The following is a 72,089-nucleotide window of genomic DNA, read 5'->3' as shown; positions in this document are numbered from 1 at the left end:
TTCAAGGTGTTAGAGTAAGTCTTAATTTTATTTTTAACTTTTGATAACATTCTTATACCCTTTTATTTATCTAAAGTCGTTTTCTAATGATCAATTCTTATTTTCAGAGAGTCATTGGTTTTGGGGCTACTCAAATTGTACTTCCGGGCAATTTCCCAATAGGTTGTATCCCAATTTCCCCAACGCAATTGAGGACCAACGATTCAACTGCTACGAAGAGTACCACTGCTTGAAAGATTTGAATAATTTGGCATTTTTCTACAATAATCATTTGCAACAAGCCATTGAAGAGCTGAAAAAAGAGTACCTAAATATTACCCTGATTTATTGTGACTACTACAATGCCTATCTGTGGCTACTGGCTACTACAAAATGCCGTGAGTCTTGGTAAGTGAGTAAAAATATTCTTTTTCTTTTTGCCCTATTTTTAACGAGTAATTTATGCAAAATATCTATTGAGCATAAAATAAATACCTTTTTCCTAACCATTTAAAAATTATTTACAATATATACTTACCCAATTAAAATTAATTATCCCTACCTATCCCAATTATCCATTTGGCTTGACTTAACTTGATTTGACTTGGCTTGAATTGGTCTCGCTTGACTTGAATTGGCTTTGTTTGGCTTGTTTAATTTAGTTTGAATGGTTAGGGGGTAAACCACATGGGCAATGGCAGGTAAATAATTTTCCAAACCGCCGGGGTATTTGCCAAAGATCCCATTTTTAATCATAAGTTCTTTTTTCTTGCTTTTTAGGTCCTGTAAAGTTTCCAGTTTCCAAAAATTATTTTCTTTCTAGAATTTTACATCTTTTCTCTACAAAGTTTCTTCCTGAAAATCAATTTATCCTCCAAAATATATTTTTAAAATGTACTAAATTTTCAAAAAGTATATCATGACATTTCCAAACTACATATATATGTATATTTATCGAAAAGTATATGCATTCACATATAAACTTAGCTTTCTTGCTTGAAATGTATTATATTGCAAGATTTGATAAAAACGCGATACAGAAAGCTTGTTGCGGGATAGGAGAAGAATATAATTTTGACATACATAAAAAATGTGGAGCTTCAAGAGTTCCAGTGTGTGTTGACCTCAGTGCATACATAGTTGGAATGGAATTCATTTGACACAACTAACATATAGTTGGTTGGGAAGATGTTACCCAAATTGAACTGCCATTATGTTCGTTACTCTTAATTTCTAGATGAGGTGTATGAATTTATAGCCCATATTCAAAATGAGCGCCCTAAACTATTCATGATTTTCTATTTAGACTCCAATTAGATATTTTAGGTATGTGAACAGGGCGGAGCGTGACATAGTGGCGTGTAAAGTTGTGCCATGTGTTAAGTCTACGTCCCCAAATCAAACAGTACCTTTGCCACGTTCCGTTTTCTTTCTCTCGCTTGGAAATTGGAAATCTTTTAATTCATTACAATATTTAAAAATTAGAATATTACGTGAAAAGGAGAGAGTATTCGTTGAATTGTTCTCAACGTGGTGGCCGTGAAAAGTTGTGCCATGTGATAATTCAATGTAATCTAGCTGGTATTAGACTATTAGGTCCACAAATTTATTATTATTTCGTATTTACTACTACTACTACTATTATTATTATTATTATTATTATTATTATTATTATTATTATTATTATTATTATTATATTTTCATTGAGAGCTTTCTCCAGGAAAACAATACTAATAAATTTGTTGTCGATTTTCTTTTTTTCCAACAATTTGTTGTATGAATATATAAGGCTGAAGTTTCAGTTACTTTTTGAAAAATTGGGCCACGGCCCTGACAATAAGAGTGCTTGATCTACTAGCCATTTATTTGATGATCAGCTTCTTGGTTCTTCAGCAAAAAAGCATTGCGCAAATACTGATGCTTCAAAATCCACAATTGATGAAATGCGGATTTGATAAAATATATCAGTTGGGTTATTCAATTTCAGATACATGAAACAGCATCAGAGATAGCATTTGTGGAGCTCATACTGTATGTGGAAGATTTCCTTATGGAATGAATTTTTTCCAGAAAAAAACAATTGGATGTTGTTCTAATGACAAGAGTGAGGTGCTCTAGTGGTGAGCACCCTCCACTTCCAACCAAGAGGTTTTGAGTTTGAGTCACCCAAGAGTAAGGTGGGGAATTCTTGGAGGGAGGGAGCCGAGGGTCTATCGGAAACCTCTCTACCCCAGGGTAGGGAAAAGGTCTGCGTACAAACTACTCTCCGCAGACCCCACTAATGAGATTATAATGAGTTGTTGTTGTAATGGCATGCTCATTATTGATTTCATAGGTATATAATAAATGTCTTTATATTTCTCTAATTAACGGTTTGTATAAGCCATCCTCCTGGATGAGAGTGTTTACCTTCAAATACGGATAATAATTAAATTTGTTTGTGATTTTTTAAGGATACTTGGATTAATTCGATACGAACGATAAGTTATGTTAGATTAATCGGATAAAGGAGATAATAAATTATCAAATCACTTGAGGGTGATTTCGGACTTAACAAGAGCCTTAAGGAAATATCCGTCCTCGATCCCGGACTCACAATGACCAAGCACTGATGAACAAGAATAATAACTTTGAATAACAGAGAATAATATTCCCTCTATTTCAAATTAGATGAGGTGCTTTCCTTTTCAGTATGTTCCAAAATAAATGACACATTTCTAAATTAGAAAATAATTTAACTTTAAACTCTTTATTTTACCCATTTTACCCTTAATTAGAAACTTTTATAACCACAAAAATATCATGGCCCAATAAACTTTTACCCCTTAAGCTTTTAAGACAACAAGTTTTAAAAGTCTTCTTTTTTTTCTCTTAAAATCCGTGCCGAGTCAAACTACCTTATCTAAATTAAAACAGAGGGAGTAATATATTGCTTTGATATGCGTGTTACAATATCTAATGAATAATCAAACCACCTTTATATAGTAGGGGAGTCCTACCCTAGGTAGAATTCCTTAAAATGTAAAAATCTTCAGTTTAACTAATCACCGGATTTCCGCTGGTACGTACAGAGATCCACGTCGTGTACCCGATTGGTCAAGGATATCATGGCCTTCTATTAATCGTGCTCAATTGCTTGACAACACTCTCTGATATCTTTTGGGATTTGGACCGATCCCGGGGTCATGGCCCCGATATTCTCGAGGGTGGGCGTTGTGCCTCCGGACCCTGGCCTGGTGAGACCCTCGCCTCGATTCTGATTTTTTATCACCACGTCTCTTGCTCGATTTATCTTATTGGAAACTGGGGTGTCAAATGGGCCCGGTTTCACCAGTATACAGATAGTCCCCTTGTTTCTCGGAGAGTAAATTTACGAAGACGACGAGGAACAACATGAGCTATTCGATTCCTTCTTCAATACGCCGTGATAGAAATAGAAAAGAAACCGAAATGTCTCGTCAGTCTCATCATAATGACTCCAAACGCATGTCAGCCATCGGCAGGCCATTCTTGGATGCGAAACGGCGCAAAGCCTTTATAAATACTCCCTCCTCCGTTCATTTTTTACTTTTGACCAAGCTTCTACCTTCGATCCTTCAAGATATCACTACCTTTCTTCATACTCCGATATTCTTGCCTTCGTTCATCAATTCTTTTCAACAAATTGCAATATTTTCTTTATCTTCTACTCAAGCCGGCGTGCTTGATTTTCTTAGCAAGTTTTCACCCTTCATCTCTTAATCTTCCTTCACACTTTCAAACCTTTTTCCAAATAACAATGGCAAAGAGTGTTCCTCAAAAAGGTGTTTCTTCTTCCTTGTAGCCGACCACCGAGCTCGAGGAGACAGCCCTTGATGTAGTTGTCCTCGAGAGGTCCGCTCCTGATATGGCTACCAATGAACCGGTAGCCGAGCCTCCCTTGAAAATGTTCATCCCAAGGGATGTTCGGTCGCGGATGACTTTAAGGTCGAAAAGACCTCTTCGGTGCAAGGTCGATGCAAGGAGATGTCAAGGTATATTTTCTCCATCACTGAGGTCGTTCTTCCTATGGTTCGGAAAGACTTTGGCTGGGCGGATAAGGACGTAGTAATACCCGAGCCCGATGATGACATTACTACCCATGTGGTGGGGTATTTGAGTGTTTACACTTACCCCTTCACAATGGGCCCGGTGGACCCGGTCATTCTGGACTTTTACATAAGGTATGACGTGTGCGTAGGTCAGATTCATTCGTCACTATGGAGGATCGTAATCCTCCTTTGATTCTTTGTGAACAAAGTCGACTCTCGTTTGTTCACCGTCGATCATCTACTTCGCATGTACGGTCCTCGAATCTTCCGGGGGGGACTAATAAAGCTTTGTATGCCGTGCTAGTGAAACGCCATTTTCAAGTATTGACGAGGACCAAGATCAGGGTTGGCAGGGATGCTTTGTCCGGGTGAGGACCGCCGACCTGATACCTGCCGAATTTAGTTCATTCCCCGAGAAGTGGAATGTAGCACGTAAGTTTCCTTTTTTTTTTTTTTTTCAGATGTCGATTTTACGTTTTACCTCCATTTTCCTCATCGGTATTTGTTGTGGTGCAGCCCTTACTCGAGTCCCAAACACTATTCCTCGGCTCAAGGAGTGGATCGAGGGTAGTTGTTCGCATATTCCTTATGCCGAGCGCTCGTTGCGCAATCTCTCGAAGGGCCGCTAGGAGGCCCGTTCCCACAATAAGTTTTCTTTTCCTGAATAAGTAGCACTAGGCTTTCTTTTTCAGCACTATGTTCTCATTCCTTCTCTTCTCTTTTTGCAGGCTTGCCTAAGACCATTGAGCTTAGTAGGGGGCGAAGACCTGCCAGCTGATCGTTCTGTTTCGGAGAAGAAAAGAAGGAGGGATCCGAGTTCCCCGAGCTCGGAGAAAAAGAAGCCAAGGAGAAAGTTGGCTCGTAAGCCAAAGGAAAGCTCCAACTCCAGAGTGCCTGACTCGGACTCACTTTACTGGCTCAGGGACGAGCCTGAGGAGGACGAACCTGAGGAGGACAAACCTTTTATAGCATGCGAGATGTTCGTCCCCGAGGAGGGGGTGGCAGCCGAGGGGGAAACAACGGAGGCTAATCCCCCTCAGGTTCAGGAGGCTGGTGCAGAAGTGAGGCTGAGACCTCTCGAGACGCCGACTCCACCCCGCCCGGTGTTATAAAAAATTCGGAGTCGCCTTCATTTACAGAGTCCATGTTCGATGAAGCCCGATCGATGAAGGAGTGATCCAACGAAGGGGCTCATGGTGCGGACGATCCCCTCCGTTGCATTTTTTTTTAGGTGGTGTGGACTCAACCGCTCTAGAAGAATTCTTCGGGGTGGGTGATTTAGAGGTGCCGAGGAAACGCTCATCCTCGGAGGTCAGTTGGCCGAACTCGAGCCCAAATTTGATCAACCGGTTCCCCGCCCCGAGCATGGATCCCGGCTGGAAGCGGTTAGTTATCATCACCATCCCGGAGGATGCGCGAGTTCTTTCTGCCCCTGTCGGAATAGCTAGCTACCTCCGGTGCTTGGTAACCAAAGAAGATCAGGCGAAAATTAACGAGGTGGATGCTCCATGCTTGTTCAAGGAAGCACATCAGGTGCTGAACCGGGTAAGGTGTCATTACACTCTTTTATCTTCGAATATAGTTTTTGATATCTCTCATGCCTTTTCCTTTTCATATCTTTGTAGGCCTCGGTACTCCATCATGAAGCCTTTCTCCAGTATCGGGCTGAGGTCAACCAGCTCGAGGCTGAGGTCAATGAGCTTTCTAAGAAGAGAGATATGCATACGTTTCTCAGCGAGGAACGCAAAGAAGCAATCAAGAATCTCCGGGCTGAGTTGGATGCGTCTTAGTAGGAACATGCCGACCTGGTGAAACAAGTAAAGATATTTGAAGTTAGCGATGACGAGTTAGACATGGTGACTAACGGTCAAAACATGCAGGTTCAGCAGAAGGTTGACCAGATCGACCAACTTCGTGCCGAGATGGAGGTCAAGGCCATGGCCGAAGAGTGGAAGGGAAAAATGGACCGATTGGCTTTGAAGAAGGAGGCTTCCCGGGAGCAGCTAGCCTCGGTGGAGGTCCAATTTTGAGTGACGAGGGAGAAAGCCGAGGCCCGGGCCCAAAATATCGAAGTCCTCCAGTCTCAACCGGGCTCGACCATCATTGAACGGGATGCCCTTGGTAATGACCTTAAAATAACCAAGTCAATGACGGCAATAACCAGGGCCGATGATGAAGTGATGGTGGCTCAGCAAAGAGCTGATGCTGAGGCTACCCAGGACCGCCTAAAAGTCACTGTTGAGTACGTGAAGTGGCAGTCCTAAAGAGACACTCTCGAGGAGGTCCATGCCTAGGGTTTCGACCTGTCGCCTGAGATCGAAGATGCTAAAAGGATTAAGGCCGAGGCCAAGAAGTTGGCTGACCCCGAGAAAGAGGAAGTCTTTGAGGGCTCCGGCGAACCCGGGGGCGGAGAAGACCCATATGGCTCCGGTGATAAGGCTGGCTCCGGTAGAGATCGGGCTTAGGTGCCTTAGAGATTTTTCTTTTGTTTTTGTATTTTTGTTCATTTTGTCGAGGCCATTTGGCCTTTATAAAGATCTTTATTGGAATATATATATATATATAAGGTTTTTTTTCCCTTTGGCAATTTTCGAATTTGTTTCTTTTGTTTTCTTCTTTATGATTGCAAAGATTTCAAATGCCTTAGCATGAAATAAAACGTACTAATTGGGTCTTGTTCGGAGGTCCGAACAAGGCTCGTTCTCGATGTAATTTTGTTTGAAACTTGTGGGGGCTTGGTATGACCGGAAACTTTCCCCAAAGTGCTTACTTAAATATTTTGTTTGCAATTTTTGAAGGCCTTATGTTTTGATTAGTGGCTTCGGACATCTCCGAGCCGTTTCTAAGATGGTCGTAGCCTTTTAAGTTCGGGAATTGCCTAATACCTTTGTACCCCCGGGCATCGATACCCGAGCCATCCGGGCTTGCCTATGATAACAGTTCCCGAGTGGGGGTGGTCATAGCCTTTTAAGTTTAGGCACTGCCTATTAGGCTTTTGTGCCCCCGGGCTTCGATAGTCCGAGCCGTCCGAGTTTGCCTTTGTCACGACCCAAAATCCTAACATGTCGTAATGGTGCCTAACGTGGTACTAGGAAAGCTGACATTACAAAATAATTCCAACACTTTTAACAAAAAATGAATTAAAGCAGTTTAAATAATAAAAGTTCTCATAAACAGGGATATGTTAACTCAACGCGGAAGTTTCCAACTATCGGGGTGTCATAGAGTACATGAACATCTATACATCAAAAGTCTGGAAAATACTGTCTATGATAGTCTGAAACTAAATACAATAAGCGAAAAGATAGTGAAGGAGAGACAAGGTCTGCATAACGCCGGGCAGCTACCTTGAAATCTCTAAAATATTAACTGTGTGATGGAATCAATACCCGCCATTTCCAGAAACACCTGGATCTGCACACGAAGTGCAAGGTGTAGCGTGAGTACAACCAACTCAGTAAGTAACAAGACTAAATAAGGAACTAAAAGTAGTGATGAGCTTCGCAATTAAAGTTAAATTACAATGATTTCAACATAGGAAGGTAGGCATACTTTCAAGTTCGACAATTAAGGCCAAAATAGTTAATTCATATCAAGTTCAACTGAAATAGAAGATAATATCTCTCAGAAATTTCAAGACAGTGATATATGACAGCGGAAGTACAATAATAATGAAGTCAATTCATCCTCTTAGAGCAACAGTTACTAAGTCCTCCCATTCACTCCAACCTCACAATCATTCTTTCCTCACAGCCACCCATTCCTCTCAATCACTCAGCACTCGGCACACGCACTCAGTAGATACCTGCGCTCACTAGGGGTGTGTACAGACTTTGGAGGGACTCCTTCAGCCCAAACGCTATAACAAGCCAATCATGGCATATATCAATAAAACATGCTACGACATGTAGTCCGATACCATAGATATTCTCACAATCAGGCCATCAGCCTCACTCGGTCATAAACCTCTCCAGTCTCTTAGGCTCTCAGAAATCATGATAAGCAACCCAAACAACAATAATATGATGCATCAATTATGAACAATAGAGACTGAAATAAAATAAACAAGTAAACTGTGACTTAGTACAAAACAACAATTTAGCAGATAATTCAACATGTACACGACCTCTGTGGTCTTTACAACACCAACACATAGCCTAAGCATGATTCACTGTCAAATTTCTATAGCGCGGAAAGGGCACATAGCTAACAACAAGCTTATTCACTTTCCATTTTCACGGAACGGACCAAGTCCCAATTCCCACGGTGCACGCACACACGTCCTTCACCTACCATGTGCGTCACCTCAAAACCAAATACATGGCATAAAATACGGGGTTTCGTACCCTCAGAACCAAATTTAGAACTGTTACTTACCTCAATCCAAGAAAATCTCTACTCCAACACACCCTTGCCTCGCGAAACGGCCTCCGAATTCCTTGAATGAGAACAAGGGACTTACCTCAAGAAACCCCTCGGAAATCCTTTTAAGAATCGTCAAAGCCTGAGCTTAAATTGTTTAAAATGAAGCAAAATCGCGAACCCTTGTATTTAAGTATTCTGTCCGGCACTTCAATTTATGCGGAAACTTAGCCGCATCTGCGGCGTCGCAGAAGCGATAACATACCCGCTTCTGCGGCTTCCCTTGCTCTTGCGGTCCCTTTCTCCGCTCATGCAGGCTCGCTTCTGCGAGCCTCTAAGCCGCTTCTGCGGAACCCAGCTCACCTGCCCAATTACACTTCTGCGGTCCCCCTACCGGATCTGCGGTCACGCAGGTGCAGCAATTACCTCGCACCTGCGGCCATTTTCACACTCTCCTCCAAACTCGCACCTACGCAACCCAGCCCACACCTACGATCCAAGCTACGCAGGTGCAGTTACACAAGTAGAGTCCAGCTTCAACAATCACTCAACTTTAACTTTTGATTCGTTAACCATCCGGAATCAACCTGAGGCCCCCGGGACCTCAACCAAACATACCAACAAGTCTTAAAATACGATACGAACTTAATCGATCCCTCAAATCACATCAAACAACATCAATAACATGAATCGCACACCAATTTAAGCCTATTGAAACTAAGAAATTCCAACTTCGGCAAACGATGCTGAAACCTATCAAATCACGTTCGATTGACCCCGAATTTTGCACATAAGTCACAAATGACATTACGGATCTACTCCAACTTCTGAAATCGGAATCGGAACAGGATATCAAAAAGTCCACTCCCGGTCAAAACTTTTCAAAAATCCGGCTTTCGCTATTTCAAGCCTTATGACCACTACGGACCTCCAAATCATAACCTGGACACGCTCCTAAGTCCAAAATCACCCAACGGAGCTAACGAAACCATCAAAACTCCATTCTGGGGTTTTTTACTCATAGGTAAACACCCGGTCAATTATTTCAACTTAAGTTTTCAACCTTGAGACTAAGTGTCTCATTTCATTCTAAAATCCCTCCGGACCCGAACCGACTGCCCTGTCAAGTCACCTAACAATTATAGAGTACAAAATAATTAGTAAATGGGGGAACAGGTTTACAACTCTCAAAATGACCGGCTTGGTCCTTATAACCTTGGATGACAATCCCCGAGTGGGGGTGATCTCTTGGATCCGGATAGAGGCAGCCCTTGGGCTCAATATCTATCCTGAAGGAACAAAATATACTAGTCTTAAGGGACAAAATATGTATCTGCAATCTAGAAATTTTCTTTTATTTCTTTGCGCAACATGCAAGATTGCAAATGTGTGCAAGATTTGTGTTATGGCTTAAGTGGTATATGCGGGCACAGTTCATTTGACCATTTGGCCCTTACAATAAATCTTATCCACCAAGCCCATACTGTTCAAGAACAAAGTTTCCTTCTTTGCTAAAATCATTATCCGAGGGTGATGGCCCCCAGTATTTGAGGTCGATCGTTGAGAGGGCTCGGATACTGCTGATGTGACTCTCGACTTCGATTCATAACCGGTCTTCAATTCTAAGTTAGCACGATCTATTGTTGCCTCGTTAAAAACCTTGTCGAAAGACCTATTTGGGACAAAACCGGTTCAAAGAAAAAAGAGTGCAACGAGTGCTTTCGAGCCTAATAGCTGCATCATTCTTTGGTTGTTTCCTGCAAGTGTTAGTCAAATTTGTAATATATGTAAAGAAAAGAATGGATGGGGTCGTACCTTAGCAGTAGTATCATTTTAAGTGGGTTATGTTCCAGTTGTTCAGTAGTCGCTCACCTTTCCCTGCTTCGAGTTTGTATGATCCTTTTCTAGTAATCTCGATAATTCGATATGGACTTTTCCAATTTGGCCCCAGCTTCCCTTCGTTCTGGTTCCGGGTATTCAGTGTCACCTTTCTTAACACCAAGTCCCCGATATTGAAGTGTCGTAGGTTGGCTCTCCGATTGTAATATCTTTCGATCCGTTGTTTTTGGGAGGTCAACTGAACGAGGGAGGCCTCGCACCTCTCATCCAATAGTTCCAGGTTCATGCTCATGGCCTAATCGTTTGACTCTTTGGTCGCATATCGAAACCTAAAACTCGGTTCTCCTACTTCTACCAGTATTAGCACTTTTTCATCGTAGACCAGCGAGAACGGGGTGGCCCCGGTACAAGATTTTGAGGTTGTACGATATGCCCACAGGACTTCGGGAAAAACTTCCTTCCATTTTCCTTTGGCGTCGGTCAATCTCTTCTTAAGGTTTGGAGTATGGTCATGTTCGTAGACTCTGCCCGCCTGTTTCTACTAGGGTGATAGGGTGTCTATAGGATCCTTTTGATCTTATAGTCCTAAAAATATTTGCTCACCTTACTACCGATGAACTGCTTCCTATTATCGCAAACGATCTCGGCTGGCATTCTGAACCGGCATATTATGTGGTCCCAAATAAAATTAATAACTTCTTTTTCCCTGGCTTTCTCAAATGCCTAGGCTTCCACCCATTTAAAAAAATAGCCAGTCATAAATAACATAAATTGAGCCTTACCAAGTGCCCATGGTAGGGGACCGACGATGTCCATTACCCATTTCATGAATGGCCAGGTGACAAGACTGAATATAGTAGTTCCCTGGGCTGATGAATCATTGATGCGTGCCTCTGACATCCGTCGCATTTTTGCATGAACTCCTTCACATCTTTATCCATGTCGATCCAGTAGTAGCCGACTATTATTATCTTACGAACAAACAATACGACACCCGAATGGTTCCCGATGTGCCTTCGTGAACTTCCCTCAAGACATATTTGGTATCTCTCGGTCCCAGACATTTGACGAGTGGGCCATTGAACGTTCTCTTGAATAGGGTGTTGTCTTCGGATAGGTTGAACCTGGCCGCCTTTGTGCACAGAGCTCTCGATTCTTTGGGATCTAAGGGCAGCTTCTCGGTCTTCAGTTAATATATATACTTGTTTATCCCATCCTAGGTTAAGCTTGTCTAGTTTATCTCGGCGTGGCCTTCTTTCACTACCGATTTCATGAGTTGTACGACCGTTACTGAGTTGAACTCATCGTCATTAACCGACGATCCCAAGTTAGAAAGAGCTTCGGCTTCCCTGTATTGATCCTGAGGTACATGTTGCAGGGTCCACTTCTTGAACCGATGTAGTGTTACCTGTAGTTTATCCAGGTACCTTCACATTCGTTCCTTTTTGAATTCGAATGTCCCATTGCCTTGGTTCACCAGAAGGAGGGAATCACACTTAGCTTCGATCACCTCGGCCCCCATGCTTTTAGCCAGTTCGATACCTGCAATCATGGCCTCATACTCAGCCTCATTATTAGTCAATTTTACAGTTCTAATAGATTACCTAACTACATTACCCGACGGTGGATTCAACATGATGCCAAGTCCGGACCCCTTTGCATTCGAGCCACCATCCGTAATGAGGGTCCACATCCCTGAGGAAGTTCCCGAGTTAAACAACAATTCCCTTTTGACCTTGTGTATTAGGGTCGGCGTGAAGTCAGCCACGAAGGCCGACAAAATTTGAGATTTGATGGCGGTTCGGGGTCGATATTTGATATCGTATCCGCTGATTTCCACGGCCCATTTGGCCAATCATCTCGAGATCTTGGGTTTATGCATTATGTTTCTCAACGGGTAAGTAGTCACAACACATATGGGATGACATTGAAAATATGGTTTTAACTTCCTAGAGGCCCTTAGCAAAGCGAGCGCCAATTGTTCCAGGTGAGGATATCTAGTTTCGGCCTCGTCTAGAGTCCTGCTAACATAATAGATAGGGAATTGCGTACTTTCCTCTTCCCGGACCAGGACTCCACTAACCGCTATCTAGGATACCGCTAAGTACAGGTACAATTGCTCGTCTTCCTTCGGAGTATGAAGCAAATGCGGGCTCAAAATGTATTGCTTGAGTTCTTACAAGGCTTGTTGGCACTCCGGGGTCCATGAGAAATTATTGTTCTTATTCAATAACAAGAAGAATCGTTGGCTCTTGTCGGAGGACCTTGAAATAAATCGACCCAAGGCGGTTATGCGCCCGGTTAACTTTTGAACGACCTTGACATTGTCCACACGGTAATGTCCTTTATGGCTTTAATCTTATCAGGATTGATCTTGATTCCTCATTTGGATACCATGAATCTGAGGAATTTCCCGGACCCGACTTTGAATGCGTATTTCTCCGGGTTTAGCCATATTGTATTTGTTCAATATGTTAAAGGTTTCCTGCATATGTTTCAAATGGTCTTATGCTCGCAGGTACTTAACTAACATGTCGTCAATATAAGCCTCAATTGCTTTTCCTTTTTGCTCTTCGAACATCCGATTTACTAGGCGTTGGTAAGTGAAACCGCTATTTTTTAGTCCGAATGGCATTACATTATAACAGTAGGTGCCATATTTAGTGATGATGGATGTTTTTTCCTGGTTGCCTAGGTCCATCTGAATTTGGTTGTACCCAGAATAGGCATCGAGAAAGTTGAGGATTTTGTGGTCGGCCGTTGCATCGATCATGCGATCGATGTTAGGCAAGGTAAAAGAGTCCTTGAGGCATGCCTTGTTCAAGTCTTTATAGTATACACACATCCTTAATTTATTCCCCTTTTTAGGGACTACTACTTAGTTTGCTAACCAATCCAGGTACTTAACTTCCCGAATAGATCCTATTTTAAGGAGTTTAGATACCTCATCTTTGATGAATGGATGCTTGACTTCTGACTGAGGCCTCCTTTTCTGTTTAACTGGGTAGAAATTCGAATCCAGCCTCAGCTTGTGAGTAGTTATTTCCGGTGGGATCCTTGTAATGTCCAGGTGGGACCATGCGAAGCAATTTATGTTAGCTATAAGTAATTCAATAAGTTTTTTACTGAGCTTGGGACTTAATCTCGTGCCCAGGTATACCTTCCGATCGGGCAGGTGCTCGATCAATATGACTTGCTCCAGCTCCTCGACCGTTGATTTGGTGGCATCGGTATCGTCGAGGGCTATGAAACACTTGGGAACTCTGTAGTCGTCATCCTCGCCCATCCCTTACTTTTCTGGCTCGGTCGGGACCGATATCGGTGATTACTATTTGGTTTCTTCCTTGGTGACTGAGCTCGGGTTCTTTGATGTCGACAGTGTAGATATCATGACCACCTCATCGACCGCAAACATCTCTTTTGCAGCCGATTTCTCTTCGTAAACCGTTTTAATCCCTCCCGGTATTGGGAATTTCAGCACCTGGTGAAGTGTCGAGGGTACTGCCCTCATGTTGTGAATCCATAGCCTCCCGAACAAAGAATTATATCTCATGTCTCCTTTGATCACGTAGAACTTTGTTGCTTGAACGGTTCCGGTGGTGTTCATCAATAGGGTTATCTCCTCTTTAGTGGTCTCACATGCCATGTTGAGTCCGTTAAGAACTCGGATTGCATCCACAATTCTCGTAGATCCAGTTGTTCTATGACCCTCGGTCTGATGATATTGGCCAAGCTACCTGGATCAATTAACACACGGTTAACTCAAGATTTATTTTTGAGTACAGATATTACTAGTGCATTATTATTTGGTTTCACGATGCCTTCAACGTCCTCGTTGTTGAAAGATAGTTTCCTTTGGCATGTAATCTCGAGTCTATTTTTCCGTTGTGATGGACACTTTGGTGCGCTTTAACATCGACCCCTAAGGGATGTCGGCCCCACCAATGATCATGTTAATGACGTGTTGAGGTTCCTCTTACTCGATCTGCTTATTGCAGTCCCTATTCCTGAAATGAATTTTGACTTGATCGCCTAGGAACTCTCGGAGGTGCCCGTTGTTGAATAACCAGGTTACTTTCTCTCTCAGTTGTCGGCAGTCTGCAGTTTTGTGGCCATGAGTGCTATGATATTTACACATTAGGTTGGGGTCCCTTTAGACAGGATCGGACTATAAAGGTCGAGGCTACTTGGTATCTTTGATGCGTCTGATGGAAGATACGATGGCAACAACATCGACGTTGAAGTTGTACTCCGATAGCCTCGACGCTTCCTTAGGCCCGATGGGCTTGTCAAAACATCTTTTGCTCATCAGTCCCCCATTATGTTGACCATGGTCACTTCTCCTGTCACTTCTCACAATGTTTCATCCAGGCCCATTACCTCTTCGATCTCCATTGTATGATCATACAGGTCTCTATTTGATCTTGGTTCACGATCAATGTCTCTTTTGGATCTGTCACTAACTCTAACGGGATAAACAGACCCGGAAGGGGCCCCAAGCTGATCATCTTCAACCTTGATTTTTGATTGGTACCGGTTATGGATGTCGGCCCAAGTTACCTCCGGGTATTCTATCAGATTTTTCTTCAGCGGTTGTCAAGCCAATGAGCTTCGAGCATTGAGTCCTAGGGTGAAAGATTGAACGTCCCAATCGTCTGCGACTGGAGGCAGGTCCAGTCGTTCTATTTGAAACTGGGACACGAATTCCCTAAGCATCTTATTATCTCTCTGCTTCAATTTGAAAAGGCCTGACTTCCTAGTCTCAACCTTAATGGCCCTGGCATGTGCTTTCACGAAGGCGTCTGCAAGCATATCAAATGAGTCAATAGAATTAAGGGGGTAAGTTGTGATACCATATCATAGCTCCTTTTGACAAACTCTCTCCGAACCTTTTCAACAGGACGGACTTGATCTCATCATCTTCTAAGTCGTTCCCCTTGATGGTGCACGTGTAGGAGGTCATATGTTCACTTGGGTTAATTGTTCGGTTGTACTTAGGAATTTCGGGCATGCAGAACTTCTTTGGGATAAGTTTCGGAGCTGCACTCGGAAGGAAAGGTTTTCGAACAAACTTCTTAGAATCCAGGCCCTTCAATATCGTTAGTGCTCCTGGGATTTGGTTGACCCTGGAATTGTAGGTTTCTACTTTTTGTCATTGGCTTCAATTTTCTTTTGTCCCGATTCCACCCGTATTGTCAGTTCCATAAACATCTTTATTATCTCGGTGATTTCCCCTGGTTCAGCTTCACTCTGCCTTTCTACGATTGGTTCATTTCTATTAGCGTTTTTCCGGGATAGTTTGGGCTTGACTCTGCTGGAGGCGTGACTCTGGTTCTGCAACTGGGCTATCACTGCTTGTTGAGCCTGCAACATTTCGAAGATTACTCGCAAGTGACTCCCCCACGGATGCTGTTCTCAAGATCGATAGGCAAGTTTGTACTTGATCGCCATATGTGAGTTAGCGTCGATCAGGTCAGCGGCCGAAACTCCATTGGGATAGACATGAGGCACCTCGTTACTAGGTACCACATTATGGTTCTCACCATGGTTCCCAGAATCAACATCCACGTTCAAAGGGGCAGATTGGGTGTTCGACATTTTAAGCTTTGACATGAAATTAAAGACTTCAAAGAACAAGTGAAAATAGGGCGTGTTATGGAAATTTATATCAAATTGCCACTATTATCCTTAGCCCCACGGTGGACGCCAAACTGTTTACCCTAAAAAATGGATAACAATTAAATTTATAAGTGGTTTTAGGGATACGTGGATTAATTCGATACAAACGATAAATTGTGTAAGATTTAACGGATAAAAGAGGTAGTAAATTATCAAACCACTTGAGGAGGGTGATTCCAGACTTAACAACAGCCTTAATGAAATATCCGCCGTCGATCCCGGACTCATAATGACCAAGCACTGATGAACAAGAACTAAAACTTTTGAATAACAGAGAAAATAATAGTATATTGCCTTGATATATGTGTTACAGTGTCTAATGAATAATCAGACCCCCCCCTTTAGGGGAGTCCTACCCTAGGTACAATTCCACAAAAGGTAAAAATCTTTCATTTAACTAATCACCGGATTTTCGCTGGTACGTGCCGAGATCCGCGCCGTGTACCCGGCTGGTCACGGATATCACGGCCTTCTGTTAATCGTGCTCGGTTGCCTGACAACGCTCTCTGAAGTATTTTGGGATTTGGACCGATCCCGAGGTCATGGCCCCGATATTCCCGAGGGTGGGCGTTGTGCCCCCGGACCCTGGCCCGATGAGACCCTCGCCTTGATTCCGGTTTTTTATCATCACGTCTCTTGCTCGATTTAACTTATTGGAAATAAGGGTGTCCCATGGGCCCGATTTTACCCGTATACATGGAGTGATTATGGATTCGAACTGTGGAATCAGCATTACACCCTCTTGGGGTGCGGCCTCTCCCGGACCCTACTTGAAGCATGATGTAACGATCCGACTTGTCGTTTTAAGAATTTATGCCCCGTTCAGTGACTTAAGGTCTCGAGCAGCTTCGCAATATGTATTATGACCCGCGGGTGTGGTCAAGTTTGATTTACTGAAGATTCTGAATTAAATTAAAAGAACAATCCTTATTTAGAAGCTTAAATGGAAAGAGTTGACCGGAGAGTTGACTTTTGAGTAAATGACTCCATAATAGAATTTTGATGATGTCAATAGCTCCGTATGGTTATTTTGGACTTAGGAGCGTGTCTGGAAAATTATTTGGAGGTCCGTAGTGGAATTAAGCTTGAAATGGCGAAAGTTGAATTTTTGGAAAGTTTGACCGGGGGTTGACTTTTTGATATCGATGTCGGAATCTGATTCTGGAAATTTGAATAACTTTGTTATGTCAATCATGACTTGTGTGCGAAATTTGAAGTCATTCCGGATTGATTTGATATGTTTCGGCACAAGATATAGAATTTGAAAGTTCAAAGTTCATAGATTTTGATTTGAGGGCGATTCGTCATTTTGATGTTGTTTGATGTAATTTGAGAATTTGACTAAGTTCTTATGATGTATTAGGACTTGTTGGTATATTTGGTTGAGGTCCCGGGGGCCTCGGGTGAGTTTCGGATGCTTAACGGATCAAAATTTGGACTTGGTAAACTGCTGAAGAATGCTGGTTTTCAGTCACTAGTTTCCTTCTATGCGATCGCGTGAGAAGCTCCGCGATCGCATAGGCTTGTTTGGGCTGAGGTGAGAATTGTTCTATACGATCGCGTAAAGGCACCCGCGATCGCGTAGGCTTGTTGAGGCAGTGTCGATTTTTGTACTTCGCGATCGAGTGAGGTCAACCGCGATTGCGTAGGTTGGGCCAGTCCATGCTACGCGAATGCGCGGGGAATGCCGCATTCGCATAAGGGAACTTGCGAGGAAGCTGGCCCATGCGTTTGCTCTATGCGATCGCGTGAAGAGCGTTGCGATTGCGTAAAGCTGGGATCCTACGCAACGCGATCGCGTGAAGGACACCGCGATCGCGTGAAGGACACCGCGATCGCGTGGGGTCTTTTCTGGGCAGTGAAAAAATTATGCTTTGCGATCACGTGTGTTTGTCTGTGATCGCGTAGAGCAAATGACTGGGCAGAGAGTTTAAGTTCTGAAAATGGGATTTCTTCCCATTTTCTATTTTTACCGATTTGGAGCTCGGATTGAGGCGATTTTTGGGAGATGTTCAGAGAAAACAATGGGGTAAGTGTTCTTAACTCAATATTGGTTAAATTACCCGAATCCATGGTTGTTTTTAACATTTAATGGGTGAATTAAGTTGGAAAGATTAGAAAACCCTCTTGGTTAATTTTAAGATTTGAGGGTCGAGTTGATGTCAGAATTAAGTAAAATTGGTATGGCTAGACTCGTGGTTGAATGGGCTTTCAAATTTTGTAACTTTTGTCGGGTTCCGAGACGTGGGCCCCACGGATAATTTTTGAGTTAAATTTCGGATTTTGTTGGAAAATTAGTATTTCCATATGGAATTTATTCCTATAATTAGTATTTACTGAATTGAATTTAATTTAAATAAATTTGAGATGTCTAGAGGATTTATTCAAGCAAGACGGCTATTTTAAAATTTCGGCATAACTTCAAAAAGGTAAGTGTCTTGCTTAACCTCGAGTGGGGGAATTACCCCTTAGGCATCGAGTATGATGTGCCATTTGTGAAATGTGAAAAGTCGTGTACGCAAGGTGACGAGTACGTACTCGGACTTATATGTGCAAATTTTATTGAGTTAAAGTCTTGGGCATATTGTGTAGTAAATTGGATAATTGTCGGCATTTACTTAGTCATCTGTTTGCCATACTTCAATTCGCATTTATTGAATTTATTTTTATATGATGATTTGATATGCATGTTACCTGTATATTTATGTGAATTCCGTGAGTTGATGGTTTGATATTCGTGGGATTTAATTTCATTATGGATTTTTCCTCTACAAATAATTAATTAAATGAACTTAAGAAGAGGTGTTAATATAATTATCTAAATCTGGATTAATGAATGTGTGCCCTATGTTGATTATTTTTCTATCTCTGTTGATTGTTTTTGAGGTTTTATATATACATTATGTGGGCCTTGGTCTATTTGTTGTGAAATTAATTGATTTTGTTATATCCTTGAAATTTGTTGTGGCCATTGGGCAAACTATAATGTGAATTGATTTTGTTATGTTGTTGTGATAATTTGCCATGTAAATTGTTGTGTTGTGTGAGTTATTATTTTGAGGAGATAAGGGTGGCATTTCACTATTTATATTATATAGGTATAAGGATGACATTTCACTGTTGTTGTATTTGTTGGAATATTGTCTGGACGGAGCGATAATGGAGGCTATATGAGTGATAAGGGTGGCTATAGGAGCGATAAGGGTGGCTATTGATATTGTCAGGGCGGAGGGATAAGGGCAGCTATAGGAGAGATAAGGGCGGCTATAGGGGAGATAAGGGTGGTTATTGTCAGTGACGATATTTTATGATGTGGAGTTGTGGTGTCGGTGATTTCATGTGATGTTGTGATTTTTTTGTGTTTATTTTTATACCTTGTGCAATTGTCTTGTTGTTGGTAAATTGATAATAATCTGATTTATGTTGAAATTGGGAGCATGTGGCTATTGCCAGGCGGATTATAAAATGAAACGTGGGCACGAGGTGCCGTGAGTAAATAATGAGGATATTGGCACGTGAATTGTCCGGGCAGTTGTGATATGAAATGTGGGCACGAGGTGCTGTGATTTAATGATAATGATATTTGGCATGTGAATTGTCCATGCAGTTGTGATATGAAATGAGGGCACGAGGTGTCAGGGAAATATGATGATTTAATTATGGGCACGTGGTGCCGTAGAAATATGAAAAATGGGTTGAGACCCGTGTTTAGGAAAAATATGAAAATAGGTTGAGACCCGTATTTTTATGATTATGAAATGAGGTGTCACATGGTGACTTTTTAATTGAAATTATTATATTCAAAAATATTTATTTGGAAGGATTTTTATTTAAAAAGAATTATATGAAATAATTATATTTGAAAGGTTATTAATTGAGAAGATTATATTTGAAAGAGAGTTATTTGAAAGACATTTATTTGAAGAACTTCATTTAATTGAGTGTAATTGTATTTATTAATTGTTGAGCGATATTAATGGTATTCTTGTTGTCTGCTGTGCATATCACTAGTTGTTTTATGTTGCCCTTATTGTTATTTATTTCCTATTATTTTGTATATTATATTGCACAGGTTATTAGACTAGTGAGTGTCTTGATTGTACCTCGTCTCTACTCCACTGAGGTTAGTCTTGATACTTACTGGGTACCGACCGTGGTGTACTCATACTACACTTCTGCACATTTTTGTGCAGATCCAGGTACTTCAGAGTCTAGGACTTGAGCAGAGTTAAAGCGGGATCGTAAGGATTCAAGGTAGAGCTGCTTAGTCGTCATAGTCCCTTGGTGTCTTTTCATTTCATTGAACTGTTAATTTGTAATTAAACAGTATTGTATATTCGGTCTTCGCGATCATTCCATATATTCAGTTAGGGTTCGTGACTCAGTACTATCAGTCTTGGGAGGTTGTAAATACATATTTGTTCCGCTGTTAGTTTTGATTACTTATTTAATAAAAATAATGGCTTCAAAATGTAATCAAAATCGGCTTACCTAGTCTTAGAGACTAGGTGCCATCACGACGCCTGTAGTGAGATTTTGGGTCATGACAAGTTGGTATCAGAGCTCTAGGTTCATAGGTTTTACGAGTCACGAACGAGTCTAGAAGAGTCTTGCGGATCGGCACGGAGGCGTTTGTACTTATCTTCGACAGGCTACAGAATTGTTAGGAAATTTTCACTTCTTTCATTCATGTCGTGCATAATTTGTTGAATTTGGAATTTGAGCCTTTGTATCTCTATTCTCTCACAGATGGTGAGGACATGTGCTACCGGGTTAGCTGAGCAGGCATCTGCACATACTACCAGTGCGGTAGGAGGCCGGGGCCGAGGTACAGGCTGAGGCAGAGGTCAAGGAAGGGCACGTGCCGCGACTAGAGCACCTGTCAGAACAATAGTTGAGGAGCCGCCAGTAGCTCCAGTTGGGGGACAGGAACCAGAAGCACCTGTTGTTACCCCCAGACTTCAGGAGACTTTAGCACAGTTCCTGAGTATGTTTGGTACATTAACTCAGGCGGGATTGATCTCTTTTGCACCAACTATTTCGCGGATTGGGGGAGTGGCTCAGACTCCTACAACAACTCCAGAGCAGTAGGTTCACGTTGGTCAGGTTTCGGGTGTAGTACCGGTACAACCTATTATTCCGGTTTGTCCTGAGGTCAGGCCCGAGGCATCAGAAGAAGAACAAAAGAGACTTGAAAGGTTGAAGAGGTATAGCACACCTACTTTCAGTGGCACAACTACAGAGGATGCCCAAGGATTTCTAGAAAATTATCACTGTATTCTCCGCACCATGGGTATTGTGGAAGTGAGCGGAGTTGCCTTTACTACATTTCAACGTTCAGGCGCAACGTATCGGTGGTAGCAAATCTATGAAGAAGGTAGACCAGCCGATGCAACACCACCAACTTGGGCTCAACTTTCGGAAATGTTCTTGAAAGAGTTTGTTCCCCAGACTCTCAGAGATGCGTGGCGCATAGAGTTTGGACAGTTGCATCAGGGCACTATGACAGTGTCAGCATATGCTATTAGGTTCAGTGAGTTCGCCCGTCATGCACCTATCTTAGTTCCTACAATCAGAGAACGGGTCCGCAAATTCATTGATGGGCTCGATTATGATATTAAAATATGCATGGCTCGAGAGTTGCAAACTGATACTCCATTTCAACAAGTAGTGGATATTGCAAGGAAGACTGAGGGTATTTTAGGCAAGGAAATGGAGTCTAAGGAGGCAAAAAGGCCTTGAAGATCTAAAGGGTTCAGTGGATTTTACTCTTCAGCTAGAACCCATTATAGCGGAGGCTCGAGCAGTCGGTCAATTCAGTTTGGACAGCAGATTACTCGGGGTGCTCCAGTTTATAGTGCACCATCGACACGAGATTCTTATAGTGGTTATTCCAGTTATCCGGCACAGACTCAGTACGAGCAACCGCGATCTCAGAGGGGTTGTTATGAGTGTGGTGATACTAGGCACATCATGAGAGATTGTCCCAGACTTGGGAGAGGTGGATTTCATCAGAACAATCTAGCTACAAGCTTTATTCCAGATGATACTCCACGTGCATAGTCAGCTAAAGGTGGAGGACACGCTGGTAGTGGGCGCCTAAGAGGTGGAGGACCGATCAGTTGATATAATCGCTAAGATTTGGCTGAGGCCAACATACCAGATGGTGTCATTACAGGTACGATCCTGATTTTGTTATAAAGGATATTTTCCTTTAATTTGATTCGGTTATGAATATTGAGGCGAGTCCTCCTATTATGCTCCGCTTATGGGTGAGCTTCGTAGTTTTGTGACCCACTTATATGTTATCCCTATTGGGAGAATTAAGGATGTGAGTCTATGTCTGTCATTTTTATTTTTGTGCACCATTGAGGGTTATAAGTCCAAAAGTAATTTTATTATTCATCACAATGGGTTTAATGTGTTTCGGAATAATTGATTCCAATTTTTATGAATTATATTCCCTACCGGTATGAGGGTTCATTATGTGTTGTGAAAATTGTTTATAAAATATATTGAAAAGAAGGAAGAAAGGAAATTGAAAATTTTAGTTGGCACAATGTGCAAAATACTTGTGATTCAGAGTTGAGGACGAGATCCTCGCATTTTTTATATGATGTGAAATATTTAAACCGGGCTACAATCCGCGGTGGAAGTTATATAAGGATGAGGTCCTTGTGGTGAAATATTTATGAGTTTAAAATTCTCCCTTTGTGAAATTTAATTTGTATAATAATATTAATAGGGAGTCATGCTTGTTAGACTTATTTGATAATTCTTGTATATTTTTCTGTTCATATTCAACCATTTTCGTGCTATAAACATTGAGTTTTAGCCTATGAGATGAGTGCCCAGGTGGCGTTAAATGTGACTCATTAATCCGAATAAGTAATCATGAGGTCTTCATGCCTCACATTCTGTTGTCAGTGTTGTAAAAATTCGAAACGGGGTGGTGGTTAATATGAGATTAATTGATGATGCTGGAATTAATTATGAATAACTTTTAAGACCTAAGATGTGGTGATGAGCATACATATGTTGTGCTTCATGTCCTGATATTATTATAATAATGCAATGCTGAGATTAGTGTTATTGATATATACCTTGTGGTGTTTTGTTGGGTTGCGGATGTGTTGTAGGAGTTGTTTTGGTGTTACTCTGGCAGGTGGTTAGGACCAATTACATGGGAGACTCTGCCAAAATTTCTGAAAAATTTGGGAGTTAGTAAATATTTGGGGGATTGAGACGCGCAAATGTGATGACCCAAAAGGTCATCTTATATTTTAGAACTAGAATCTACGCTCTTAAGCCTTAAAAATCTCATTTTTACCCTCCTCGATTTTCATGCACAGTCCGGGCAGGTTTCCGGAAAGCTTTTATGTTGAAAACTAATGAAAATAAGAATTTTTGCCTTAAAAGTTGATTTTAGTTGACTTCGGTCAACATTTTTGGTAAACGGGGCCGGATCTGTGCTTTGACAGTCCCGGTAAGTCCGTATCAAATTATGGGACCTGGGCATATGCCCGGAATCGAATTCGGAGGTCCCTAGCTTGAGTTATGAATTTTTGATGAAAATTAAAAGTTTGAAAATTATTTATTTTTAAGAATTGATTGATATTTGGCATTGTTAGTATCGGGTTCCGTATTTTGGTTTCGGAGCCCGGTACAGGTTCATTATGATATTTAAGACCTGTCTGTGAAATTTGGTGAGAAATGGAGTTGATTTGACGTGATTCGGACATCCAGTTGAGAAAATAGAAATTTTAAAGTGTTCTTGAGAATTTTATTTGGTTTGGTGCTAAATTCGTAGTTCTAGGTGTTATTTTGGCGATTAGATCACGCGAGCAAATTCGTATGATATTTTTAGACTTGTGTGCATGTTTGGTTTGGAGCCCCGAGGGCTCGAGTGAGTTTCGGATAGACCACGGGATGTTTTGGACTTTGGAAATCTAGTTTTTTCTGCAGAGTTTGGATTCTGGCATATCCTTCTTCGCATTCGCGAAGGTCCTCTCGCGAACGCAAAGAGTAAACTGATGAGGCAGGGATTTCTTCTTCGCGAACGCGAAGGCTTGGCCGCGAACGCGAAGCGATGAGGGCGTTACCCTTCGCGAACACGTCAAGCCCATCGCGAATGCGTAGTGTTAGGCACTGGGGAGGGAGTGTCAGCCTTTTCTTCATCGCGAACGCGGACACTGTCTCGCGAACGCGAATACCAGGGAAGGGTAGCCTATGTGAACACGAGCACTGTCTCGCGAACGCGAAGGCTTGGCAGCCTATACTCTTCGCAAACCTCGAGTATTGACCAAGCGGGCCCAGGGTCGATTTTTTGACTTTTTGGAGGAAAATTTGGGAAATTTAATTTATTCCTTTAGCAGTATTTGATATTATTGAGTAATTTTTAAATAGATACGAGTGGTTTGGAGGTGAATCCCAAAGGAAAAGTTGTGATTGAGAATTAAGTGGCCTTCGGAGCGAGGTAAGTGTTGTGTCTAACTTTGACTTGAGGGAATTAGGAACCCCAGACTATTTGTTATGTAAAATTCATGTGAGCGGCGTATATGTGAGGTGACGAGTACTTATGCGCCGCCAACTTACCGGTTTTCCCTGTTTTCCTCCCGTTTTTCTTATATTGTCTCTTTCATATGCCTAATTGTTACGTGTTTAGACTAGTGTTGTCAAATTGATCGTTCTTACATGTTTATGGATCTTCTGGTGATAATTGAGTATTTATTTCAAAGTTGAGATTGATATTGTGGAACCAAATGTTAAAGTAAGGCTTGTACATGTTATTCTATCTCCCTGTTATTAATTGTTCATTGCATTATAGTAAGGGAGAGTGTTAATGCACGAAGGGTAATGCCGTGCCATATTATGAGTGTTAATGTATGAAGGGTGATGCCGTGCCATATTGTGAGTGATAATGCACGAAGGGTGATGCCGTGCCATATTATGAGTGTTAATGCACGAAGGGTGATGACGTGCCATACTGTGAGTGTAAAAGCACGAAGGGTGATGCTGTTCCATACTGTGAGTGTTAATGCACGAAGGGTGATGCCGTTCCGTGATATGAGAGTTAATGCAAGAAGGGTGATGTCGTGTCGTTTCTATTAATTTTATGGTGAGTTTGAGAGTAAAAGCACGAAGGGTGATGCCGTGTATTTTTTCTTTACTGTATTCGTGTTCCTATTGATTCATAATATATTGGTTGTTCCAGTTATCATTCTGCTGTACTTCTTTATCTCGTATTTCCCCCAGCATGTTTTCCCCTCCCGATATCACCTGTCTAATTCTTCATTACTGTTATTTGTATATACATTGTTAAACTGCACAGGTTGATTTGTAGGTGCCTTGCCTTAGCCTCGTCACTACTTCGTCGGGGTTAGGCTCGACACTTACCAGTACATGGGGTCGGTTGTACTAATACTGCACTCTGCACTTTCCGTGTAGATTTTGGTACCGGCTCGGGTTGATCGAGATTTTAGCTGTTGGACCCGCTATCCGGAGACTCAAGGTAGATCTGTCGGCGTTCACAGACCTTGAAGTCCCCGTCTATCTTTTCATTTTTACTGTTTCTTTCATCCAAACAGTTGTATTTCTTTTAGACTATTACTTGTAATGAATTCTAGAAAGCTCGTGAATTATGACTCCAGATCCGGGTGGTAGTAATTAAGGCAATTTTTATATTATTCTACACTTATCATATATTATCTTAGCTAATTATTGTTACTTGCTGAATGGAAATAAGGATTTGGTTTAATGATTCTCTAATGTTGGCTTCCCTAGTAAGTGAAATGTTAGGCGCCATCACGGTCCCGACGGTGGGAATTTCGGGTCGTGACAAGTTGGAATCAGAGCACTAGGTTACATAGGTCTCACGAGTCACGAGCAAGCTTAGTAGAGTCTGAAGTATCGGTACAGAGACGTCTGTACTTATCTCTCATAGGCTATGAAGTTTAGGAACAATATCACTTCTTTCATTCCTTATCATGTTGCATTGATTTAGCTTGAAACATATATCTCGTATTCCTTTGTATCCACTTGTGTATGACATTGCGCACTCGGTATCAGTTGTGCGTCAACGGTTTGTGCTGCCGCAGATGGACTACGAGAAAGCCATAGATGCTCAAACATTGCCTCAATATGTGGTTCCCACTGAAGATGCGAGCGCATTGAGAGACCACCCAGTGAATCATGTGGGGGGTGCAACAGACCTTGGCATCTGGTTGATTTATACGAGCTATGAAGGTTAATATTATTGATCATCGGGTGTGGTGAACTACGACTTCGCGTCGAGTGGGGGAGTCCACTATCAATGGATGGATTGCGGGGTTATGTGTTATATCAGTTTTGACCTAAATTGTATATGTGGTACTGGAAGGTTCCCCCAAGAAATAATTTACACATGTTTAAGGCCAGAGATTTTGTAGAGGATAAGGTTGGGACTTGCAGTATGTCCGTCTACTTAATAATCCTATACTTCAGTACCCAAGGAGTTAGAGAAACAACTTTAAATTTACAGAAGGTCTATTCAGCGTGGACGCCATGGTTGCGGATTTTGGGGTGCTTCGGAGGAAGTACAATGGTTGAAGAGATTCTGGACTATGTGGTTAGTGCCAAGATTTGTCTATATGGAGCTCTACTTTTGTGATTGTTGTGTATAAATAGGGGTAAGGGTTACCTCTGAGAAGAATCGAAGAGTATGTTAAGAAATGGGTCAGCTCAACAGTGTTAAGTCAACATAACAAAAGAAGAAATTGGCCTTGGGAGAGATAATTCTGCACAGGTGTCCGTGGCAAGCCTATGAAGAGGGCAGACCAGCTAATGCAACACCGCCCACTTGGATCAGTTCTCAGAAACGCTTTTGAAAACATTTGTTCCCGGACTCTCCGTAATGTGTGGCATATAGTGTTTGAACGGTTGCGTCAGGTCACCATGACGGTGTCATAATATGCCATCAGGTTCAATAAGTTAGCCCGTCATATTCCTACTTTACTTCCTACAGCCAGAGAGTGAGTCCACAGACTTATTGAAGGACCCAATTATAATCGTAAAATTTTGTATGACTCGGGAGCTACAGGCTAATATTTCATTTCCGCTAGTAGTAGAAATTGCCAAGATAAGGAGACCAAGACGTCTCAAAGTTCTGGGGGATTCAGTGGATTCTACTCTGCTGGTAAAAATCATTATGGCAGGGGCTCGAGCTGTTGGCCAGCCCAGTCCACACATCGGATTACTCGGGGTGCTCCAGTAAGTTCTTTTAATGCACCACCAACATGAGTTCCTACAAATGGTTATTCTAGTTATCCGGTATAGACTCAATATGAGCAGCCAAACCCGCAAAGGTGTTGTTATGAATACAGCGATACTAGGCACATCATAAGAAAATTATCCCAAACTTGGGAGAGATATATTTCATCAAAGCACTCAGGCTACGTGCCCCATTGCAGTTACTACACCACCCACACGATCAGTTAAGAGTGGAGGACAGGCGGGTAAAAGCCGTCTTAGAGGTGGAAACCTAGCCGTTGCTATATTTGTTTTATGGTATGACGGAGGTCGCTACATTAGATGGTGTCGTTACAGGTACGACTTCGATTTAATATAAAGGAATAATTTCCTTAACTTGATTTGGTTCTGAGTATCGAAACGAGTCCTCCTATTGTGCTCCACTTATGAGTGAGCTTCGTGATTTTATAATCTACTTATGTGTTTACTCATGTTGGGAGGTTCTATAGAGATACCTATGCCTATTATTCCTTGTCGGTCACTAATAAGAGCTGTGAGGCTAAAGGTGGCTTTCTGTTACCCATTTCGGTAAGTTTTGATGTAATTTTCGGATAATTAATTACAAATTATCAATTATATGCCCTACCGGTGTGGGGTTCATTATGCGTTGTGATTTGGTGTAACCCGAATTTTTTTAAAGAAGAAAATGGAAATTTTTGATTGGCACGATGTGCATATTACTTGTGATTCGGAACTGAAGATGAGATCCTCACACTTTAATATAAATTTATATGTTTAAATCGGGCTACGAGCTACGGTAGAAGTTATATAAGGATGAGATCCTTGTGAGAAAAATTCTTGTGTTTAAGTTCTCCCTTGTGAAATTAAAGTTGTACTATAGCAATAATAGGGAGTCATGCTTGTTAGGCCTAATTGAAAATTCTTGTATGAAATTCTCTGTGCATACTTGCCAAATTTATGTTGTAATTATTGAGTTTTAACCTACGAGATAGGTGCCCGCCCAGGTGGTGTTAAATATGACTCGTTAATTCGGGTAAATAATTATGAGGTCTGGTTATCATCAGTTGAAGATTAGGGCATCTGATGTCCCTAAGACAGCTTTTCGGACTCGTATGGGCATTACGAATCCCTAGTAATATCATTTGGGCCTACCAACGCCCCAACAACACTTATGGATTTGATGAATCGGGAGTTCAAGCCCTATTTGGGTTCTTTTGTGGTTATATTCATTGATGATATCTTGATTTACTCTAGCAGTCGAGAGGAGCATGGGCAGCATCTTCGGAGTGTGCTTCAGACTTTGAAGAATAATCAGTTATATGCCAAATTTTCAAAATGTGACTTTTGGTTAGACTCAGTTGCCTTTTTGGGGCATGTTGTATCGGCAGAAGGCATAAAGGTGGATCCTAAGAAGATTGAGGTTGTTCAGAATTGGCATAGACCTACTTCAGTTATAGAGATCCGGAGTTTCCTGGGTTTAGTAGGTTATTATCGTCGGTTTGTGGAAGGGTTTTCATCTATAGCAAGCCCATTGACCAGACTGACCCAGAAAGGTGTCCCGTTCAGGTGGTCAGACGAGTGTGAGGTGAGCTTCCAGAGGCTCAAGACAACTTTGACTACGACACCGGTATTGGTGTTACCCACAGGTTCATGATCTTATACGGTATATTGTGACGCATCTCGTATTGGTTTGGGTGCGGTATTGACGCTGGGTGTCAAGGTTATTGCATATGCTTCGCGGCAGCTGAAGGTTCACAAGAAGAATTACCTTGTTCATGATCTAGAGATGGCAGCCATTGTTCACGCACTGAAGATTTTGAGGCACTATCTTTACGGCGTGCCATGTGAGGTATTCATTGATCATCGTAGCCTACAGTATCTGTTCAAACAAAAGATCTCAATTTGAGGCGGAAAAGATGATTGGAGTTGATGAAAGACTATGATATCACCATTTTTGTATCACCCCGGAAAGGCCAATGTAGTGGCCGATTCTTTGAGTAGAAAGGCCGTGAGTATGGGCTGCCTTGCGTATAATTCGGTTGGTGAGAGGACGTTAGCTGCAGAGGTCCATACTTTGGCTAATCGGTTTGTGAGGTTAGATGTTTCAGAACCCAATCGGGTTCTAGATTGCACAGTCGCTCGGTCTTCCTTATATGAGCGCATCATAGAGTGACAGTATGATGATCCTTATTTACTTATCCTTAAGGACACGGTGCGGCACGGTGATGCCAAACATGTTGTTGTGGGGGAGGATGGAGTTTTGCGAATGCAGGGTCATATATGTGTGCCTAATGTGGATGAGCTTCGTAAATTAATTCTGGAAGAGGCCCACAGTTCCAGGTATTCTATTCATCCAGGTGCCGCCAAAATGTATTAAGATTTGCGGCAAAATTATTGGTCGAGGAGAATGAAGAAGGATATAGTTGCATATGTAGCTTGGTGCCTGAATTGTCAGCAAGTTAAGTACGAGCATCAGAAACCTGGTGGTTTGCTTTAGAAAATAGAAATTCCTGAATGAAAGTGGGAGCGTATCACTATGGATTTTGTTGTTGGGCTCCCACGGACTTAGAGAAAATTTGATGTAGTTTGGGTCATTGTGGACAGGTTGACCAAGTCAGCACATTTCATTTCAGTGGTAGTTACCTATTCTTCAGAGCGGTTAGCTGAAATTTACATTCGTGAGATTGTCCGCCTTCACGGTGTGCCCATGTCTATCGTTTCTGATAGAGGTGCACAGTTCACTTCGCACTTCTGGAGGGCTGTACAACGTGAGTTGGACACGCGAGTTGAGTTGAGTACAACATTTCATCCACAGACAGACGGACAGTCAGAATGCACTATTCGGATATTGGAAGATATGCTTTGCGCTTATGTTACAGACTTTGGAGGTTATTGGGATCAATTCTTGCCACTTGCGGAGGTTGCTTAAAATAATAGCTACCAGTTGAGCATTCAGATGGCTCCATATGAGGCATTATACGGAAGGCGATGCCGTTAGCCAGTTGGATGGTTTGAACCGGGAGAGGCTCGATTGTTAGGTACTGATTTGGTACAGGATGCCTTGGATAAGGTCAAGGTTATTCAAGATCGACTTCGCACAGCTCAGTCTAGGAAAAAGCGTTATGCCGACCGTAAAGTTCGTGGTATTGCATTCATGGTTGGAGAAACAACATTGCTTCAGGTTTTACCTATGAAAGGTGTAATGAGGTTCGGAAAGAAAGGCAAGTTGAGCCCTAGGTATATAGGACCCTTTGAAATTCTTGAAAAGGTGGGGGAAATAGCCTACAGGTTTGCATTACCACATAGTTTATCAGCGGTTCATCCGGTGTTTCATGTATTCATGCTTCGGAAATATCACGACGATCCATTCCAATGTGAGAAGTGCTGGCCATTGAAGTAAGGAGGTCGTACCTGAGAAGTTCCTTCTTGAAATAGTGCTCCAACGACTGTGTTTGATGCCATGATCTTTTCCTCACTTGCTGTTAAGCAATATTCGTGAGTCCTTGCTCTGATACCAATTGAAAGTGAAAGTACAAGAAGAGGGTTGAATTGTAGCCGATTTGTAAAACTTAGTTGACTATGAGAAAACTTAGTCGACTAAACTTCACATAGGAATTAATCCTAGTAGAAATAAATTGCGCAAACAGAAGAGTAAAGGAGACTTAGTAATTTTTATACTGGTTCATTACCAGTGTGGTACCTACGTCCAGTTCCCTTGGGTCAGAAGGATTCTCTTAGATCTTCAGTAAGTTTTTACAACAGTGATGGTTTTAGTACGTTCACCACCAACGATATACATCAACAATATTTCTTTCTAGTGTTGAAACAACTCTTATTTTATTTTCTAACTCTTCCTATCTTTTGCGACACTTGTAGACTCAAAAATACAATGTTTATACTAAGAACTAGAAATGTGTAGAAACGGATGTGAAGTTGCGTGATTTGCTTTGCCCTTCTACTTCTTCTTTTGTATGTTTGATGAGTCTTCTAATTCTTTGTTTTCTGGGATCACATAGCAGTAATGATTTGAGGTCTTTACTTGTGAGGCATAGATATCTAAGAGTGAGACCCAAGGGTAGCTTCATGAATCTAGCTTGAGCAGTGTGGCTAGATTCATTCTTAACTTGAAGAATTGGTTCTTCCAATTATACTTGATTAGAGCTTCCGTATATTGTCCTTTGATTTGCTCTCTATCCTTGATTAGCTCTCTTCCTTTTTTGCACGCTTGAGAATCTTTAGCAGGTCTAATTGATTGACTTTCCTTACTTGTTTTTTAATTGATTGATTCTCTTTACATTTGATGCAAAGTTCGAAATACATACCGTTGGCTTCCTCTGATTTCCTCATAGGACTTTCTTTCCTTGCATTCATCAATGCCGTTGCTAATATGCACAAAATAAGATGTCACTAGTCAAGGCTCTTTTAAGTATTGATCATTATTAAAATTCTAAACTTAACAATTTCTTTCTATTAGTTTGGTGGCGGTGGTTATTCAACAGAAAAGCAAACTTAGAAACCACGCGATTCATGAAATGCAGAATCTTCTTCTTTTTTTCGCTTTTACCAAATCAAATAGCCTTAGTTAAGTTGTCATTCATGTCTCTGTTGTAATTAATAAGCTGGACCATGGGTAGATACTCCTAAATGATTGTCCAAAGAAGTCTCATTCACATTAATATTTGAGGCCTCCAAAGTAGGTTTAGCCATAAATAATACTCTATCCATTTCAATTTATTTGAACCTATTTTTTTTAGTCTGTGCCAAAAAGAATGACCTCCTTCTTATTTGGAAACAATATACCTTTATGCAATGATTTGTAGCCACACAAAATATATGTGCCTCATTTTACACCACAAGTTCAAAAGTTTTTCTCTTTTCTTAAATTTCGTGCCCATACAAATGGATTTACATAAATTGAAACGGAGGGAGTATAAGTATTTCAGTCAGTTTTGGGTCAGTATTGTCAAATATTGAACTTCAGTTTTGAAATACTGCAAAAAAATATATGAGTCAACTACTAAATACATAGTACTACTTTCAATTTCAACTTAATTTTATTTTCAAACTCTAACCAAATATTGTCCAAGAAAGTGTTATTCACGTAACTCACGCGACGTAGGTTTTTATATTTGAACGTTAACCATCTAAACATAAATTGTTGAGATTTGATTTTTTTTAACGACTAGTTTTAGTGTACGCGCGTTGCGCGTGTACCCTGTATAAATGTTAAAACAATTCTTTCATGTAAATGAATTTTTTCTTTTTTCTTTTTTTTCTTATTCGATCACAGTAAGTTTATTTCTTTTGTCGAATGGAATTGAGATTATTCTGGTGCAAGCAGTCATGTAATCATGTATTTTGTGATTTGGTTCATAGCATATATTATTCTAACTTCTAACAAATATTTCTTTTTTTAGTTTGCATGCAGTAAAAATATAATTTGATTATTCATTGTACGATCATGCAAGCTTTGAATATTTTTGGCTCATTGTTTTAGAAAAAATTGACAAATAAGTATATTTTTACAATTTTCTAATTTTTTTACCACGCGCACAGAAAATAAAGCTACATATCAATTGTGAGATTACTTCATATCATTAATATTTTGAATGAACAACCGGATTGCTTTGTGTATTGTTACTTTGTGTTTAATATTTGGAGCATGCGCCTAAAAGAATCATTCAATAATAATAATAATAATAATAATATTAATAATAATAATAATAATAATAATAATAATAATAATAATAATAATAATAATAATAATAATAATAATAATAATAAGTAAATTTTTATAGTATTACTTTGCGTCGATGATGGCAAGGTTTTGTGGCTTTAAGTTTTTTGTGGCTTTTTAGCTTCGTGTGAGATTTGCAGCTTTAAAGGATTTGTTATATTGCCTAACCAAGAGAGAAAATCTAAGTTGAGGAATTTATTAGACATTGTAGTCCTAAATATTAGGCTAAGTATTAATTGAAGTTAATTTGAAAATCCAAAATATTAAGAAGTTAATTTAAATTGTAATTTAATCCATTGTGAAATCTATTTCTAAAGGGTAAAAAAGGCGAACGATATTTCGCTAAGGATTTCGTGCTTTTATATAGTATAGATTAATAAAACTAGGTTATGTATATGTACTAAGAACCAAGTTCTTAGAATTGGGCAACTGGTGTCCTTTGAACTGCAGTAACTTATTATGGTAAGAGAATTTGGGATTCTGGCTTGAGTTATTTTATCGTCGGGATCTATTAAAAATAACATTTCTATCTTCAAGGTAGGGGTAAGGTAATCCGCGATTGACTTAGATAAGAAATAATATCTTGTTGAGATTTCTTAGGATCTCAGGGGCAGTTGGCAGCCGGGCTATTTTGGAGGGATTTCACGCTGTTTAGGAGCCCTGCCATACTTAGGACTCCTAAATTATAAGTTGCCAATTTCACGGGCTAACTAACGAGGGTGTATATATTGTTTTCCTTTGTTATGCAAACTACTCATTCACCCATATAGTAAGCTAGAGCCATGGGCGAAGCTACGTGCAACCAAGGGTGATCAACTGACCACCATTCGTCGGAAAATTATACTCCGTATAAGATAAAATATTACTTGTTATTGATTAAAAATAGACTTTGAACACCCTTACATAGTCCACTGACAAAGGTTTGAACACCCTTGTTCAATTTTCTGGCTTCGCCACTGGCCAGAGCATTTAGTGAACAAGCAATTCAACCAAGTCTTGTTGAAGTACTTAATCCCTGTTCATTAGAGAGTGTGTGAAGAACGAGACTGAAGTATATTGAGTTATAATATTGATTCATGACAATCACAATTGTTTGAACCTGTAAGGCTTTCATAGTTTCGTTCTCGACGTTGTGGCGTGTAAAGTGAAGTTTACATCCCCCAAATCAAATAGTATCAATTAAATTAGTAAAGCCATATAGTTTCTTGATCCTTTTCAGTAAATCCGAGAATACATATGAAGATTGTGTATTGTGACTTGTGATGGCTGGGGATAACGTGCTGCTCTCATACCAGTAGAGGCGGAGTCAAGATTTCAGCGTTATAAATTTTGTATTTTAGAACGATATCAAGTGCCAAAAACTGAGTTCTAAATTTAATATTTGTATATGTTTAATAAATTTCTCAACATAAATATAATATTTGAACAAGACTATTGGGTTCGACCGAACTTTTAGCTCCTCCCTTATCTACGAGCCATCCGAACGAATTTTAAACTTTCTATGTTGAGAATATAGACAAAATATAACACTAGGAAATCTGATAAATAATTTATATAAAGAAAACAGGAGAGATAATAATAGAATTGACTACTTAAAAGTGTACCATGCAATACTTTTAAGAATATTAGTCATAATTATACAATATCTAGCTGGCATTTAAATACAGTATTTTTCAATACTACCATTTTTATTAGTAGTTTAATTTGGTGGGAATAAACTCTCTAATATAAATAATATTTACGGTAATAAAAACAAAATAATAAGGTATCACTGAAATATGATAATCAACAAAAATAAAAGAGTGACAACAACGTCAAAATATTTAAGTAGAAAACCGTAAAAAAAAATTACAAACTGATATCACGTAGAGTAGAGTGCTAATTCTCGTCCACACGTTGCATAGGTGGCCTCCAAGCAACAAATTCTCGCATGCCTGTTACTTTAGCAAATGGACCCCATCATAATTAATATTCCTCCTACGATAAATTTAACTTTGTTATCGTCGATACTGCGTGTAGTATTTGTAAGGCTGAAGTTTCGGTTGCCTTGGTGCAGTTTTCTTTTTTTCAAAAGTTTGGCCATGGCACTGATAATAAGATCAGCGCTTCATCTTCTGGTTATTTATTTGATCAGTTTCGTGGTTCAACAGAAAAGTGTTGCTCAAGAAGTACTAATGCTTCAAAAACCACGATTGATTAATTGCAAATTTGATAAAATATATCAGTTAGGTGACTCACTTGCAGATACAGGCAACTGCATCAGAGAGAGTATTTGTGGAGCTCATACTCTATGTGCAAGATTTCCTTATGGAATGAACTTTTTTCAGAATGCAACTGGACGTTGTTCTAATGGCATGCTCATGATTGATTTCATAGGTTTGATACTTTATTCTCTGTTACTCTTGACGTGTTTTTCAGATTTAACTACATATAAAAAGTTTTACACCATCATTGAATTTTAAGTTGTGATAGTAGATTATCTGTCATTTTTACTAGGTTACTTACTGCTCCTTATTAGTCCGTTTCAATTTCCAGTTCCAAAAAATTTACACATTTTTATATTTATAAATAATTTATGTTTAAACTTTTTTTTATTAGAAGTTTTTATAACCACGCAAATATCATGGTCTTACTAAGCTTTTGCCCCTTAAACTTTTAGTACCACATGTTTCAAATGTTTTTTTTTTTCGTAAACTTTGTGTCAATTAAGTCAAACTACATCATTTAAATTGAAAAGGGGTTATTAAATTATCATAGAAATATATTTATAATTATTTTTTAAATGATCTGATTATGTAAATATATTTTTTACATTATTAGTGCATAGAACTAGTTAACTAAACAATCTAGCTACTAGTTCATTCAAATCTTTTAAAAAAAGGATGCATTGCAATTTATCCTCAATAGGTGTGAGATTGATCTTGTGCTATGTTATAATATATGTTCTTTATAATAGCACTTTGCTATAAAAAAAAAATAAACATAAACGAGACTGTTACAAAGAGGTTTGTTTGTACTTACGGGTCTACATAATCACATTTTGACAACGTAAACCTGGTATCAAATTCATAGGATTAAGTAATAAGAAAATCATTTGAAGGGAATACTACGATAATTAATACAAAAGAAATGGTAAGGTAGGCAGTTGGTCAATGAAGGGATATTGATTGGCAACTCAGTAATAATTTACCAGTCTATTTAAGTGTTGACATGCAATCAATATCATAGGATGAAGTAATATATGCTTTCTTTTCTTTTTCAACACAGCGCTGGAGTCTGGTCTTCCTCTCCTAAGTCCCATCAAGGATCAAAATGCAAATTTCAGACATGGTGCAAATTTTGCAGTAGCAGGAGCTACTGCTTTACCAGCTGAAATTCTGGAAAATATGAATATGGTTAATCCATCAACAAATAGTTCATTAAGTGTGCAACTTGATTGGATGTCTTCTCATTTCGAAAACACCTGCTATACTGGTAATTAATTAATTAATTTGCTAAATACTTCCTAGTTCCTAGGAAATATGTAATTAATAATCTAATCTAAACGGAAGTTAAATTGATGAATATTTTTTGCTTGCTAGATTGCCCAGACAAATTGAACAAGTCTCTTTTCCTAGTTGGAGGAATAGGGGGAAATGAATTCAACTTTGCCTTATCGCAAGGTAAAACGTTGGAAGAGTCGCGAAGGATAGTGCCAGAAATTGTTGAGGCCGTCATTCATGGCGTTAGAGTGAGTTTTTGATTTTATACAGTATTTATTTTTTATTTTTTATACGCCCAGGCACAGCCAACTAGTGATTTATTTACTTAATTATATACCCAGCATCTCTTCTGTATTTTATCGAGGATTTGTCTAGGGTGTCACTTTATATACTTATTACCTAATGATCTGTTTACCTCTTTCAGAGGGTCATTAGTTTGGGGGCTACTCGAATTGTAGTTCCTGGCAATTTTCCAGGTGGTTGTTTTCCAATTATCCTAACCAAATTCATGACGGACAACTCAAGTGCTTACGATGAGCACCATTGCTTGAAAGATTTCAATAATTTAATAATCTTCTTCAATGATCATTTGCGACAAGCCATTCTAGACCTAAAGAAAGAGTACCCAAATATTACACTCATTTATGGTGACTACTACAATGCCTATCTCTGGCTTTTACAAAATGCCGTCAGTCTTGGTAAGTGATGCTAAAAATACGTACTCCTCATTTTTATGTGTTTATAAGAAATATATGCGCATTTACAAACTTTCTTTTCAGGATTTGATAAAAACGTTCTACAGAAAGCGTGTTGTGGAATAGGAGGAGATTATAATTATGACTTACATAATCAATGTGGAGCTATAGGAGTTCCAGTGTGCATTGACCCGAGTACTTACATCAGTTGGGATGGAGCTCATTTGACACAAGAAGCATACAGTTGGTTGACAAGATGGCTAATTGATACTAATATCTTGCCCCAATTGAACTGTCAAGCTTAAGTGTATGAATCAAAAAGCATATTCAAAATAAGCGCTCCTTCTTTCTACGCAACGCAGTGCCGATTCAAGACATTATTAAGACGATTGATTGATGGCATTATTGAAGTCATATTGAAATGGCAAGTGCATTAAATCAACATTGCTTTCCTGAATGCTATTCTTTTTTATTCTCTACTTCTCTCAATATGAACAAATCAAATAGCAAGTGCTTTCTCTTTTTTATGTTTTGGCTGTTTTTGTGTTTCATAATATTAAGGGGTTCATGTCCAAAGTTGACGTGACTAGAAATCAAAGTTCAGTGTTGTTTTATTTCTTTTTTTCTTCATATAACCTTTTTCCCTTGATCTATTTTACCTTACAATTCAATTACTAACTCAACCAGGAGCGATTATATATTTTGGGGCTAATTTCTTGAATGGTCATTTAATTTTTATTTTATTGCACTAATTAGTACAAATATCTAACAAAATTATGTGTGATTAGTATAGAGTGTTCTCGAGTTTCCACATGGTGGCGTGCAAAGTTGTGCCATGTGAAGTCAACCGTATAAACAAAGTTAAAAGGTCATATATAGTTTCTCTATTAAACCCGAGAATAGATGAAGAATATTGTATTTGTGATGCCGACGATATTTAAACTTTCAATGTTTAGATTATACAGATTATATATAGTAAATATCAATAGGAAATCTTTTCATTGTTCCAGAAAAAAAATCATAAATTATTTAATGGAGTAAGAAAAAAGGGATGGCTTTCTTGAACGTGTACTATACGTAATACTCTTTGGATGTGTTTGGTATAACGGAAAATATTTTTTGAAAAACAAGTAGTAATCTTATTCATTTTTCGGTGTTTGATACGCAAATTAAGGAAAATAACTTCTCAAGAATATTCATAAATAATTTAGATACAATAAACATGAAGCCATAAATTTTCGAACCAACAACCTTCCGAACCCACAAATTTCATAAACTTCCAACCGCTAAACATTCGAAACCGTAAAATTTCGAACCCGTAAACTTTATAATTTCTAAACACGTAAACTTCCAAACACATAAACTTCCAAACTCATAATTTTGGAACTTGTAAAATTTCGAACCTGTAAACCGAAAGATGAAAAAACTAAAACTGAAAATATATATATTTTTCCCTTCTTTGGTTAGTGGGTGGGTGGTGCAGAAAAACGAAAAAATAGAAATTTGAAATTACAAAAAAAAAGTAAAAAAAAAACTTTTTTTGCGGGGGTGTAGTGTGGGTGGTGACGAAAAAAAAAACTGAAATTTGAAAAAAAAAGAAGCCTTTTTGGAAAAAAAAAAAAAATTTATTTTTTCGGGGTGTAGGGTGCGTGGTGACGGAAAAAAATATAAAATTTGAAAGAAAAAGCTTTTTGAGAGAGAGGATGGGGTGGGTAGGTATGGGATGGGATTAGGTGGGTGGGTATGAAGGTGTGGGGTGGGTGAGCAAGGGTGCCGAAGATTGGAAAAATGTTTTAAGGTTAAATAATTAATAAGTCGTGATAATTCTAAAGCCCCCAAATATTCTTACCTTCAAATACCAAATCCTCAACAAACATGTATTAACGTATCTGAATCAAAATAATCAAAAATATTTTCCGGAAAATATTTTTCCTCATACCAAACACACCCTTTAACTGTCATTTAGATTCTCGTTATTATTATTATTATTATTATTATTATTATTATTATTATTATTATTATTATTATTGTACCTACTGCATTATTTATTTACTTAGTATTATTATTAAAATATTTTCATCTTCAGCTCTCTGCAGGGAAAAATTATACTAATAAACCTGTTAATGGAAATTGCATGTGTAGTAATACTAGATTAGGAGACCTACATTTTCTCTTTTGTGGAAAGGGATCTGTAACAACCACAATTTGTCTCACCGGTTGGCGAAAATGAATTCCCTTTCTCCATAACCTACTATTCATCTCTAAGATATAGTGAATCAACCCCTAGTCGCCGCTTTTATGAATAAGTGAGTCTCCCAACACCATAGTAGTATTTTACCTTCTATAACAAATTATTATACCCTATTTATTATAAACTAAAATTATTTTAAAATATTATTATCTATAGCTAATTTTTATATTTTATAGCAAAATAAATATTTATTGTATACACTACCATATAGGCAGAGGCGGAGCTAGGATTTGAAGTTATTGGGTTCGGTATTTTAACGTTTTTATGTTAGTGGTTTTAAAGTAAGAATTTGTAATATTCAATGAATTTTTTAAGACAAATATATGATTTGGACTAAAGCTACTGAGTTCGGCCGAATCCGATATCGAAGCTCTAGCTTCGCCCCCGCATATATGAGTGAAATATGCTATTCATATATTTTCTCTTTCTTTCTTTCAGTTAACATATGTTCTCTCTCAAATCACAACAAGAATTTTCTTTTATCTCTGTACACAATCTCTCTCTCACAATAAGATTGTAGGAACAAATTTTTCATAATTGATCCTCAACGTTTTTTTCTCCAAAAGTTCGTGGTAATTGGTAAATCTTTTAGCTGGTTCATGCCAAATTACTCTGTCATTCTCCTTTTACTCTTCACTTTTTTTTTCAATTTTCGCCATTATTAGATTTTGAGGAAGAAACTTCAAATTTCGTCTTCGGTGGCAGATTCAAAAACTCCGAAGAGGGTGATACGAGATATACCCACTAAAGCACTCAATTTTGATCGTCGCAAAATCGTCTGCGTCATCATCCACTATTGGCCCATCCTCTTAGGCAAACAAATCTGGTCATGGCTACGCCGGAGAAGATTTAAGGACCGAGTTTTTGTTCGTCTCCATTTTTAATTTTAATACAATGTGTACAATATTTGGCTTGGCCGGAAAAAGTCATCTCCGACGAACTTTCTTCTTTTCTTTGCTATTTTAGTCACATACAATTATATAAATATATTATATTATGTATAAATACACTCAAATACATTGTGTTTTTGTACAAATATATTATTTTTGCTTGTATTTATGTATCCCAAAGGTGTGTATTTTTTGAATACAGTCGAATATCATCGTATTTTGTGATTTTTGTTGTTGTTTGAATACAGTCAAATTAAATACGTGAATTGAACACAATGTATAATAGTGAATAATGATATTTATGAATTGAACACAATATATATAGTTGAATTGAATAGAATAGTATACACCATATTTCTTGATTACTTCATTGTATTTATAATATAGTCGCGCGAATACATGGAATATAACATAGTAGCGGCGAAATTTAGGTAGAATTGATTTTGTCGAGTTAAATTAGGAATGATACATGCTAATTGATTTTCTTTTTGTTATTAAACAATTCGATTTTTTAGCTGAATTCCGCTATTGTATTCATGAATACAGTAGCGGGAATACAGCGAATACAGTCGCACAACTGAACTTCCCTATTTTTTAGGCAAATTCTGCTACTGTATTCATGAATACAGTAGCACGAATATAACAAAAATACAGCCGCGTAACAACTAGATAATAGTTATAGGAAGTAATTATGTATATGGTAGCTATATGAAGTTAATAGCCACTAAACAATAGTAATTTTTGAAAATTCCCCTTTATAAAAACTGCACTACTTTACACAAAAAGCATACAGTTCGTTGGCAAGATAACTAATTGATGATATGTTACCACAATTCATGAACCCCTTAATTTTTTTTGGCAAAGTGCACATAATTAATAAGGAACTAATCTATTCAAACATTCCAAGAGAGTCGTTCGATTAATTGATAGATTTACCTTCAACATTTTTATAGATTTTACTTCTCAGGGCCAATAACAAATTGCTTCTGGAAAAGTGTTCATCGTTCATAACGAGTATGTAAACCTTCAAGTTCAGCCTATTTTTCAAGTTTCGAAATTTTAAGGGGTTCATGTCAAAAGTTCAGATGTGATTAGAAATCAAAGTTCCGTTAATTGTTTTTTGTTTCCCCGGGAGCAATTAATCTACAAAGGAAACCAATAGAATATGTACATTACCTTGGACTTGAACGCAACAAATTTAAAAGTATCATAAGCTTAGAGCCATGCCTTATAATGCAATAGTATTGGGGAGAAATTAAGCTACAAAAGAAATCATTAGAAAATATACACTAACTCTGAATTTGAAAGCAACAAATTAAGTCTCATTAGCTTCGCAACACATGACTTGTAATGCAATAGCGTGAGCATCTAATTTTTGACTATATTTAAATTTTTATTATTTTTTTATATTTAATATTTTCTAGGTTTAATTTTTATATTTTAACTTTTATGTTATTTTTATTAGTAGGATTTATAGAGAATATGTAATATTTTTAACAAAATCTATTATATAGAAGACGAAAGAATTTATTTTAATCACAAACCAAATATAATAAAATTACTTCCTACTTCCCTACATTATTTTCTTATCCCATCAGCTACCTACCACATTATTCACGTATCATATCTTACTCTCCTTTCAATATTCCCTTATCCCATCATTCATTTTCAACACTCTTTCTCTCTTCTTTTTTTTTTATTACTTATACACCCACAAACCCACTAAAAGGCAGCAAAACAAAAACCTTCATCCTCCTCCAAAACACCATTATTTTCATCCCAAAAATTCAGTAAAACCCAGCTGCGAAACAGTTCCAAAACGACCTCCAAGACAGTCCCAAAATCATCCCGAAAACCTCCCCAAAACCTCCATCGAATCAGCCCCAAAGTGCAGCAAAATAGCTGTTACAACCCAAAAACAGCAGCAAAAACAGTCCAAAATGCCGCTTCAATAGCACCAAAAATAAGCCACCTAAACTACCATAAAACCATGTGAAACCCCAGCTAAAATAGCCACAAAAATGCAACGAAAATCAGCTGAAAACAGACCAGAAATCAGCTCAAAAACAGCTTAAAAAATCAGTCCAAACACCATCCTTGAGCTTCGTCAAAGTTTAGGTCGAGTTCGGCGAGGTGAAAGTTTCTGTCCGGCGAGATTCCGGGCTTGCCGTGGTCATGCTGTTTTCGGTCTTCAAGGCCCGTAAAAATCGAGTATTGAGGTCCGTTTCTTACTTTTAGTCTCAAAATATTGTTGATGCTTGTGATAAATAAAATTTTGGTGTTAGCTTCTGTCATGTCTGCTAGGATGAATTATGCACACAATCTTGTTCCATTAATGATTTGATTCATATCTTTATGCTGAAGAATTCAATGTTAATATTGGTTTTAAGTTTGGAATTTTATCTGTTAATTGAATATATTTAATTTGGGTTGTGAGTTCAGTCACCCTAAGAGCATGGTGGAGAGTTCTTGGAGGGAAGGATGCCGAGGGTCTATTGGAAACAGCTTCTCTACCTCATGGTAGGGGTAAGGTATGCGTATACACTACCCTCCCCAAACCCCACTAGTGGAATTATACTGGGTTGTTGTTGTTGTTGTTGTTGTTATTGTTGGACTATCATAATCTAATTTGTTGATAATAACGTGGGCATTGGTTTGGTTGAGTTCAAATGGGCCGTATGTGGAATTATGCAGAAATGGCGTGGGATAACCACTTTTTAACATGATATTTAATTTTTATCCAATATTTTTAATGCTGAGCAAAAATAATCACTACTCTATTCAAATTAATACGAAAAGACATTGTTACCCTTTTTTCATGAGTGTTGTGTAAATATTAAGGATATGATGTCCTTAACATGAAGTTAAAGACGTCGTACCCTTAATGTTTACACTGCACATATAAAGTTAAGGACATGATGTCCTAAAGTTTAACAACGAAAAGTGCAAATACATGACACTTTGACCTTAATATTTACACAACATTCATGAAGTTAAGGACACCATGTCCTTAATATTTATACCAACACTCATAAAGTTAAGGACACTATGTCCTTAACATTTAAACTGCACATATGAAGTTAATGATATGAGGTCCTAAAGTTTAACAACAGAAGATGCAAATACAAGTTAAGGACATTATGTCCTTAACATGTGCACTGCACGCATGAAGTTAAGGATGCCATGTTCTTAACATTTACACTGCACATATGAAATTAAGGACATGTGTTTCTAATGTTTAACAACGAAATGTGCAATTACAAAACACTTTATCCTTAATATTTACACAACATTCATGAAGTTAAGGATATCATGCCCTTAATATTTACACAGCACCCATGTCTAGCATATGGGTATTTTCGTCCGGGATGGTAAAAATTTAATAAGCACTGGCTAAAGAGTAAATATGTTTTAAACAGTGGCTAAAGAGTAAAGATATTTCTAATTAATGGCTAATTATGTACTTTTCCCCGGAATTAGAGAAGCACATTTTGGAGAAAAAATATTTTGGGTAATATCAAAGAATGAGGCTAAAAGTGTACTGCTTTAGTTTCCATTTGTTGGAACCAAGTCATTAGGTTATAGAAGCATGAATTAAGAGGACTGTTAGCTAAGAACCCGTTTGGACATAAGAATATTTTGAACTTTTTTTTTGAATTTTTTTTTACTTTTTTTCGAAATCAGTGTTTGGCCATAAAATTTTTAATTTTCACTTGAAGATGAATTTTGAAATTTTTTGAAAATTTGAAAAACTCCAAAAAGTTATTTTTCAAAATTCACTCTGAACACTCACAAAACTTCAAAAACAACCCAAATTATATTTATGTCCAAACACAATTTTAATTTTCAAATACCATTTTCACTTTTTTTGAAATTTTGCTCTTCTTAGGTCCAAATGCCCACGAAGTTACTTGTTGGGCTAGAGATGCAAATTTGAAAGCAATTGAGCCTATTGTTAAGTTGATCTTAAAAGGCTAATTAAGCTATGATTAATTTTAAGTTATTTGGGTCAAAATAATTTCTATCACGCGCAATTTAATAAGAGCAAAAGGTGACCCATTTTTTTTTGGGAAAAAGGTCCAAAATTCTCACTCTACTATACTATATTGTTTACTTCTGTCACCCGTTATACTATTCGTCCAATCTAGCCCCTACCGTTAATGAACTTTTAAAAATTGCCCCAAACCCTAACGGATCTACACCGTGGCAGCTGACCACCTCTCAATATTTTCCCTGACAGCTACCATATCAGGTGCCAAGTCACGCGACCCCACCAAATTAAAACCCCACAGACCCTATTACATCACCCGTCTCCCATGCATTACCCGACCCGATTTGCTAAACTTTGGGATTTTTTCTTTTAAAAAATTTCAAAAGAATATCTCCATACATATCCTTAACGATTTGGTTTCTAAATTTATCACGCAACAACAATAGATTGAAATCAGTTCTTTAATTGATTTGCAGCTTCACGACTCAAACAACACCAAATCTCCAGCAAATAAATCCGATAAAAATTTCAGATTTAATGATTCAATACTCAAAAGAGCTTCAATGGTGTTTTTAGTTTTTGCTCTTCAAATTTAATAGCGATCTTCAATTTTAACCTCAACAAATATTGCCCCTTCAGATTTGAATCTGTCAACTATCACTTCTTCAAAATCGCAGAGTTAATTTCATACCCATCTCACATGTACTGGTGCTCCCAAAATCGTCCGATACACTCGGTTTCCTCACCAACTTTCCTTGAATCCCTAGTCCTTAAGATGGATTTTCCACAATAATAATTGGATGAGATTTGGAACAGCAACCAAAGCAACCTCTGTTCTGTACAAATTCAGGTTTATTTGCATATCCAAAGCTTTGAAGCTTGTTCTTTCATGGTGGGCTTCAATTTTTTTTCCTAATTTTTTTTTATCACCAATAACTTCTTTTGCTCAAATCAGATTTATGCCTCACATCTCCCTTAAAAAACACCGTCACAAATTTCTAATTCCAAAGCAAATGGGTTTTTAATTTTTTTTAAACAATTATACCCGAAAATTGTGAAGAACCGAGAGTAGTTATGCTTTCTGATCTCTCTTTCTTCTTTTTATGGCATTTTTCGAAAAACATGATTGAAAAAATGTGGAATCTCACAAACCTAATTTCTAACCATGAGATATTATTTTTCCATTTTAATTGGAGTGGGAAATAAATTGAAAAAATTTCCTTTTCTTTGAAAAACAAGGAAAATAAAGTTATTCTAGAGCATGGAATTACTTCTTTTTTCTGATTGTTGAATCGATCAAGTGGTGAAACATGGAGCTTAATGGTAAAAGTTGGTATTTCTTTGTCAATGATGAATGTAATGGAGTTTGTGAGGTTTTAATTTGGTGGGGTCGAGTGACTTGGCAGCTGACATGAAAAATATTGAGGGCTCAGCTGTCACGGTATAGATCCGTTAAGATTAGGGGCAATTTTTAAAAGTTGATTAACGACAGGGGCTAGATTGGGTGAATAGTATAACGGGTGACAGAAGTAAACAATATAGTATAGTAGATCGGCAATTTTGGACCTTTTCCCTTTTCTCTGTTGTTCCATAACTCCTTGCCTCACAATAATCTGAAATTTGTTTTAAGATTAATTCAAGAATGCAATAATATGTTTTAGGCACGCTCTTAATTAATCAAATTATCGTGATTATGTATACGTTCGCGTGACATAATTACGAGTTACAAAATTAAAATCAAGGTATGCGTTCACTCCACTTTGGGCGAAACAGTCTTAATACTAATAAAAGTATTAGTAATTATGTACACGCACGCGTGACATGATTTTTAACACGCCAAACAAAATGAGTACATGTACTTTTGACTCATTTGAAGATAATTCCATAACTACAAATAATCAAGCAATTAAAAGCGGTTTAAGGCAAAAAATGCATAAAATTTCCTACCAACACAATAATACATAAAATTTAGTTAAGCTAAAATTTAGTCAATAAAAGCGACCGTGCTAGAATCACGGGACTCGAGGAATGCCTTAAACCTTCTCCCCGGCCAACAGAATTCTTTACCTGACTTTGTTTTTGCAGACCAATAATAAAAGAGTCAAATCTTCCCTTGAATAAGGATTCAAATAAAAGGTGACTTGGAACACCCAAAAATCAAATTCCAAGTGACGACTCTGAACAATAAAATAATTCATAATTCAAAATTTCACTTCAAATGGAAAAACTCTTTTAACCCACACAATTCATAACATACATATCTTTTTGGGTAAAAAAGGGGTGTGACAACTCTGACGACTCTACTGTGGAGAACCAGAATTCGAGCTTGTACATTGACTTTATTTGAATTTATTAAATTTGTATATATTGTGATTTATTTGGGCCTAATGTGCTACTTGTACGCTTTTTACCACTTTGATATTGTTGAACTGTACATATAAACTGTGTTCTCACGCACCTCTCTGAGTCTTCTTGAAATTAAAATTGGGCATTTGCTTGACATAACCCGATTTCTTTGAGATAGACGAGGTGCTTGCCACCCAGTGAAGGATTTTAGTCACACATGTATTAGGAGGGGAGCACCACCAGCTAAGCCGGAAAGCAGCGCTACCGGTATGCTGACCCTACTCGGTTCGAGTTATCCGCTCGAGTAAGCCAGTATAGATACCTTCTCCACTAGGATTTAAACCTAGGAGAACAAACTTTATGCGGGATATCCCTAATAGGTTCGCTTTATTTGCATCACGCGCATTTGACTTAGCGAAGCTCGGCACAGGGGTCGGGTTCGTATAAGACATGTATCCTCTTTGTGACCATCATACTCATTTATGTACTACTTGCTACATCATTTAGAAGGCTTCCTTGCATTGTTGACCGGCTTTAGAAAATTAATTGAGCAAAATTAAAAAATATCATCCTCCTAGTTTAGTACAAATAATTCTTTTTACTAAGATTTTGTAGTAGTCTGGCGTGAGGTGTAAATATTAATTTTCATAAAAATTAAAAAAGAAAAATAATCGGTTTCGTCGAACTATGCAGATTCTCACCGGATGTGAGATACGTAAGCAACCTTTATCTGGTCCGGCCCCCAATTTTTAAAAATCCAAAAATATATTTTTCTTTAAATCTATCCTTGAGACATCAAATCGAGAATTGTTTTTTAAAAAAATAAAAATAAATGAAGTTGAATTCAAAAATATTTTTTGTTCTACTTCAGAAGTTTTTCTTTCGAAAATTAAAAAGAAAATTCAGAATCCAAAAATATTTTCGGAGATTTAAAAGAAAAAAATTCAAAATTCAAAAATATTTTTTTTTGAAGTCTTTCTTTCAAAAATTAAAAAAAAAATTCTTTCTTCTTTAGAAGTCTTTCTTTCAACAATTCCCACAAAAAAATCAAAAATAAATCCCAAAAAATCTAATTTTTTCCCCTTTGTTAGGAGCTATCATGGTCTGAATTGTATAAGAGTAAGAGTTAGTTTATTTACTTTATTCATGATCTTCCCTAAACTACGCAAGATCTGATTCATGTTCCCACATCAGATTTGATCGAATGATTTTGAAAAAAGTGAAAAAAGTAAAAAAGAGAAAGAAAAAAGAAAGAAAGAGAAGAAGAGTATGTTCATTCTAACATGCTTGTTATTTTGGAATAAAAACTAGTTAAAGGTGGTCGGTTTGTTGGTTTGCCATGGTGAATTACGAAAACAATCCTGGATCACTCTATCATCTTCTCAACCAAGGGAATAAGCACCGCTATTGTTAATTCGACTAAGGTCACAAAAAGACAAGTACACAGTTTGGTGGTGAAAAGAAGAGGCAGATGTTGGTTGACTTTTACCAAGTTTGAGCAATAGGACATGCTTTGTGTGAGACGACCTGTGATGATAGGGACATGAGAATTCTTCCAAGTATTTTGGCAAATTGGTTGCTATGAAATTTCTCACGCCGCCAGTCCTGAAATCCGATAACCAATATTGGGGAACGATTTGATCAAAAAGTCGAAATCTGAATGTTGGTTACAAAGCAATCTTATTGAATTCCGTAGTAATGCTAATGTGCAAATACGTAGCTAAGATGTCAAGTTTGGTCATTGGAAAGTCACTCCCCTCCTTGCTGGAAATGAGTCTTGGTAACTTATTTTGTCATAATTTCTATCATCTGGATTACTTCGAGGTCGTGATCCAGATGTTGTTTGTTTGTCCTGTCATCAAACCTGTCTATCCTTTAATCAATAAAATGTAACTTTTTGTTTTATGTCATTTTAATCCATTATGTTTAATTCTTCTTGCATGTATAGTTCTTTTCACACCAATTTTAGTGACATGATATGCATGCGGAGTTTTCGGCTAGATTTTAGAAAGCCTGTCCAATCTTGAATTAAATCGAGGAAACACTTTGAAGATAAGAAAAAGTCTGAAATACTTTGATGATAAGCCTGTGTCAAGTTCACGAGGAACCAAAATAGTTATATCCGTAGAGGTTAAAGATCTTCATCTCAATCTATCATAGAAATCCGGCTTAAGGATATTTGAATGGCTTGAAGTTTTGTTGGACTAATCAACGAAAAAGGTTTTTTGCCACGGCCTGCCATAATCTAATAATATCAGGAAAGATGACCCAAATCTCCAAAGAACGCGCAGTCCAGGGAATTTAAATGGATTAACTGGTACTGAAGTGCATCATTTCCGATCAAGACAAAGACCAAGAAAAAGTGGCTCCAATTATCAAAGGTCATTTGTTGCAAACAAGATATTGACAATAGAGCTATACAACTGACAAAACTATGAAGACACTCATGTCTATCAATGTCGAACCTGAGAAGAGATAGAATGTTTGGCATTCTTGAGGTTGGGAGACCCTTTTCTGTTACCCAAATACTTATATGCTTCGTCACCCCTTTTGAGCCTGTTTTATTTTTCTTTGACCCCCTCTTTTGGAATCAAGTATAGAGTCCAAAAAATAATCGACATCCTCGCTCGCGTCAACTGTTTACGAGTTTATTACCGATTTGTTAAATTGATTTTCATTACAGGAAGAACATGAATAGACTGATTATATTTACCGTTTTGAGAGGGCATTTTATTTTTATGATAGTTCTGATTATTATTATTATACAAGCATGTTTTCTGACTTGTCCCCAATTTAAAATAGTTGTGGTTAAGTGTTATTACTCACTGAGCAAGCGACTCACTCCCCACTATTTTTTACAGAGACAGTAGTTGACGTGAGCGAGGATTTCTAAATAGGATTTCTTTCTCTCCCCGCAAAATAGCATTTTTAGTTAAATACTATTCTTCTCACTTTTACATCGCGTCATTTTGTCCATTTGCATTATTATTTTGAGTCAGTCTTTGTTAAAATAAAAAAAATGATTTAAAAATCTGTTACCAGCTTTCTAACTATACAAAGCGAGTTCTATCCTAGCACATCAAAGAGGACATACCCAGGAAATAACATGCACAATAAGTTGTTGAGGTTAAACAAGATCTGAGGGTTCATACAGACAGAAGTTCCAAAGAGAAAACTTTGTTGGTTTATTTCCTTAGAAGCCAACAAAGAAAGGGCCAAAAATTGGTCACCGTTTCCCAGAAGGGCAAAATAAAGGATGTGGGGCACACACGACATTGAAAAATGCACAAATCCAATTGTGATTTCCTCTGATAAGCCGAACAAAGTGTTTTGAAGAAATTGAAAAGGTCACTAAGCAAGACTTGCTTCATGGGAAAAACTGATAGCACCACAAACACAAACTGATATCGGGTGCAAGATAATCAAGTTTGATTTTTAAAGGAAAAAACTGCCAAAGTGAAGACTTGCTTGATAGACAAGGTTCATCAATACCTTAGACATTCGGGTATGAAACAGTCGAGGGCAACGATGGAAAGCCAAAATTTCCAGAAAGTAATACAGAGTATCCGAGCAACTCGGTATCGCGCTGAAAGAATCAGTTCTTCTTCAGCAAGGTGGCCGCAAATTCAAACTACTCAGGGAATCAAAGCCACAAACCGACCATCACTATTAAACTCACAAATCTTTCTTTGTTTGAAGCATGAAATAAAGTAGCTTAGAAATGAAGTTCTCAAAGTATAAATGTCACCAAAGGTAAATTCTTCAAAGTCTCTGCTTTTTCTTTCTAGGCATGCCCATAATTACATCATCAACTACTTTATTTTTCAGCATAAGATACACCGGTTCTTAGTTGAGATTCTATTTTGATATAGGGCATACCTGTAAGGCCCCGTAAAAGTTTTCCGAAAAATCCAAATTTTTGTGATGCCAAAGTAGACGTAGAGGTTAATAATAGTAGAAATTTTTAGGTCGCTGCGGTTCGGACTTTTTGGATTGAATAGTACGCTGGGAGTTGAAGGAAAATATTGGGCAGAAGTACGCATTTCTGCGGCCGCAAAACCACTCTGCGGATTGCAGACTGGTCGCAGAGTGGGGCAGATTTCTGGGGCATTTTTGATGCCTAATTTCGTGGCCACCATGCGACCGCATAACCGTTTGCGGATCGCATTCTTGTCGCATATCCCGCATTGGAATTTTTCGGAGGGAGTTTCTACGGTGCACTATGCGACCGCAGACCAGGTCAGTTTTCTTTTCCAGTTCTTGCATTCATTTTCGCGGTCGTTTCGCGGACTGCATAACCACTATGCGGTCGCATATTCGACCGCAGAACCCGTTCCGAAGCTTCAATTTTGGGGTTTTTAAACCCGACCCTATTTCGTTAAAACACATCCCATGGACCATTTTGATCATATTTTCTGATATTTTTAGAGTTAGAGAGAGGATCCTAGAGGGAGAAGTGATCTTCATCACATTACTCTTCAATTCTCACTTAAAATCTTGAAGATTATCAAGAGAGGCATCTAGGTCTTCTTCCTAAGAGGTAAGATTCTATCACCCAAACTCTTAATTTCAATATATAACTATAATGGGCCATTAGTAGGGTAATTCATGGGGATGCGAGTGCTTACCTTTCATGCATGTATCCTTGTACTATATGGGAAGATTGTGAGCTAAAAATGATAGAGAATGGGTTGGGGAATGATGAAATCTTCCACAAAAGGGCCTTAAAATATTGATGCACACCTAGTGTTTGATAATATGCTCAAATGATTTAAACCATGTTCATCTTCCTAATTTTGGTCCAACTTGTTATATTTCTAAAATAGATTGAAGTTGCTAAGAATTCTGGATCATTTTAGAGTTTGAGAAGCTCAATTAAGGTATGTTGGCTAAACCTCCTTCTTCTTAGAATCGAACCCCACAATGTTCATGTAATTAGAGTAAGCCCTTGATCATTATAGAATTGGCGATTTCTAATGTGTTTGTGTTGAATGATGTAAGTTCAATATTTATTCTAAATTCTTCATCATGTTATCTTGTTATTTGAGGATGCGTTCCAAATGTGGAATATGTGCTAGCAAGGTTAAGACTTCATGTCATTATCAAAATAAATGTTATTATGTCAAATTGTATGAAAAGACTCTATGTGTCTAAGACTCCTAAATTGCTCATATGTGAATTTAACGTCTTGAATGGGAAGCCTTATTGTTGTTGATAATAATAATGTTGGAACGTGAAAAAGAACTTGAATTATGAAATACGGCCTAGCGCCAAGAATAAATTTATAATTGGGGCCACTCATGCCATTATATTGAAAGTATGGGAAAGAAATATGAATTGAGATGACAAACTGAATATGGGTGATATCTCAAATGAGATGGCCTCGCCGATCGGGCCGAGATCGGACTCCGTGTAAGAACACAGTGGTATTGTGAATGAAATTGTGAAAAAGGTTGATGTCTCAAATGAGATGGCCTACCAATCCTAGGAGACACACTTCCTAGTCTAAGTCTTTCAACCTCAGTCGTAGGAGATGCACTTCCTAGTTTGAGTCATTCCAGTAGGAGACGCACTTCCTAATCTAAACTACCAATCCTAGGAGACGCACTTCCTAGTCCAAGTCTTTCAACCTCACTCGTAGGAGACACACTTCCTAGTTTGAGTCATTCCAATAGGAAACACACTTCCTAATCTAAACCACCAATCCTAGGAGACGCACTTCCTAGTCAAGTCTTTCAACCTCACTCGTAGGAGATGCACTTCCTAGTTTGAGTCATTCCAATAGGAGACACACTTTCTAAGCTAAACCACCAATCTTAGGAGACGCACTTCCTAGTCCAAGTCTTTCAACCTCACTTGTAGGAGACACACTTCCTAGTTTGAGTCATTCCAATAGGGGCACACTTCCTAATCTAAACTATCAATCCTAGGAGACGCACTTCCCAGTCCAAGTCTTTCAACCTCAATCGTAGGAGACACATTTCCTAGTTTGAGTCATTCCAATAGGAGACACACTTCCTAGTTTGAGTCATTCCAATAGGCGACACATTTGCTAATCTGAACCTTTATTCCTAGGAGACGCACTTCCTAGTCCGAGTCCTTCAACCTCACTCGTAGGAGACACACTTTCTAGCTTGAGTCAACCGTGTTCATTCTAATAAGAGACGCACTTCCTAATATGAGTCCAATACTACCCATGGGAGATGCACCTCCTAAGTCTAAGTTTTATCAATTTTACACCTAATATAAGAACATCCTTTTCGGAGCCTTTAGTTTCATTTTTGCATCTTTCAAATAAAATAAGCTGATCTGCAGCTTTATCCAATAACTCACAAAATTTGCTCAGTGCCAAATTGGGGGCAGAAAACTTTTGTTCGTTTTGTTCGTCTATGATGGTTTTGCAGGATCCCGCCGTAAAGCACAGATTGTGACGATTAAAGCTTGCAGTTTTAGTTCTCATCATACAAAAATAGAGGTCTTTCGATCACAAAATAATCAGAGTCAGCTTTGATAATATGTCAACAACCCGACTTTCCAAGAATCAAGTTCTAAACTCTTATCGATAAAGAAGGTTGTTCGAGCGCAACGATGGTTGGGGTCATGTTTTGACGTGATGCACACATCGACCAGCATCTCAAAATCCATCTTCACAGCTTCTAAATAAGAAGTAAGCATTCAAGAGTCAATCCAAGTCTCAATTCAAGCTCGAGCTTCAAGAATCAATCTTCAATCTCAAGCCACCAATGCGAGTTTACAAGATTTCAAGTGAAGATGCAAGACTCAAGGCAAGAAAAGTAGATAGGATCTTATAGACATAAACATATAATTGGCTCAACAACGAAATGCCTATATCACTTCCTAGACTGAACAAGACTACTATTTCGCTTTGCAAACACACGGGACAAGTTCTAGACATCAACTGACATACACAGAATATCAACAAATCCTCACTCAGGGTCGGATCTATCCCTACCCTCTAGTCAAAAAAGTTAAGCAAAGTCAAGATCAAACAAATTAAGGTACTTATCCATGAGTCAAGAATTGAGCCTAGGCATCACAACTAAATCACTTATTGCTCTCCAAGCACAACACAGGTAAGGCAAGTTATCTCTATTTAACACCACAATACAAGACTTCTCTATTCCTAATTAAAAAAACTAACTACAACCGGTTCAAGCAAAAACCTTGGAAAAGAACCACATCACAAAGAAAAACTAAGGGGCAATTATTACACTACTTAAGAAAAACAAAATATTTTTTTAATCCCTCAAGAAGACAGCCGAGGAAATCCATTGTCGGGAAAAGTAAAAATAAAATCAATCAAAAGAAACGAAAACAAACACACATTTACATATTTATATCCCCACCCCACACTTTAAATTATGGCATGTTCACATAGCACACAAATAAAAAGCAAGAGGTAAAGGAATCTTCCCTGATTCATCTAGCTGGGGTCGCAATCGAAGTCGGGATCTCCTTTGCATGCCTGACCCAATGCACACATCTATGCTGAGAGCTTCTTTTCCGCCTTCTTTGGGTACACCCCATACTTATTAGCTTCACTCTTTCCAATTTGCTCTTTCAAGGCCGCCTTTTCTCCTTCCATCTTCAAGATCAGTCTTTCATCTCCCACTCTGAGCATGAGCTGCCTTTCCTGAATATCTAGAATTGCTCTGCCCGTAGCCAAGAAGGGTCTTCCTAAAATCAGCAGAACCTCTCTATTCTCCTCCATGTTCACCATAATGAAGTCCACAGGGAACACAAATTTATCCACCTGAACTAGCACATCTTCTACTATTCCTTCTGGTATGATTGTTGTCTGATCCGCCAGCTGCAAGGACACAGGTACCGACCTGATCTCTCAAATCTCTCCCTCCAATTTCATGAAAATAGACAAAGGCATAAGATTAATAGAAGCACCTGAATTACACAGAGATTTTTGAAATTTAGTACTTCCTAAAGAGCAAGGTATAGTAAAACTTACTGGATCTCCATATTTTTGAGGGAGTTTATCTTATAAGATGGCACTAAAATGCTTTGTCAGCTTGACAACCGATGTTTTTTCTACTTTCCGCTTCTTGGACAATATTTCCTTCATGAATTTGGCATAAGTTGGCACCTGCGAAAGCACCTCTATGAAAGGTATATTCACATATCCACCTGCTTGAACACTTCTGGAAAGCGCTCGAATTGTTTGTCCAACTTCTCTCTTCGTTGCTTCTGGGGGAAAGGTAGAACATACATGTATTTGCTCTCTTCAGTCTCATTATTTGTTGAATTATCATTTTTCTTCTTTTTCTGAGCTTTAATCTTCCCTTTCTTCTTCAAATCCTCATCTACCCTCACTTCACCTTCTTGAATGTTGTTGATTTTCTATTCCTCCACAATCTTCACCTGTCTTTCAACCGTCTCATCCTTTCGCTTTGATATGAGATCCTCCAACTCATGCCCACTCCTCAAAACACTGCATTTATTGTCTCTTTTGTATTTCTTTCAGTATCAGCAGGGAGTCCTTGTCCATGAGGTCTAGAATTATTTTGCTGCCACGAGTTCAAGCTACCACTTGGTGAATTCCAAGAAAAGCCTGGGTGCATCTGTCCCATAGGATTGAAATTATTACCACTCCGGTAGTTACCTCTATCATAGCTTCCTATAACATTTAACACTTCATATGTAGCTGTGACCTGACACTCATGCGTTGGATGAGCCATTCCATAGAAATCATAAACTGGTGATGGTTGGCTCTGAACTTTGGCTAAGGTCAAATTTCTTATCTCTTTGGCCATGGCTTCTAATTGGGCTCACACTACGGTGTTTGAATCTACTTGATGAACCCTAACAGATCTTCTTCTATCATTACTCTCAGCAGGCCACTGGTTAGTATCTTCAGATAGCTCATCAAGAATTGCCACAATATCCTCAGCAGTCTTCTTCATTAAAGGACCTCCAACTGCAGTGTTCAGAGTTCGTCGTGGGGGAGGTGTCAGTCCATCCCAAAAGTCCTGGAGTTGCATCCACAATTCAATCCCATTATGCTGACACTTTATTATATCTCCTTGAATCTTTCCCAAGCCTCGAAAATTGTTGCAGTGTCCGTCTGGCAGAAGTTGTGAATTTCCCTTCTGAACTTCACTATTTTTGCAGCTGGGAAGTATTTGTCAAGAAACTTTCTAGTCATATCTTTCAATGTCCTGATCGACCCCGTTGGTAAGCTATGAAGCCAGTGCTTCGCGACATCCTTCAGTGAAAAGGGGAATACCCTTAAGTATACATCATCTTTCAACACTCCGTTATACTGGAAGGTGTTCATGATTTCCTCAAAATACATCAAGTGAGTGTTAGGATCCTCATTCACCTTTCCTCTAAAGATACAATTGTTCAGAATAGTTTAAAGCAAGCCTTGCTTCAACTCAAAATTATTTGCTGCTACTGGCGGAGGTCTGACACTGGATAGTCCCTGATTGTAGACTGTTCTGTCATAATCACCCAATGCTCTACCAGGTCTGGGTACTGCATTCTCGAACTGGTCTTCAATCAAGGGTCGATTTAGATTGAATTTTCGACCCCCATCATCATTAACGGTCTCATCAGTAGTTGTACGGGGCAGGCTTAGCTGCTACTCGTGCATCTTCTTATTGTGCTACTTCTCTTACAGCTAATTCTACCTCGTCTTCACCGTTTTTAGCCATGTGTTCTGGGGTTGAAAGTTGCCCCAATATTTTTTCGGTGAGTTCTTTCTCTTTCTTCAACTGTCGCAGACTCTTTTCTACTTCTGAATTGTTTGGAATCAATTCCTTTGAAGAAGATCGAGTCATACACCAGAGACGTCAATCTGTTGCCTACACACAGAAGAGGAAACCCGTGAAGAATAAAAAAAAAGAAAAATAAAATAAAATAAAAAAACTTCCTGAATTAGCACCAAAAATTATTTTGAACACTATTGATTGCCAATCCCCGGCAACGACGTCAAAATTTGACGAGCATAGAACACAACATGAAATTGATGCTCGCTAGGCAAAGATAGTATATTTTAATTATCTTCTCTACATGGATTGGATTTAAATAATGTTAGAGTAATTTCTGGATTATTTGCTATTCAGGATGATCAACACTTGATTTCGAGTGATTACTGCTACAATTAATTACTAAATTAAGATTACTAGTAATTAGACCTAATCACAGAGAAGAGAGTTGAACTTACGGGTTGTAAACAATATGAGAATTAAGGGTTGCGACATGATAGGTGTACGATAGCTATTCGAGATTTAACTCTGTTTAAATTCACTTCTAATGTTCTAATGATTTTCACGAATTCGCTCGATGATTAGCTTAAACGTAAGGTTAAAGATTCCTCTCTCGATTAAATATGAACTCTACAAAATAAACTAATATGAAGTACTGTGAAGATATGCAAGAATACGTTAATGGACTAGTCTTTAGGAAAACGTCTCTCGAATATTCTCGTAACTTGGCTTAATCAACAATTCATAAAGCTCTCTCGATTACTTAGAAGAATCACTAAATTAAACCAAACCAAATAATGCAAATATAATCACCAAAATATTCCTCTTTCGATTAAATAAACCGGCGAGTAAAGTTGCAAACAATTCAAAGCTCCATAAACGTAATCACACAATTAAACTAGAGTTAAATCCACAAATATCAATTAAAATACCATATCCGTCGAAACCCTAGGGAAAGAACCACTCCATAGATATGGAGAAAATCATCACAAATAAGTTTAAGAATATAGAAAACACCAAAGATAACTTTACAATACAAACTCTCATTTTTGCACCGATTGTTGGCAAGAGAATTGATGAAATTTTGTGTGTTTAGGCCGTGGTAGCTCTCCAAAACTCTCCTAGGTCGAATATCCTATAAAAAAAGTATTTTTACACTGTATTTATATCGAGTATGGATGGACCTGGACTAAAATACTCTCTATGAGCCGAATTAGAATTAACTGGGCAAAAAATTATATTAGTGCGTCGTCCATTGCGACGCAGTGTGAGCCGCATTAGTGGAGCTTTTCTGAAGCTTAACCAAAAGAACGCACGCTTCCTTGTTCTCGCCAGAAGCCAAAAAATGGGTTATCCCATCGTTTACCAAGGCCTAACACATGATGTGTTAGTGCCACTTTTCAGAGGGGTTGAAACTTTAAGCTTCTAATGCACTTCTGGCTTTTTCTTCTATTATTTTATATGTGCACCGGGTCCTTGACACCCGAACTCGATTCCGACTTAACTCTCAAACTTCTATTCAGATTTCAAAATTCTTTTTTTATTCTCTTTTAGCTCTAAGTTTTGACCCGAAATCTGAACCTACACAACAGAAAACACGCAATGAGTATAAATTGACTATATTCAAACACAATTAAAGTGTACTCATTGTGTTATTGTGTTAGTTTTCAGCCATTTTATATGATATTTTGAGGTCAGATATTCCGGAGTCTATGTGTGCGAGGATTGAGCTCATTATCATAAGTTAACTATTTTACCGTCATTTCCTATTTCCTTCCCCGTTGTTATTATTATTACTGCGTAGAGGTTATTTTAGGTGACCCGCCTTAGCCTCGCCACTACTTTATCGAGGTTAGGCTCGGCACTTACAGAGTACATGGAGTCGGTTACTACACTCTGCACTTCTTGGGCAGATTTTGGAGTCGGTCCTAGCGGCGGTCAGTAGATTGCTCGGATCTGGTGCTTGACGGAGACTTGAGGTACAGGTGCACAACGTTCACAGCCCTGAAGTCCCCTTCTACATTACTCTAGTTGTTTATTTCGATTCAGACAGTTATGCTTTCATTCAGACTATTATTTGTAGTACTCTAGACGCTCGTGTATTCGTGACACCAGTCTTGGAATTTGTATCTGGATATCGTCGTGCATCAGATTTATCTACTTCATTTAAGTTTATTTAGTTTATTGATTTTCATTTGATTTGAATTATTAAAAATGGTTAATAACTAGCAAGTGAAATGTTACGCGCCATCACGATTTCGAGGGTGAGAATTCTGGACTGTGACACGAATCACTAATTGAGAGTGGCATATGTAAATAATGGCCGGTGATATTTTTCTAAGTATCGGTAGGTAGAGTTACTTGATATAGGTAATGGTAAGAGGAGCCAGTATCCGGTAAAATACTAACGACGCAAACAAGGACCGAATAACAAAAGAGTTGGTCATCGAAACAGGAATTTAGCAATACGTACACTTCACTCAACATAATATAATATAGCTGCCTTGTTAGATGCACACATAAATATCACTTGATAGATTTTGTTTGTTTACTATTTAGTTTTTGACAAAGTGCATGTAGTAGTTATAATTAGGTCCATACTCCTAAATATTTTTCATCAAAATTTGAGCTATGGCATTGACCATTAGAGTACTTGATCTCTTACGAGTTCTTTCCATAGTCAGTTTCTTGGTTCTTTTACAATTTTTGCAGAAAACTGATGCTCAAGTGCTAATCCCTCAAGTTCCAACATTGATGAAATGCAAGTTTGACAAAATATATCAGTTGGGTGACTCACTTTCTGATACTGGCAACTTCATTAGAGAGAGCCTCGTTGGAGCTTTTTCTCCCTTTGCAAAACTTCCTTATGGTGAAAACTTTTTCCAGAACAAATCAACTGGACGATGTTCTGATGGTTTGCTCATGTCGATTTCATAGGTACGCATAGGGGTGTCAAATGGGCGGATTGGGTTGATTTTGGACGGGTCTGTTGCGGAAGTCAAATGTATATAGTGTGAATGAGTCACAATTACTATACCAAAAATTATGACAACCACTAAATAATAAACAAGACAATAAGACAACAATAAAAGAACACCAGAATTTACGAGGTTCGGCCAATTTTGCCTACTTCCTCGGACACAATCAATATTTTATTTCACTCCAAAATTACAAGTGAAATAATACTAAAGAGAAAAGATACAAATGCCTTAAGAAGATAAAAGGCAAATGAGAGGTGTACCTAAATCCTAAACATTAAGCCTCCTTTTATAGAGTGAAATTCCCATTCAAAATTGTCATCCACCGATGTGGGACTTTTGACAATTTTAACAAATCTCCACCTTGGCAAAATTCCACATCTTCAATTTTCTCTCAATAACAAATTTTGGTTGTGTCTTCATCTTCAATCTTTAGTGTTCAACAATGTTGATCAAATTCAAACAATGTTGAAACTTGACCGCAGTCACAATTTTTGTCAGCATATCAGCAGGGTTCTCCGTAGTATGAATTTTCTTCACCGTGACTCCACCTTCTTCTATGATTTCTCGTACGAAATGATACCGAACATCAATGTGCTTCGTCCTTGCATGATTAACTTGGTTCTTCGCTAATTGAATAGCACTTTGACTATCACAAAAAATTATAATATTTTTTTGTTCAATACCAAGTTCTTTTAGCAACCCCTGAAGCCAAATTGCCTCCTTCACAGCCTCTGTAATAGCCATGTACTCTGCCTCTGTTGTAGACAAAGCAACTATTGACTGTAAAGTAGACTTCCAACTAACTAGTGCCTTTGCAAAAGTAAACACATAACCAGTAGTTGACCTTCGTTTTTCCTGATCACCCGCAAAATCTGAGTCACAATATCCAACTACAGACCGATTGCCTTCTTGCTAAAAAACTAACCCAACATCTACAGTACTATGAATATACCGTAGAATCCATTTCACAGCTTGCCAATGCTCCTTTCCTGGATTATGCATATATCTGCTAATAACTCCAACGGCTTGTGAAATGTCAGGTCTCGTACAAACTATTGCATACATCAAGCTACCAACAACATTTGCATATGGTACCCTTAACATATACTCCTGTTCAGTTTCATCAGTTTCATCCTTTGTCGACATAGTAGTACTTAGCTTAAAATGGGGAGCAAGTGGCGTACTAATTGGCTTAGTCTTCTTATCTATGCCAAAACGCTGTAGTACTCTCTTCAGATATTCTTTCTGAGATAAACAGAGTTTCTTTGAACGTCTATCTCTTATTATCTCCATGCCAATAATTTTCTTTGCCTCACCCAGATCCTTCATCTCGAACTCCTCCTTCAGTTGAATCTTCAACTTATCAATTTTTTCCGAATTCTTGGAAGTTATCAACATATCATCAACATATAGGAGAAGATATACAAAGGAACCATCATTAAGTTTGCGCAAATACACACAATGATAGTATTTGCTTCTCTTGTACCCTTGCCGCAATATAAACTTGTCAAATCGCTTGTACCATTGTCTAGAAGATTGTTTCAATCCGTACAATGATTTTTCAAGTTTGCATACCATATTTTCTTTTCCAGCAACTTTGAATCCTTCTGACTGAGTCATGTAGATTTTCTCCTCCAAGTTTCCATGTAAAAATGCAGTTTTTACATCCATCTGAACTAGTTCCAAATCTAACTGTGCTACCAAAGCCAACATAATTCTAATGGAGGAATGTTTTACAACTGGAGAAAATACTTCATTGTAATCAATTCCCTCCTTTTGAGCATATCCTTTGGCCACCAATCTTGCTTTGTAGCGAACATCTTCTTGGTTAGGAAATCCTTCTTTCTTTGCAAATACCCATTTGTACCCAATTGCTTTCTTTCCCTTCGGGAGATTGGCCAATTTCCATGTATGATTCTGATGAAGGGACTGCATTTCTTCATTCATGGCAATCATCCACTTATCTTCTTCTGAACTTTGGATTGCGTCTTTATAAGTGGTAGGAACACCATCAGCTACAATTGACATTGCACAAGCAACCGTCTCTATGAGACGAACATGTTTCGTTATTGTCCTTTTTGGCCTGCTGGTTGCTATTGATTCAAGTTGTTGTCGAGGTTCCTGCGTTGGAATCTCCCTTTCTACTGGCTCTTCTTCCAGAGGGTAATATTCATGAGTTTCCTCCTCTGCTTCTTGTGTAGGAAAAATAAATTTTCCCTCAAACTCCACCTGCTTTGATGCACCACCAGTTTGTTTGACATCTTCAACTGTCACCTTATCTGTTATGGCAGATTCATCAAAGGTAACATCTCTGCTGAATATAATATTCCTTGTCTCCGGACATCATAAGTGGTATCCTTTGACTCCAGAAGTAATCCCCATAAATATAGCCTTCTTTACTCTCGGATCCAATTTTGACTCTTTCACATGATAGTATGCAATTGAGCCAAACACGTGCAAAGAGTCATAATCTACATCAGGTTTTCCATACCATTTTTCAAATGGTGTCTTGCCATCAATAGCAGCAGATGGTAGACGATTAATGAGGTGGCATGCATATGTAATTGCCTCAGCCCAAAATTCTTTGCCCAAGCCAGCATTGGACAACATACACCGTACCTTCTCCAGTAAAGTCCGGTTCATACGTTCTGCCACTCCATTCTGTTGTGGTGTATGTCTGACAGTGAAGTGTCGGACGATGCCATCATTTTCACAGACCTTATTGAAATGATCATTTTTGTATTCACCTCCATTGTCTGTGCGAATACACTTGATCCTCCTGCCTGTTTGATTCTCCACCATCGTTTTTCATTTGAGAAAAATTCCCAACACTTAATCTTTCCTCTTCATTGTATACACCCACACTCTTCGGAAAAAAATCATCAACAAAGGTTACAAAATAGTGCTTCCCACCCAATGAAGGTGTTTTGAAAGCACCCCAAACATCAGAGTGTACATAATCCAAAATGCCTTTAGTATTATGGATCGCTGTACCAAATTTAACCCTTGTCTGTTTCCCTTTGACACAATGCTCGCAAAACTCCAAGTTGCAAGTCTTTACGCCTTTTAACAATCCTTGATTAGATAGAGCTTTCAAGGATTTTCCTCCAGCATGTCCCAAGCGCATGTGCCATAGCCTGGTTGCTTCTGCCTCTTTGTCATCACTGGATGTCACTGTTGCTGTCCCAATAACTGTGCTACCACGATAGCAGTACATGTTATTGTTCTTCCGATTGGCCTTCATTACCACTAGTGCACCGGAGCATATTCTCATCACTCCATTTTCTGCAATGATTTTGAACCCTTTTGATTCTAGGGCTCCCACAGAGATGAGATTCTTCTTCAAACCCGGTACATATCGAACATCTGTTAATGTTCTGATCATTCCATCATGGCTCCTTAATCTTATTGAACCAATGCCATATGAGGTAAGAGGGCTTTTATCCGCTGTGTGGATGACTCCATATTCTCCTTCTTGAAAATTCACGAACCAGTCCTTGTTGAGACACATATGATAGCTACAAGCCGAGTCCATCAACCATATGTCTGATGATGTTGATAACTCTGTTGTAACTAATGAGAAGTCTGAATCATCACAATCAGCTACATTTGAATCCATAATGGCCTTTCCATTGTTATGTCTGACCTTATTCTTCAACTTCGGACAGTCTTTCTTCCGGTGCCCCTTTTCTCGACAAAATGCACATTCATCTTTGCTTGGTCTAGATCTCGACTTGGATCTTCCCTTCTTAGTCCTCGTTTGATTTTGAGGACGACCCCTCACAAATAGTGCTTCTCCTTTTCCGCCCTTCTGTTTTTCTCCCTTTCTTTGTTCATAGCTGTACAAAGCCGAACAAACTTCTCTGAGAGAAATTTCGTCATTTTCATGGAGTAGAGTAGTTTCAAGGTGCTCGTACTCAGTAGGAAGTGACCCCAACAACATCAAGGCCAAGTCACCATCATCAAAAGTTGCATCCATATTTTGCAAATCTGTGTCCAACGTATTGAAACTGGTGATATGTTCATTCATTGTGGTACCAGGAACATAGGTGAAGCGAAACAGTCTCTTCTTCATGTACAATATATTTTGACTTTTTTTTTCAAAAATTTATCCTCCAGTGCTTTCCATAATTTACTTGCAGAAGTTTCCTTTGTGTATGGATATTTCTGCTCTCTAGCAAGGTAGGATCGAATGGTACCGCAAGCACCACGATTGATAATTTTTCAATCTTCTTCTCCAATAACATCTGGCTTCTTTTCTTCAATGGCAAGATCTAGCCCTTGTTGAAAAAGAACATCTAGAACCTCGCCTTGCCACATCCCAAAATGTCCTGACCCGTCAAAAATTTATGCCGCAAATTTCGCATTTGACACAATTCTTGTCATAAGCGAAGATGTCAACGATGACGTATTATTGACACTTGATGTTGATTCTTTTTGTTTACTGTCTCCCATTTTGACACAAATATTATTTAGTAGCTGACGACACAAATCAAGATTATTTCCTTTCTGGTGTGGAAGATCAGACTAAGCTGCAACCACAGAGTATACTCGGACAGAACCTTGACTCAGTTACCAAGATAGATCTTTTCTGATGTGGAAGATCAGACTATGCTGCAACCACAGAGCATACTTAGACAGTACCTTGGCTCTGATACCAATTGTTGCAGAAGCCAAATGTATATAGTGTGAATGAGTCACAACTACTATACCAAAAATTATGACAACCACTAAATAATAAACAAGACAATAAGACAACAATAAAAGAACACCAGAATTTACGAGGTTCTGCCAATTTTGCCTACTTCCTCGGACACAATCAATATTTTATTCCATTCCAAAATTACAAGTGAAATAATACTAAACAGAGAGGATACAAATGCCTTAAGAAGATAAAAAGGCAAATGAGAGGTGTGTTTAAATCCTAAACATTAAGCCTCCTTTTATAGGGTGAAATTCCCATTCAAAATTGTCATCCACCGATGTGGGACTTTTGACAATTTCAACAGGGTCAAAATAGAACAAGTCAATAAATGGGCGGATCATTGATCAGCCTAAAAGTTTCTTGGACTGAGATGGACTAGGTCAAGAAAAGCTAAAATTTGACATTATTAATTTCTTGAAGTTGCGTACACAACTTCAATATTCTCTAGGATTTTCCATTTTCTTGAAAAGTTAACTGGCCTTAAATTTAGGGTTAATTTCATGCGCTGAACTTAACCCGTTGTATTAGTAAAGTCATAATAAAGTGAAAGATCACTATTTTTATTGATGATTTTTTCTTAGCTGACCTAATAATTACATTTAGTTATTTAATGTCAATGACTATATGTCACACTTTTTAATGGATATTTGAAGCTATCTTATTATACAGCATTGGAATGTGGTCTTCCTTTCCTAAATCCCTACAAGGATCAGAATGGAAATTTCACACATGGTGCAAATTTCGCAGTAGCAGGAGCTACTGTTTTGCCAGGTGAAATCATGGCTGAGAAGAAGATTTCTAATTCAGTAACCAATAGTTCATTAAATGTGCAACTTGATTGGATGTCTTCTCATTTCAAATCCACTTGCTCTACTGGTAATTATATTTTCGAAATTTTTTCAAAAGGAAACGATATTGTTTGGTCATTCATTAATTACAGAATAGTGTTTTTTGTTTTTACTTATTTATTTTCTTTTGTCTTTGCTAGAATGCTCAGAAGACCTAAAGAAGGCACTTTTCCTGGTTGGAGAAATAGGAGGAAATGAGTTTAATTATAGTTTATTGCAAGGTAAAGCAATGGAGGAACTTAGAGCTATGGTCCCTGAAGTTGTTCAGACCATTGTCAATGCTGTTAAAGTACGCTTTCCATTTTCTCTGTTTTTAGTATGTGAAACTCACGAAAGATGTTTGGTTGCCTTAGACAAATAATCACGAGCATTAATGTTTACGTCTATTCACCAATATTTGCAGCAAATCAATAAATGCATGATATATGTATTTCGCATAAATTATAACACTTAAAAAGATAGTCCGGTGTACTAAGCTTATTCTATGCGCAAGGTCCAGAAAAGGGCCGGACCACAAAGATCTATTGGATCCATATGTATATTTTTCATCTCAATTTGAGACTGATGTTTCTCTTTAGAGTTAAATTAACTTGATTTATAACTATATCGGGTACAAGTTATCTAATTTTTACCACTAGTACAGTATCACGAGCATTAATAGAAAGACATTTTAGTTGCCTTTGATTAGAAACATTTTGCTAATTAATTCATTACCTCTTTCAGACTATCATTGGGTTTGGAGCTGTCCGAATTGTCATTCCTGGAAATTTCCCAATTGGTTGTATACCAAATTTGCTAACAACGTTTTTGACCAATAATTCAACTGCGTACGATGATAATCATTGCTTGAAAGATCTAAATGACTTGGCAATTCTCTACAATCATCATTTGCAAAAAGCCATTCAAGAGCTGAAGAAAGGACATCCAAATATTACATTGGTTTATGGTGACTACTACAATGCCTATCTCTGGCTTCTACAAAATGCCGCAAATCTTGGTAAGTACTCAAAATAACATTCTTTCTATTTTTAACCTTAGTTTATTTTCTTTTAACAAGAATTTGTCCACATAACATTTTTTTTTCTTTTGATAAATTGATTCCTTTTCCACCCATTTTTCGTCCCGAGCACCCTTATTGAAATGATCAATCTGCACTCTCCAAAAATAAAGTTCGTAAAATGCAATAACATTTGAGAAAGTAACACCAAAGTGATCAAGAAACTAAAACAGTGGCGGTTGCCAGAGCCAACAATTCTAACAAAAGAGTTAGAAAAATGTAAGAATACGTCGCATGAGATTTAAACATGTGTTATAGACTTCCCTAATGTCAAGGGGTTCAACAAGTTATATATTGCGTGGTATAATTTTCTAAAGGGAAGTCAATTAAACTATATATCGAAATGATTAGGTATCATACGGAAGCTAGTAAAATAAATTTTCAACGACGATAAATTAGACAACAGAAGATAAATATATCAAAAGAAACACAAACATTTAACGTGGTTCGGTCAATTGACCTACGTCCACAGGTGCAGATGAGCAATCAACTATATAAAAGAGAGTACAATATATCGAGAGAACAACCTCACAAAGAGGCACACACAAGTGACAACATAATACTTGTCTCACAAAAACTCCCTCCTAAACAAGATTCTCAAATCCCTTATGGACTACGTTGTGGATGCTGCTAAATGAGAAAGAAGAATCCTCAATTTATAGAAGTCTAAAATATTTTTTCCTCCAAAAAAAAAGACTATCAAAATATGGAAGAATTATATTTTTGTTTTTGTAAAATGTAAAACCAATTATGGTAAATATGTTGCCCTTCCTTCAAGAGATAGAAAAATCAAATATGATAAGAAAATAAGGATAAACACCTAACATGAACTCCTTTCAATACAATACGTGTAAATCCACCCCAGTAGAATATCTCATGCAATTACATATATTTTGATTGAAATGTGCAGGTTTTGACAAAAACTCTCTACTGAAGGCTTGTTGTGGAATAGGAGAAAAATATAATTACGACAAAAATAGAATATGTGGAGCTCCAGGACTGCAAATTTGTACCGACCCTAGTACTTACATCAGTTGGGACGGAATTCATTTGACACAACAAGCCTACAAATGGTTGGCAAGATGGCTAATCGATAACATGCTACCAAAATTGAAATGCCAAGCTTAATTTAGGCTTCCTTTTCTTTTTCTTCGCAAAGTTCATCAATAGATCTATTAAAAATTTAAAAATAGGCCTCTCATTTCTTTCTCATTTGTATATAGAGCAATGCGGAGCGAAGCCATTGTCATAAATTAGAATGTATTCAATCCATTTAGTAGAAAAAGGATATAGACGTTTTCTTCCAAGGTCAATTGCTCAGTATTTAACATAAAGCTTCTTTTTTTTTTTTTAATTTTTTTTTCCGTTTTAGTTTTAGTGGTTAAAAGTTAAAACGTTAACTTAGAAAACCTCAAACAAGAGAAGTAATATTTTTTTTAACCTTTCTTTATTTCTTTTTAATATTTTTCGATTTGTAGTTAACTGGAGAAATGATTGCTTTAATTTTCATATTAGCCACTTCACAACGTTCTGTTCTTGTCTCACATGGATATTAAACTTTCAATCTATTAGAACGTTTAAAAAATATTATAACATGTGAAAAAGGATGGAGTGCTTTTTTTCTTTTTCTTTTTCTTTTTTTCCATTCGGTAGATGGAATGTTCATTCTCGACGTGATGGCGTCAGGCGTGTAACGTTGTGTCTTTTGTGATGTGAAGTCTACGTACCCCAAAAACAACATTATCCTTAACTTCTTTTTATATTTTGAAATAAAAACAAGAATACGTGAACATTGTGTTATGAAGGCTGGGGATAGTGAGCTAATTGATGGCGTGGAAGCCATATCCGACGATATTTTAATATTTTAATGGTTCATAATACCAATTAACACCAGGAATGTTTTTTTTTTTAGAAGAGTTGACTTTTTGAAATGAGCCATGCAATGCTTTTAAAATGTTATATAGCGTGATAATTCAAGGAAATCAGGCCAGCTTGCCTTTTGTTACCTCCCGTACATTTGTACCTCCCGTACATTTGTACGTTTATTTTGTCGTAAGTTAATGGACATAAGTTCAAGAACACGATTATTCTTGAGGTTATAAGTGGTTATGCTAAGTTTAAAAAATGTTGAGAAAGTGTCGTAAGGATTAGAGGTCAACAAATCAAAGAGAATAAGTTTCATCAATGTAAATACCCCGTGCTTTCGGGCTATGGCTTGAGCCGCTCGACGTATGTAAGTAGACCCGAACCACGAAGAATTTTGGTCATATTCAAGTGTAATGACCCGGCCGATCATTTTGATTGTATTAGCCCCGACCATCTATTTACTGTTTTTCCCGTATCTGTTTCTGCTTATGTGACTTGCCGGGAGGTCTTGTTTTTGATTTCGGAGTATTTTGGGACACTTAGTCCCTAAAATGGAAGCTTAAGTCTTAGAATTTTGACTGTAGTCGGAAGTGTGTGAAGACGACTCCGGAAAGGAGTTCCGTCGGTTCCGTTAGCTCTGTTGGATGGTTTTGGACTTAGGAGCGTGTTCAGACTGTGAATTTGAGCCCTGTAGCTAACTTAGGCTTGAAATGACGAAAGTCGAATTTTGGGAAGTTTGACCGGGGGTTGACTTTTTGATATCGGGGTCAGATTCCGATTCCGGAAGTTGGAATAGGTCCTTAATATTGAATTTGACTTGTGTGCAAATTTTGAGGTCAATCGAACGTGGTTTGTAGATTTCGACATCGTTTGTGGCATTTGAAAGTTTAGAAATTCTTTAGGCTTGAATCCGGGTGTAATTGGTGTTTTGATGTTGTTTTGAGTGTTTCGAAGGCTCGACTAAATTCGTATGGTATTTTAGGATTGATTGGTATATTTGGTTGAGGTCCCGGGAACCTCGGATGAGTTTTAGATGCTTAACGGATCATTTTTGTACTTGACTTGATAGCTGAAGTTCTGGTTTCAGAAGGTTCTGGTTTCCTTGTATGCGATCGCCGGTATTCATTCGCGATCGCGTAAGCTAATTTGGGGCAGAGGTGAGCTTGTTCTATGCGATCGTAGAGTTAGGAACGCGATCGCATATGTGTGCAAAGATGTGCTTCGCGAACGCATGGCTAAGGTCGCGTTCACGTAGAAGGATTTGAGCAGGAGGGGAGGTGTGGCCAATGCTCTATGCGATCGCGTAGGTATGAGAGGCAGTGATCCGCGATTGTGTGAGTGATTCCGCGATCGCGTAGGGTAAAAATGTGGGGCATCATAGTTGTACTTCACGATCGCGAGGAATGTTCCGCGATCGCGATAGGATATTTGGGCAGGCAATATTAATTTCAAAAACGAGGGTTTGAACCCATTTTGCATATTTTGAGCCAGAGAACACGGAATTGGGTGATTCTTGAAGGGATTTTCGTGGAGTTGATTGGGGTAAGTGATTCTTACTTGGTTTTGGTTAAATCCCATGATTTTATCTTTAATTTTATCATCTAATTTGTGATTTGGGATGAGAAATTGGAGAAAAAGAGGGAAAACTCTTGAGTTGGGATTTTGATGATTTGAATGAGATTTTGTTATCGGATTTGAGTACATTTGGTATGGTTAGACTCGTGAGTGAATGGGCTTTCGATTTTGTGACTTTTTTTGGATTTCGGGACGTGGGCCTGGGAGCCGGGTTCTGGCCAATTTGGATTTTTGGCTATAATTTAGTACTTTTCTTGTGGAATTGATCCTTTCAGCCTATATTGATTGTATTGTTCTACTTGTGTCTAGATTCGGGATGTTTGGAGACCGATCTGAGAGGCAAAGGCATTTCAAAGCAGAGATTTGTTCGGTTTGAGGTAAGTAACAATCTTAAATCTAGTTTTGAGGGTATGAAACCCCGAGAGTTGATACGATATGAGTGTTTGGAGGTGACGCACATGCTAGGTGACAGGCGTGTGAGTGTGCACCACGAGGGATTATGACTTGGTCCGTCCCGTGAGACTTTAAAGTCGAATAGCCATTGTTATTACTTGTTTTTCCTTGTCTTTGAGCAGTTGACTGCCTTTCATGTTAGAAACCATGCTTAGGCCATATGATACTACTGTTGGGACCCGCATAAGTCGTATAGTTATTGAATTGACTGCTAATTGTTTTCTTGTACTCAGTCATGGTCTTACTTGTGTGTTACATCTCTCTTCCTTCTCAGTTTTTGTTGATACTTGTTGTATTCTCTGTTTGGGCTGATCATGATGATATTCTATGAGTCTGAGGGGCTGGAGAGATTAGTGACTGAGATAGGGCCTGAGTGTCGAGCTGTGAGCTATGTGAGGTTATATGGATCGGGTTGCACGTCGCAACGAGCCTTATGGCTATTTATGGATTGTGGGTCGGTTTGCACGCCGCAACGAGCCTTATGGCTACTTATATGATTGGGTCAGGCTGCACGCCGTAACGATATAGCGCTTGGGCTGAAAGGAGCCCCTCCGGAGTCTGCACACCCCCAGTAAACGCATGTACCTATTGAGAGTGTGTATTGAGAGCTGAGAGTATGAGCTGTTGAGATGAGTTGAGTGACTGCTGCCTTGAGAGGCTGTAGTTGCTTTTATTTATTGTTGCACTTAGTTGTTATCTGTTGTTGTGGTGAAATTTCTGGAAGATTCATATCTGTTTTACTTGAGCTCGAACTGATTTGACTTACACCACCGGAATTGAAAGCATGTTCACTCTTTACTGAAAACTTTTGAAATGAACTGTATTTTTATAGCTCGTCACTGCTTCTCAGTTCCTTATTTAATTCTGTTACTTGCTGACTTGGTTGTACTCATGCTACACCTTGCACTTCATGTGCAGATCCAGGTGTGTACGGTTCTGGCTGTCACTGAGTTCGTGCACGAGCTGACTATCGGAGACTTACGAGGTAGCTGCCGGTGTCCGCAGTCCTTGTTTTTCCTTTCTTGTTATCTTTTCTCTCTTGTATTGGCATTTGACAAAGACTGTAGTAGACTATGTTTTCTAGATTGGCTGTTAGATGCTCGTGACTTAGTGACACCCCGATGTCGGGCTATTTTACTGCACTTATGTTTTAATTGGGTTGTACCCCCATTTTATGAAAAACTCATGTTATTTTAAATGTCTTAATTCATTCCTGTTAAATTTTGAAAGTGTTTTGGAAAGGTTGGCTTGCCTAGTAGCACGATAGGCGCCATCACGACGGGTTAGGTTTTGGGTCGTGACAAGTTGGTATCAGAGCCTAGGTTACATAGGTCTCACGAGTCATGAGCAGGTTTAGTAGAGTCTTATAGATCGGTATGGAGACGTCCGTACTTATCTTCGAGAGGCTGCCAAACCCTTAGGAAACTTCACATTCTTGAATTCTTGTCGTGCAAATCTGTTGATTCTAGTAACTAAACATTTGTTGTTTCATTCTCTCACATATGGTGAGGACTCGTACTACCGGGCATGATGGACAACCACCAGTATCACCAGCCATGGCCGCGAGAGGCCAAGGCCGCGGTAGAGGCCGTGGTAAGGGCAGAGGTGCAGTCCACACAATAGCTGGGGCAGTACATGCAGATCCACCAGTTGCCCCAGATCAGGATCAGATTTCAGTTGTTGATGCACCAGCTCAGGCACAACCTGTGCCTATTGTGATTCCAGGCCTTCAGGAGGCTTTAGCTCAGATTCTGACCGCGTGTACCAGTCTTGCTTAGGAGGTCTCTGTTCCGGCCGCAACATCCACTTCTTAGGCTGGGGGAGGTGCTCAGACTCCCGCTGCCCGCACACCAGAGCAGGTGGTACAGGGATTCCAGACACCGGGGGCACCACCAGCCCAGCCGGTTGTATCTGCTCAGGACTATATGGTTCCTGCTACGCCTGAGGATGAGCAGCGTAGATTGGAGAGGTTTGGGAGACTCTAGCCTCCATCTTTCAGTGGTGTAGAGGGAGAGGATGCACAGGGTTTCTTGGACAGATGTCAGAGGATACTCCGTACAACAAGTATTCTAGAGGTCAGTGGGGTCTCGTTCACTACTTTTTAGTTCTCTGGGGCCGCCTTTAGCTGGTGGGAGGATTACGAGAGGCGTAGACCGGTTGACGCAGCACCCTTTACGCGGAAGCAGTTCTCCGGTCTATTCCTGGAGAAGTTCGTGCCACATTCCCACAGAGAGGAGCTACACAGGCAGTTCGAGCAACTTCGTCAGGGTGATATGTCTGTGATGCAGTATGA

At 38.6% G+C, this 72,089-nt stretch overlaps 2 protein-coding genes and 1 long non-coding RNA gene across 3 annotated transcripts; all 3 read left to right on the top strand.

Annotated features, from left to right (window-relative positions):
* The first annotated feature begins 34,911 nt into the window (after positions 1-34,911).
* LOC107762940 (acetylajmalan esterase 2-like) lies at positions 34,912-37,704 on the top strand. The gene is made up of 5 exons (XM_016581336.2): positions 34,912-35,289; positions 36,181-36,387; positions 36,495-36,643; positions 36,820-37,093; positions 37,175-37,704. The coding sequence occupies exons 1-5, from the start codon at positions 34,995-34,997 to the stop codon at positions 37,393-37,395; spliced, it is 1,146 nt and encodes a 381-aa protein (XP_016436822.1). The 5' UTR covers positions 34,912-34,994; the 3' UTR covers positions 37,396-37,704.
* A 4,148-nt stretch (positions 37,705-41,852) lies between these two features.
* LOC142173287 (uncharacterized) lies at positions 41,853-42,977 on the top strand. Its single transcript, XR_012702927.1, has 2 exons — positions 41,853-42,450; positions 42,674-42,977. It is a non-coding gene; the product is annotated as an uncharacterized LOC142173287 (long non-coding RNA).
* Positions 42,978-51,461: 8,484 nt separating this feature from the next.
* On the top strand, positions 51,462-67,227 carry LOC107784079 (GDSL esterase/lipase At5g03980). The gene is made up of 5 exons (XM_075239307.1): positions 51,462-59,245; positions 64,621-64,873; positions 64,986-65,134; positions 65,569-65,842; positions 66,813-67,227. The coding sequence occupies exons 1-5, from the start codon at positions 58,943-58,945 to the stop codon at positions 67,028-67,030; spliced, it is 1,197 nt and encodes a 398-aa protein (XP_075095408.1). The 5' UTR covers positions 51,462-58,942; the 3' UTR covers positions 67,031-67,227.
* The last annotated feature ends 4,862 nt before the right edge of the window (positions 67,228-72,089 follow it).

Source organism: Nicotiana tabacum, chromosome 19 (genome assembly GCF_000715075.1).
Source record: "Nicotiana tabacum cultivar K326 chromosome 19, ASM71507v2, whole genome shotgun sequence".
Lineage (NCBI taxonomy): Eukaryota > Viridiplantae > Streptophyta > Magnoliopsida > Solanales > Solanaceae > Nicotiana > Nicotiana tabacum.
The sequence above is the reverse complement of the archived record's forward strand: the minus strand, read 5'-3'. Positions and strand labels throughout refer to the sequence as shown.

Bases quoted from the DNA above. Each gene is read 5' to 3' on its own strand.
- LOC107762940 (XM_016581336.2), top strand. From the start codon at position 34,995: ATGGCACTGATAATAAGATCAGCGCTTCATCTTCTGGTTATTTATTTG. The intron at 35,290-36,180 runs GTTTGATACTTT...TTTTCAACACAG, and splicing joins GCTCATGATTGATTTCATAG to CGCTGGAGTCTGGTCTTCCT. The intron at 37,094-37,174 runs GTAAGTGATGCT...CTTTCTTTTCAG, and splicing joins ACAAAATGCCGTCAGTCTTG to GATTTGATAAAAACGTTCTA.
- LOC107784079 (XM_075239307.1), top strand. From the start codon at position 58,943: ATGGCATTGACCATTAGAGTACTTGATCTCTTACGAGTTCTTTCCATA. The intron at 64,874-64,985 runs GTAATTATATTT...TGTCTTTGCTAG, and splicing joins CAAATCCACTTGCTCTACTG to AATGCTCAGAAGACCTAAAG. The intron at 65,843-66,812 runs GTAAGTACTCAA...TGAAATGTGCAG, and splicing joins ACAAAATGCCGCAAATCTTG to GTTTTGACAAAAACTCTCTA.